General features: G+C 38.0%; 4 protein-coding genes and 1 pseudogene across 6 annotated transcripts; 2 read left to right on the forward strand and 3 right to left on the reverse strand.

Moving 5' to 3' along the window:
* Positions 1-5662: 5662 nt before the first annotated feature.
* Positions 5663-6814, forward strand: LOC126599119 (uncharacterized; annotated as a pseudogene).
* A 106-nt stretch (positions 6815-6920) lies between these two features.
* LOC126599291 (membrane-anchored ubiquitin-fold protein 3-like) lies at positions 6921-8929 on the forward strand. Of its 2 annotated transcripts, XM_050265648.1 has the most exons (4): positions 6921-7239; positions 7630-7800; positions 8568-8638; positions 8739-8929. In XM_050265648.1, exons 1-3 carry the CDS (start codon positions 7110-7112, stop codon positions 8621-8623), a joined length of 357 nt encoding a protein of 118 aa, XP_050121605.1. In that variant the 5' UTR covers positions 6921-7109; the 3' UTR covers positions 8624-8638; positions 8739-8929. The 2 variants fall into 2 exon arrangements, with proteins under 2 accessions (XP_050121605.1, XP_050121604.1); XM_050265647.1 differs by having other exon boundaries at positions 6923-7239; positions 8568-8929.
* A 762-nt stretch (positions 8930-9691) lies between these two features.
* LOC126599275 (glutamate-1-semialdehyde 2,1-aminomutase, chloroplastic-like) lies at positions 9692-12020 on the reverse strand. The gene is made up of 3 exons (XM_050265628.1): positions 11761-12020; positions 11154-11327; positions 9692-10957 (listed from the first exon to the last, which is right to left on the reverse strand). Exons 1-3 carry the CDS (start codon positions 11947-11949, stop codon positions 9890-9892), a joined length of 1431 nt encoding a protein of 476 aa, XP_050121585.1. The 5' UTR covers positions 11950-12020; the 3' UTR covers positions 9692-9889.
* Positions 12021-21628: 9608 nt separating this feature from the next.
* On the reverse strand, positions 21629-26201 carry LOC126598873 (TPD1 protein homolog 1-like). Of its 2 annotated transcripts, none has more exons than XM_050265251.1 (4): positions 26137-26201; positions 25231-25416; positions 24811-24888; positions 21629-22354 (listed from the first exon to the last, which is right to left on the reverse strand). In XM_050265251.1, exons 2-4 carry the CDS (start codon positions 25325-25327, stop codon positions 22011-22013), a joined length of 519 nt encoding a protein of 172 aa, XP_050121208.1. In that variant the 5' UTR covers positions 25328-25416; positions 26137-26201; the 3' UTR covers positions 21629-22010. The 2 variants fall into 2 exon arrangements, with proteins under 2 accessions (XP_050121208.1, XP_050121207.1); XM_050265250.1 differs by lacking the exon at positions 26137-26201 and adding an exon at positions 25605-26048.
* Positions 26202-33621: 7420 nt separating this feature from the next.
* LOC126600551 (protein MICRORCHIDIA 7-like) lies at positions 33622-39908 on the reverse strand. The gene is made up of 20 exons (XM_050267133.1): positions 39433-39908; positions 39077-39151; positions 38958-38992; positions 38803-38881; positions 38574-38666; positions 38409-38493; positions 37778-37853; positions 36910-37038; positions 36721-36819; positions 36523-36624; positions 36010-36171; positions 35833-35928; positions 35623-35674; positions 35428-35539; positions 35249-35310; positions 34706-35094; positions 34548-34618; positions 34348-34438; positions 34104-34226; positions 33622-34020 (listed from the first exon to the last, which is right to left on the reverse strand). Exons 1-20 carry the CDS (start codon positions 39836-39838, stop codon positions 33934-33936), a joined length of 2424 nt encoding a protein of 807 aa, XP_050123090.1. The 5' UTR covers positions 39839-39908; the 3' UTR covers positions 33622-33933.
* Positions 39909-72089: the final 32181 nt, after the last annotated feature.

A 72089-nucleotide genomic window follows, 5' to 3' on the forward strand; every position in this document is an offset into this window, starting at 1 on the left:
ACCCACCTTTGCTCATCCATTAATGTTGAGCACATGCTTTCTAGGGTACTTATAGGGAAAACTCTTGATGTTCACTTGATCAAGTGGAAGCTAAGACTCTTATGGAAGAATGAGGTGAAAAATACCTTTTACCTTGATCACTTCGGCAGAAAATGGTTTGCTCTCAAGTTTATTGAAGAAGATGATCTAAAACTTGTCATCAAGAATAAGTCGTGGTACGTGCATGGCCAAATCTTCCATTGTGAAAAGTGGACAACAAGCTTTAAGGATACTGATGTCATTACCAAGTTAATTGTCTGGGCACGTTTACCTCGGGTCCTGATGCAATATAAGGAGGAAAAGATTATCAAAGATATTACTCAACCCATCAGAAGAGTGATTAGAGTGGATGAAATGACGTTGGGGTTAAATGGCCTATTTATAAAGGTTTTATTAGAGGTGGATTTGCGTTTTCCCTCAAACGAGTGCTCATTGTCAACCATGAAGAGGATTATCCAATCCTAATTAGCTATGAAAAAATCTTTGAGGTTTGTTTCTATTGCGAATGAAAAAGAGTTGAAGGACATGTGTGTCCGGAAATGGAAGCGGACGACGGCTATTTTATGATTGATAAAGTTTTTTAGGATAAGCCTTATGTCTACCTGGAGGATGTGATTATGAATGAGGATGTTAAAGCCTGCTTACAAAAGGATGTGATGCTTTGTTTTCCAAATACTACAACTGTTAATGAGGAGTTTACTGAAAATGAAGAATTGGGACAGCGAATGGAGGATGGGGGCTCGGATGAGGAGGGATGGACTACGATGACTCCAAGGTGAAGGCGAAAGGGGGAAAGAAAAAGTCGGGTGAAAGTTCTAAGGAAGATAGATCGTATAAGGAAGTGGTGGCTAGCCCGAAGCTAAAATGGATGGCAAAGGCGAACTTGGTGCAGGACTAGAAGAGACCTGGGAAGGAGAGTGTTCAGCAAGTAAGTGTGGGGATTTTAGACTATCGGGGCATTGATAGTTTCAAGTCTCATCTAGTGGTTAAAGTTATTAATAATTGGGTATTGCCTGATTGTGCTATGTTTGATGATCTGTCTGATTTAAGTCCTTGGTTTGAATCTTACTATGCTAGTGATCTTAGTTTAGGCAGAGTAAATTTCTTTTATGCCATGTGTTTTTTGAAACAAAATCAGGATGTCGTGATGTCAAATGTGAGAAGTGATGATATTGAGGTTAGGGAGAACTATGAGAGTTTTGTTGCTGTGAAGCTGGCAGCGGAAGCAACATTTGCAATTGCTAGGCCAACTGTGGGAATGTTGAGTCTGAGGAAATGAGTCCAAGAGGAGAAGGCCGATGAGGTTTGACCATTTGCGTACCTTGACGAGATAAACTGGTGAAGGGGATTGGGAATGAGAAAACCAAAGTTTAAGAGTAATTTTAATTATCTTTGTAGTTTGGCTAAATTAGACTTCTTTTGTTTTGTTGAAACTAAATCTGATGAGAAAAAGGCCCCTGTTAGTTGCTTTAGGAGGTGTTTTGATCAGTTTTTTTTATGTAACCCCGAAGGGAGATCCGGGGGAATCTATCTTTGTTGGAACTCTAGTATGATGAATGTTACTGTGCTTTCTGTTTCTTCTAGATTTGTTCATGCTTTAGTTAAGGATGTCTATTTGATTCTTTGTTACCTTTGTTTATGTCCATCCCTAGAAATCTCTACAAAAGAATATGTAGGATGAGTTATTACTTAATCCCGTTAATAAACCCTGGATGGTGCTTGGTGATTTTAATTGTATTACCAGTACTCAGGAAAAATAGGGAGGAAATCAGAGTGGAAATATCTATATGACAAATTTTGTCAATTTCTTAAACGATGTTGGCCTTATCTCTTTACAAGCTTCCGGTGTTCCTTTCACTTGGACAAATAAACACAAGGATAATACTCTTATTTTTGTGAGATTGGATAGAGTGGTTGTTAATTCCTACTGGCTTGAAATGCACCCTAACTACTCCCTCCATAATCATTCTATCCTAGGTTCAGATTATAATCCTTTTTTATTAGACACTATTGGTTCTAGGTGTAGACAACGGATGAGGACTTTCAAATTTAAGGCCATGTGGAACTTACTTCCGAAATTCAAAAGTTTTGTTAAGGGTGCATGGAGTTGCAGTGAGGGGATGTCTCCCAATGATCACTTCAGGGGCTGTTTAGGTAAGTTCTCCTTCCTTACTAAAAATTGGAATTGTGTGGTTTTTGGTTTGGTCAAAGAAAGAAACAAAAAGATTTTAAATGAGCTTAACCGAGTTCAACGGGAAATTATGTCCTTGAATGGCACTGCAAATGTTACAAATACTCTCATTGATAAAATCAATTTAGAGGCTCATATAATGAGCAATTCACTCAAGTCCATAAGGAGGAAGAGGTAATGTGTGCTCAAAAAGCTAAAGTCAACTGGCTTAAGTATGGAGATAAAAATATAAGATTCTTTCAACTGAGTGCCACGATAAGGAAGAAGCGTAATGAAATAAATAGGATTAGGGATGGTAATGGCCTTTGGTGGACTAGAGGAGAGGGCATGGAACAAATCTTTGTGCATGAATTTAAGATGATGTTCACTAGAGGTCACAATCTTACCACTGACCAGCTTAGCTTGGTTTCTCAAGTTATTGATCTGTGTTTCTCAAAGCCCCGAGGCCAAATGGTATTCATGCTAGCTTTTATCATGAGTGTTGGGAGCTAGTAGAACCCTGAGTATGCAACATGCTAAAAAATTTATTTATAAATAATACTAGTCTTAAGCTTATCAACCATACAAACATTGCTTTAATCCCGAAAGTGGAGAACCCATAGATGGTTAATAATTATCACCCAATAAGTCTTTATAATGCTAGTTACAAAATTATCACAAAATTTATGATTTCCAGGTTGAAGTCCCTTCTTCATTATGTATCTCACAAAACCAGGGGCTTTTGCGCCAGGGAGATGTATACAGGATAATATTCTCATTGCTCATGAATTGTTTACAAGTTTTAACAGGAAGAAGGGCAGGACGAGAGATTTAGCTATTAAACTTGATTTGGAAAAGCCTTATGATATGCTTAATTGGGAGTATATCAAGTGTGTTTTGGAAAGGTTTGGTTTATGTCAAAAGTGGATCATTTTAGTTATGGAATGTATTACTTCTACATTGTTCTTAGTTAATATTAATGGTGAATCCCATGGATATTTCAATGCAAGTAGGGTATTAGACAAGGTGACCCTCTATCTCCCTATATTTTCATTATTTGCATGGAACCTTTAATTAGAAGCTTAAATGAGTTAGCAATTACCCCAAAGTCCCATATTGGTTTGCTCATCTCCCTTTTTGGCTATAGAGTAGGGGTGGGCACGGGCCGGGCTGGGCCCATTTTTGGAGGGATCTAACCGAACCTGGATGCAAAGGAAACGGGTCGGGCCGAGCCTGTGATAACAAATTCTTATATAGGAACAGAACCTTACCCGACCCGGTTGAAACAGGCCGATTCGGGCCGGGTCCATGGGTTCTTTGTTTGTTTTTTTTTTCCCGAAACCTTCACCTTCCTCGACGTCTCCGCCTCCCTCCGCCAAGGCCACATCGTCCATCAGAGTTGAAACGACCACGCTATCCCCAAAAGACCATGTTTTATGAGCTCCAATCTACAATGGCGTAGAGAGCCTAGCCCTGATCCATCATAACCATCAGCAGCAGCCCTCAAGCATTTTTCTGATTCAGACAACAAAGGGAAATGCTTCATCAACAGAGCCTGCTGCAACTGCAGGTACCTAATTCTTAACATCAGTGTTCTTCCTCTTGAAGATCATAGAAACTCCTTTAGGAAATATAGAATTTTCACAGTAGCATAGAATGAAGGTGCACCTGTGTTAGTTTGTAAAAAGTGGAGCTCAGGTTACCAAACAGAAACTACAGTTGGAATTTTCACAGTAGCATAGAATTTTCACTTCTGCAATTACCAAACAAAAACTACAGTTGGAATTGAGCTCAGGTTATGCACAAATTAAACCAAACAGAAAATAAAATACTGGAAGAGAAACAGAGCTTCCTCTGCAACTTTCGATCTTACATCGCATAGATTGCACAGCCGTCGTCCATCTTTCCATTTCTACCTTCGAAACCCTAAGGTCGCAGCTCTCTCTCAAACCCTTTCAACTTTTGGCCCCTATTTCTCTGCACACCTGTCGCTCTGTGAGCTCAGATTGGAAATACAGAACCCACCTCCATCAAACCTGTAACCCCCACACCTTGGAGCTGGGAAATTAAAACCCAGATAGTGAGGCTGGAGTGAGCACTGTGAGGTGAGGGCAAGACGATTGAGAGTTGGAGTGGAGCGAGTCGAGGGATAGGCGATGGAGTGGAGGGAGTCCGGGGAGAGGCAAGGTTGTCCAGGAAGTCCAGCGAAGGGCGATGGAGTCGAAAGAGAGGCGATTGAGTGATTCTGGAACCTGGAGGAATTGGCTAGGGTTAATCTTGAAACTAACGGTTGAGATTGGATGATAACTTATCACCCAATCTGGGCCGTTCATTATAATTAGAAACGGGTCGCTCTGGGTACCCGTTTTCTACACTTATGGAACCGGCACGAACCTAAAGTTTCAAAGGCCTAGCCTGACCCGAACCTAAAGTTTCAAAGGCCTGGCCCGGCTCACCCTGTTTCTCTTTCTAAAAATTAGGAACCGGCCCGTACCCGCATTACCCGCCCCGACCCGAGGTTCCTATACCCATTTGCCCACCCTTATTATAGAGTCTTAAATTTAATCTTTGTAGATGACTGTCTTATTTTTGCAAAAGCAACTACGAAGAGTGCTAGGAAAATTTTGGAGGTGTTAAATACGTTTGCAAATGCTTCAGGGCAACAAATAAATTTTAATAAATCTTCCCTTTATTTCTCTTCAAATACAAATAACAAGGCTAAAAATGATATAGTTACTATTCTCAAAATCCAGCATAAACTACTATTGGAAAATATCTCGGCATTCATAATATTGTGTTATGGAATGACATTATGAATGGTAATGAGCTGATTAGGAGGGTTAAGAAAAAATTGGCAAGTTGGAAAGCAAATACTTTGTCCAAAGCTGGAAGACTCACTCTGATCTAAGCAAATAGGTATGCCAAATCACATTATGTCTTACTTTAAGTGTCCCCATAAACTAACTAGTCAATTGAATAAAGACTGTAGACAGTATTTTTGTGGTGATGCCAATAAATGTAATCAGTGAGTTGGAAGAATGTTTGTAGACCTAAACAGGCTGAAGATTTAGGCATCAAGAACATTGAACATTTCAACAGGGCTTGTCTTGTTAAGTTGGGATGGAAAGTTCTGTTTGATAAGGATAGTTGGTGGGCAAATATAATTAGAAGGAAATATCTCATAATTGATTCCTTTATGGAAACTAAAGCTAAGCAAAACCATTCAACTGCTTAGAAAGGCATTCTAGGTTCCAGGGATATAATCTCCAAAGGTATGAGGTGGGTAGTCGATGATGGCAGGGACATCTTGTTCTGGACTCATAACTGGGTTTTTCCTTACCCCCTTATTTCACCTCATACCAGCAAACCAATCTCAACATATTCAATAGGATACAAAGGTGGCTGAGTTTGTCGTTGAATGACAGTGGGATATGAACAAACTTAAGTCAGATAATGGATAGTGACATTGTTAGCAGAATCTGTGACATCCCTATCCCTCTCGCTAGCCCAAGGGACATTGTTGTTTGGGGCCCAAGTAACAATGACAAGTTCTCGGTTAAATCTGCAACTTGGCTCCAAATGGAGGACTTGGGTTCCTCTTCAGTGCAAAAACTTCTGAATAAGATCTAGAAGCAAGTAGTACATCCAAAGATTAAGCTATTCACCTGGAGTCTCATTAAGGATAAATTACAAACTAGAAAGAGACTTAGCAAGCTTATAACAAACTTAGATAGCCAATGTATGTTGTGTAATAGCCATGAGGAGGGTTAGGATCACCTTTTTCTGCATTGCTCGTATGCGAAACAGGTATGGAGCTGCTCAAATGATGCTTTATTATCAAATATTGACAATAACCTCAAGGTGAGTGAATGGTTGGGTGACTTACCACACAACGATAAGAATATAATGAGTAGTTTAAGTAAAGCTTTAGTAATTTGCTAGCAAATTTGGAATGACAGAAATGCCAGCATTTTCACGAATGACAAGCCCCTTCATTACATATCTTTTCCTCACGCCATGAATATGGTTAATGATTACTTCAAGGAGAATTCAGGTCACGTTGACGAAGCAGAAGTAGTTGCTGAAAGAAATTTGATTAAGTGGCAATGCCCAATGTCCCCTTACGTTAAAGTTAACTTTGATGGCTCGGTTTCAAACTATGTGGCAGCATGAGGATTCGTTGTTAGAAACTGGGAGAGCAAACTTATTCTTGCGGGGGCAATGTACTTGGGTTCTATGACCATCAATGTTGCTAAGGCTCTATCTTTACGGGAAACGTTGATCTGGGCTAGGACGAGGAACTTGAATTACGTGGTTGTGGAGGGTGACTCAAAGCTTGTCATTGATGTAGTCTGTGGTGCTTGTGATGTTCCTTGGAACTTAAGATCCATCATTGAAGACATTAGGTGGTGCGATACAAATTTCCATGATATCAAGTGGAGGCATATCTTTAGGAAAGTAAATTTTGTTACGGATGCAATAGTGTCTGTCGGGCTTAAGAGAAATGAGGTTTGTATTTGGGATGCTTGTCTCCCAATGGAAGTTAATATGGCTTTTCTTTTCAATTGTAATGGCACTAGTTGTGTAAAGGGTTCTTATCTTTAATACATTCCTTTTTCTATCAAATTTAAAAAAATAAATAAATAAATCTCACGTTGTCTCAATCTGCTGAACTGAAACGACGTCGTAAACGGGCCAATTTACCTTTGGCTCCACTTCTTCTCATTCAGCTCGCGAACCAGTGCTACCAACCTCCAACCTCCAACCTCCATAGAGAAAGAGAAGGGAAAGTACGTTTGAATTGTTCGGCCCGATCGGGTGCTGCGCAAGGGGACACGTGGAAGAAATCGGTCGGTGCATAGGTGTGAGAAGTCAAAAGTCAAAGGCTTGACTGAGAGAGATGCCGGAGGAGGATTTGGTGGACATAAAGTTCCGGCTGTACGACGGCACCGATATCGGGCCGTTCAGCTACTCATCAGCCTCCACCGTCGATATGCTCAAGCAGAGGGTCGTCTCCGATTGGCCCAGAGGTTTTCTCTTTGCCACTTGTTTCTTACATCTTAATTTCCATGTTATTTTGTTCGCTATGAAGTTTCTTCGATTTAATTGGGTTCATAAAATTTGGAATTTCTGTGTGGATTTGGGTTTGGAATTCCGTTTATCTCAATCTGGGTTTGAAATTTCAGTTCTTGGCAATCTGAATTTTAGCAGATTTTGATAGAATCTGTCCAATTGAATCTTGAGCTAGATTTCTTAATAATTAGATGAAATCTCAACAATTTTAATTTGAGAAATCAGAATTTTGGTAGAAGTTGTGGATTCAGTCACAAATTTGTAATTGGCTCCTTTTTTCATATGATTTTCACTGTTTTCCAGCTTTGTTTTGATTTTCTTGGAATGCCCTTTTGATTGTTTGGTAGGCAAGACTATGACGCCGAAGACGGCGAATGAAGTGAAACTGATGAGTTTTGGCAAGATTTTGGAGAACAACAAGACAGTGGGTCAGTGTAAATTACCTTTGGCTGATATTGGTGGGGGAATTATCATAATGCTTGTTGTTGTACAGCAAGCTATTGAAAAAGCTAAAACAGGTAATGTTTCCGTTATGAACTTAATCTCGGAAAATTACATTACTCGTGGCTTGTGAAAACTCCATCAATTTGATTTCAATAAAGAACTCTATGTTGGAAAATTATATGCTTCTGGTCATTTTGATAACCTATGTTTAGGTGGAAGTTCCGTTTATAGACGAAAAGTGAATTCTAGTTTGGGTAGATTGGGTACTGGATTGATAAATGCAGCCTTTATACCTAGAGAAGTTAATTGTAATTTCCTCTTGAAACTTTTCAACCATTGTTGAACAATCAACTAGGAAAATATTTAAGTTAAAATTGGGACAAAAAGTTAATGCGGATTTGGTCATTAGCATTCGGTGTGAACCTATGCGAAGGTTTTACTTTCTTTCTTCTACTCCGTAAGAAGATATATCTTCAGTGTTGTTAGTGACGTGAGGATAGTATAGCATCCTTACTGGTTACTGCTATGGTATTACAGCAGTTTGAGTTTAAAGCAAATTAATGTAGACAACAGTCGATGGAAGATAGCCATTTTGATTATGGCCTTATTTCTTCCGGAAGAACAATTAATGTCCCAAGAATAAAGAGATGCATATAGTATAGCATCCATACTGGTTACTGCTATCACCGTGTTCATTCTTCTTCATTTTTACTAATCCTGAGTATAAAGAATAACTAATCAGGAACATCATGTTGGGATTAATTAAGTTCTGTTGCATTCGTATAATGATTTTCTAAGCATGAGGTTTCTAATAAAAATATCATCGCCATTTTCTGAACAGAAAAGAAGATTGATGATCGGCCCCGGAAAGTTGTCTGTTCATGTTCCATATTGTGAAAAAACTGTTTAGAGGTTGGGATCTGGTGACCTGGGTATCAATCCTTTGGCTACAGAAACCATCTCAGGTCATACATTTGTTCATTGACGTGTCCATGTTGTGATGTGTGTACAGAAAACCATGTTGTTGGTGATTTCAGTAGTTTCAAGGTTCGTGTTCTACCACACGGGTTGCTCGCTTTTCTTGTTTCCACTTTGGTTCTTGCCTTGTTCCTCTGCCTGTCTGTATGTAAGTTGCTTGAATGATTGTAGCAGTAATGAAAATCTGTATATACCTTGTTAATGCAAAAGACAACATTTAAACTACAGGTAGAAATGCTTTGCTTATTTTGGATGTTCTTTTATTCGGTTACTTATTAGACAAGGACATAGAGAGAAACAGAACAGTTAGTAGACTTCCCACCTCCCCGAGCTTGTTATCTCCACACTTTGGTGTGCTTGCATTGCGAAAAAGTTTTTCTCGCAGGAAGAGCACCAAGGTTGTGTTAAGGAGCGGGAGGACAGATCACTCATCAACCGCCCCACGGATGAAGTATTGGCGCCCTTGAGGACGGCCTACCTTTCTCAGAATAGTGAGGCGAATACGGTTGAGACATATTTTGGAAGAGCTGAAACTGAAATCCAGTGGGAATAAGTTCAAGACTGGCGCGGATGCTAATTTGCTTCCCAATGAGATCACAGGCTATGCGCAGCACTGGAATTTTGGCAAAGCGGCTGAGCTTCAGTGGAAGACAATGGTGGAGTATGTGCTGTCAAAGCAAGGCAAGTTCAGAAACAGCTTGGCCGTATGCGATGTCAACTCCAAATTCGTGGACAAGGCAAGGCCTCCGTCGAGGTGTCGATTGCTTTGGGACTCCTAGTGTCTGAACTGAGTGAAGAACCCTGGAAAGGAAAGGTGATCAACTTCTGTCGTTTGCCCGAGCTACAATCCATACAAGGCGGGGATGATCTTAGGTACAACTGCGAGTTTGTGAGCAGGATGAACGTAGGCGCCGTTCTTTTTTCCAAGAGGTGTTTGATTTGGCTCTCCAAGAGGCTGTGAATACTGGAATCTGAAGCCGGAGCAGATGATCGACAAGGTGTTTGTGTTTAGACACCAAGAATTTAAGCATTCGGCCCCAAATCAGGAGGCGGATTATGAGGCAATACAGAACAAGTACAAGGAGAAAGGGTACAGAGAAACAAAAACAAAATGAAACAGCGGAAAAATAACCAAAACAAAACGTGAAAAGAGAAAAATAATAGTACAGAGAAACGACTTGGTTTCTAAATCTGCCTAAAAACTCTATCTGCAGCCGCGATCGTGTTCTGGATGTCTTCCGGCGTATGTGCCAAGCTTGTAAACCCGGCCTCGAACTGGGACGGAGCAAGGTACACACCTTCCTCCAGCAGTCCCCTATGAAACTTTGCAAACTTTGCGGTGTCGCTCTTTTTCGCGTCCTGGAAGTTGTAGACAGGCCCTTCAGTGAAGAAAAACCCGAACATGCCGCTTATATATCCACCGCACATTCCATGCCCGGCTCTCTTCCCGGCATCTATGATACCTTGAACGAGTTCTCCTGTGATCTTATCCAGGTATTCGTAACTTCCTGGCTCCCTCAACCTCTTAAGGGTATGAATCCCAGCAGTCATTGCTAATGGATTTCCACTCAGGGTCCCGGCTTGGTACATCGGTCCTGCTGGTGCCACCATTTCCATAATCTCCCTCCTTCCACCGTATGCACCAACCGGCAGTCCACCACCAATGATTTTCCCGAGCGTTGTTAAATCGGGAGTAATGCCAAAATGCTCCTGTGCTCCACCGTAAGATAAACGGAATCCAGTCATCACTTCGTCAAATATGAGGAGAGCGTCATGTTCTTTGGTGAGCTTGCGTATACCATTAAGGAAATCAGATTTGGGAGTAATGAAGCCAGAGTTGCCAACAACCGGTTCGAGGATGACTCCAGCAATTTCTCCTTTGTGACTCTCAAAGAGCGCTTCCACAGCCGGCAAGTCATTGTACGGGGCGGTTAGAGTATCAAAAGTGGCTGCCTTCGGAACACCAGGCGAGTCTGGAAGTCCTAACGTGGCCACTCCACTACCAGCCTTGACAAGGAATGGATCGGCATGGCCATGGTAACAGCCCTCAAACTTAATGATCTTCTGTCGGCCAGTGTATGCACGGGCCAAGCGGAGCACACCCATGCATGCTTCTGTACCCGAGTTCACAAATCGAACCATTTCTATGCTTGGAACTGCAGCGATCACAGTTTCCGCCAGAACATTCTCTAGAAGACAAGGTGCACCAAAGCTCGTTCCTTTCTTCATCGTTTCAGCCAGAGCTGCAAGTACCTGAAGGTAAGTGTCAATCCAATATAGTTGAGCATATATTACAACCGTCTCTGCTGCTACCAGAGAGGCAGCCTAGTCAAACAGATAACGATGAAGGTTCAGCTAAACTATACTCCGGAACAAGAACAACGTGAACCGACCACAGAACTAAGAACATCAACAGAAGCAAATAAAACTGCAAGAAGAAAAATAAAACCTCATCATCTGCGTGCCCGATTATCGCAGGTCCCCACGAACCCACATAGTCAATGTACTCATTTCCATCTATGTCCCACATGTGAGAGCCCTTAACAGAATCAATCACAATAGGCTGTCCACCAACAGATTTAAAAGCCCGAACAGGGGAGTTCACACCTCCAGGCATTAACTCCTACAAAACCAAACAAAATTCGCATCAGCAAGCAATAGCAGGTACTGAAACATTCATTGTTCGACTTCAGATGCGGAAGAAAAAGTTCAAACAACACATACAAACAACAATAAGCGGAGATTGAATACGCGACTCCAAGTACATTTCCAGATCAAGGGTGCCAAAAACAAATATAATCATCCATTTTAAAACATGATCAAGATTAAAGCTTTCAGTACATTCCTGTGTAATCTCAAATCCTATTTATTCCCATATTTCTAACAAAATCCCACATCTCCAAATCATCTAAAATCCACCATTTCAAAGTTCCCAGATTCTCTACCAAGCTTTCTCACGCCCAACGGTTCACTACAAACTCCACAACCCACTCACTCAAAACCCACAACAACTATTACAAAAAGTACGCACAGATTGGGTAAAATGGTAATTCTACCTTGGCGGCATTGAAAGCCTGCTCGGACTTTTCGAGAGTGAAACTCTTCTTCTTCTCGTCGAGGGAGACGGCCATCTTGACGGTGCAGAACCGCCGGGACGATTGCGAAAACCGCGACGTGGGTCTCTGAGAAAGCTTTGGAGTCGAGCAGTAAAGCCCGACGGCTGCCCCGGGGATTGTGTTCGCCATGATTGCTCGGAAGCCCGCTCTTCGTCGAGCTGTTTCGATGAAGAAGATAAAGCGTAAGAAGAAAGTAAGACCAGGACCTTAGACTACGGATTACATAGGAGATGAAAGCCATGCGGGTCGGGTTGGTTTTTCGGTTTGTTCAAGGTCAACTTTACTTGGGCTCATTCCGAGCCGGCTGACGTGGCCCGAAACCCAACTACTACCTTTTTATTGGGTTTGGTGAGAATTGGAGGTCAGTGAAATGGAAAGTCTTAAGTCCAAAAAGTTAATCAGAAATAAAATGAGTTGCTTCAAAATTAAAATTGAAACAGCCAGCACGGTAAAGCGGTATTCTGTTCCACTTATAAGTTAGAGGTTTTAGATTTAAATTTTGTGGGATGGAGAGTTCAATATTACGTTATTATGGCTGGCTGCTAGCCCATTGAATGACATACCCCCAACTCCCTTAGTGTAAAATATCAGTGCCCATAAGCTACACATGTATTGAGCAGTTTAGAGAAAATCAAAGGTTACAAGGGAGTCATGCAGTGTCGTTTCTTAAATAATAGTACAGATAGATAGATATAGATATTAGATTATTTATGATTTTCACACTTACAACGCCTTTAAAATTACACTTTATCAAATATTTTATTACTTTATTTCACAGTTGATTAATCTTAGATCATAACAAAAACAGTTATTTTAAAAAAAAACACATTAAATACCAAACTAACCCTCGGTCTTTGAATAAAAGCATCTCGTATAGTAAGTTCGCCAAAATTTGGATTGTACAGGTCTTGTTGCGTCGAAGTTGATTTTAAAGCAAAGCCCAAAAATGGTTGGCACTTTTGTAAAATCAACGGTGGGTGCAGTGGAATAAATGAAATAAAACACAAAATTTACGAGGTTCCTCTACAGTCAGTGTGACTGGAGTACGTCCTCGGGGTCAGCAGTGGTGCTTTCATTATAATCTGAAATAATAAGAGTACAAAGATAACTTTCTTTATTATTTCATCTCCTCTTCCTCTCTTTTCTCTCTTCCTCTTCCTTCCTATCTTTTCTTTCTTTCTTTTCCTTCCTTTCTCTCCCGTGAACCACATCACTTCATCTCCTCTTCTTCCTTTATATAAACAAAAGAAAGAACTATTCACTTTACAAATTTTCCACAAATGAATAGTGAAAATACTGTGCTAGTAACAAACTATTCATGTGGGCCATCCACATATTATTCACAACACTCCATCTTGGATGGCCACAAGTCTTTGATTAACTCTTTAAAATCTTGATTTGTTTTGAATGCTCCCCCTGATGAGTATCTCCCCCTGATTTCAAATCATTTAGGATGATCGTTGATCAGTCTCTTAGTAAGAAGAGTTGCCGAAAGAGGTGCTTTACTTGTTGTTAACTTTCCATAGGTTTGTTCTTGAACTGGGCTGGAGGGCTTTCTGCTAGACTTGCTTCAAAAGTTTGAATTTACTCCTTTTATCTGGAGCGGAATTTGATTCAAGGGTGGTGGACACTTGATCTTGAATCGGACTTGTGATTTCTTCAAGGACTTCGAGGCTTGATCTTGAATGAAATTGGACCATGAAGAGCTTTACGTGACAAGAGATCTTCGACTTTGTTTGGGATGAATCAGCACATGTTTGTTACGCTTATCTCCACATGCTTCAATGTATCATTTTCACTTACCTTACTTGCTCTCCTTGCTTAAGTAGTATTTTCCTTGGTTTTTCCCCCATGCATGTATGGCATATTCTCCTGCAGTATTTGCCCTCTGATGCAGGAGTGGAATGCAACCCTTGCATTTGGATGGTTCATCACTTCTTGGTGACTGGAAACCTAGCTCTAACAACAGTTGAAGATGACTACTCGAGAGCTAGGTAAGCAATCAGGAAAGGTTCCAAGCAGTCGGTTAGTTTGAGTGGAGGTTCCAACATATTGCTTTCTTTATCCTTATCTTTGCAGGTAAGAACAAGGACAAAGGAAAAGACAGAGAGATTGCATGACATGAGATACTTTTGCTCTCGTCCCTGAAGATATAAGATAATCTTGCTCTGGTGTGACTTGTTTGAAGAGGTATTCTCGAAGAGGAAGAAAACTGAGTATTTCAAGATGCTTTGTTGAAGATGCATTCTCGGAGATGAAGAAGAGTTAGATATTTTTGCAGGTCTGCCTTGTTATGAAGAACGGAGGTCGAAATATATATAGATTTCTCAATAGCAAGTAGTGGTGTTGTGCCTTTACTCTTGTCAGCAACTGTGGTGTAATTAGAACAGTAAGATTTACGCGTTTTCAACTTTGTCAGAGATCTTTGACAAAGTTGCACGTGATATCCAAAAAGCTGAGATTGTGTCTGAAAAATGCCAACGAACTTTATTCAGGAAAATCTGGATTTTGAAATTTGGAGAGCGATGCCTCTTCGATCTCTGAACGAGTGGCTCTGTTGCCTCTGCTTTTATAGAGACATCAATTGTGTTCAAGAGTATCTAAAGAAAGTTGCTACCTGTAGAAATTTTCCCCTACTTGCACTTCATAAATTTTACTTGACCTCATTTTTCCTTCATCATTTCTGAAAATGACTTGTCCATCTAACATTTGCTTAAATTTGAGTCTTAGGAGTGATACAGACGAACATATGGCGCCTGTCCTTCTTATCTTCTAATGGTCCTCTTACGATTAGGGACTCTGTGATGAAGAATAACATAACCGCTACTGTGGTAGCTAGGAATCTTTTCACTCCAAAGGATAACAGAATCCTTTCAAAACGGTCGGATGAGTTGGTCGTTCAAGACTCCTTGGCTCTCAATGTTCAGTGTGCGGGCCCTGTATCCAATATGGGCCAACGCCTACTTGCTCAAACTCGCCAAGTTGAATCATTGATGGCTGAGGTGGCAAGTCTTAAACAAAAGATCAGATGGCTCAAGCACGAGAATAGAGTGTTACACGTGCTTGCAAATAATTACTCTACGAGCAAGAAAAGAAAGCTCGACCAGCTGCAAGAATCTGAAAGTCGGATTCAAAGTGATCACCAGAGGTTTGTTGCTAGATTCCGAAAGCAACTGATGCCTTCCCCTTTTGGTGTTTTGCCAAGTACTGGGGTACCACATGATCAATCTCCAGTGCCTCTCCCTTCTGGGGTACTTCCGAATACTGAAGCTTCACATGAGCAACCTTTGTAAAAGCTCCATCCTGTTTGTTTGTTTTAACTCATGTGTATGTACATATCTGTAATTTCTCGAAGATATTAATAGATAAGCTTTATTTCATTCAATGTATCGTGCTAAATACAATAAAACATATACTTCACTAAGATGTGGTACTTCTGGACCAAATATCCATTTATCTTTACCCTCACGAAGATAAATGATCTTTCTTAGTGTCTACATCATTTGAGTATTCAACTCATAATTTTCAATCCATATGGTTCTTTAACATCATGGATAAGATTCGTGTTGGTAGATTGTTCGATCTGCAGCTCGAGACAATATTTCTCTCAACACTTTATAATCTTTCTTGACTCTTCAGGAGTCCCAATTTAATATCATCAACTCTTCAGGAGTTCTAATTTAAAGTCATTGACTCTTGCAAAAGATTTTAGTATGTTGCAACAATATCATAATGATAGTACTCACTAAGGCAATTTATACCATCCATTGGTATTGAGTACATAATTTATGCTTTACCCTTTGGGGGCTTACTTTAAGCAATTTGAATCCTTCAAGGATTTTCTACACTTCATGACACATTTTCCTTTGAAATTTATACAGAGCAATTTGCTCCCATGTATCCTTGAGGGATTTACTTATGGAGATATAATGTGGGCGACTTACATTCCTTCGTATATAATTCTCCACTCATATGAATTTATTTACAAGAGTATAATTTCAGGTTTCAATACCTTGTGTCATATCATGTGAGTGTATTTCACTGTATTATAAATGCCCAATGTAACCTCCTTGGTTCAACATCTTTTGGCTATTTGTATTATATTCAAATATATAGGTCTATTTTTTCACGTTCTTACAAAATTGTAATGGAATTGCCTTTCTCCATTTTTGGCCAATAATTTTGTTGACGAAAAAGAACGAGACTCAATATCAACACAGCTCATTGATGAATCTAGTAGCTACTTATAAAAACCAAAATTACCATTGGTTATCATCAATCCGTGATCCCATATTCTCATATGCATGCGCATGCATAAAAACTTTTCATTTCTTTTGGATATCCATTGTCTGTTCAAGGGCATTACACTATCTCTTCCAGGATAGTCATAATTTAAATAATGCGGATCATAACCTCTTCTTGAGTGTTATAGAGCTTGGATTTTAATCTCCACTTCCAGGAGTTGAGTCATTTAGAACCTATACGTCACTCATGCTTCATGCATGAGACATCAATATTCCCATGTCCGCGGATTGTCCTTTCTAGGACGTGTATCCATGCGGTAACTATCATGTTTCTGGCATGCAATAGTTATGCTTCGGGAATGCAATAGTTCAGTAGTGCCATATTCTTCTTCTTTCAAATAACTAAACCTTTTGAGTCTAAAAGTCTGCCACTCTTCAGGCGTGCAACAGATAAATCATTTACTGTCCCATTATTTTGTCCAACAGGGACATCAATTCTTATAAGCACATTTGCAGCAAGTATATATGATTTCATCACTTTCGTTGCATCATTCAATTATTCCTATTTCATTTTCTCATTATTTGCTTCGTGAATCAAAATAAGACAAATTCTCTTCGTTCTTCTGGAACGGTATTTTCTTATCATTCTTCTGGAATGATATTTTCTCATTATTCTTCTGGAATGATGTTATTTTCTCCCTCTAATGGCGGAAAAATTGTCTTATCAAAATGATAGTCCGCAAACCACGCGGTAAACATATACCCAGTCAAGGATTCCAAATATCGAATGATAGATGGTGTTCAACATCAATGCCTAATCTGCGATGATGCCTCATTTCAGTACGTTGTGGCAGTCTTACAAGCACATAGACAACACAACCAAAAACTCGTAAAAGTATATTGCTTGACTGGTTCCCAAACACGAGTTGTACTGAGAAGTATTGATGGTTGGTAACATGTCTCAACCGAATTAATAATGCATCATGTAAAGTTTACATGTCCCCATGTAGAAAACTGACAATTTCGTTTTCATGAGCAGAGCGTTGGTAATCAATTTCACCCATTTAATGAATGCTTCTGCTAAACCATTTTGAGTATGGACATGAGGAACTTCCGGTCCTTATTTAATAGTTTGTGAACTGAGACTCTTATGTCCTTTATTACGATTAAGTTGAGGCATTATGGCACTTCAACTTACGGTACTCATCTAGGAACTTCATGTCCTAATCTTCAGGATCAATGGACTTCATACCTGATCCTTTTGCGTGATGGAACTTCAGGTCCAATCATTTTATATGATGAGGATCAAGAAACTGCAGGTTCTGATCTGATCAATGAACTTTAGGTCCTATATATACTCATTGTAACAAAAGATAAGTACAATAAATAAATTAAAGCAATAGGGCGGTAATTCCAGCCATAATGAATAAATTGCATTTAGTAAATAAAGCTTGTGACAAGGGCTTTAATTCAGCACCATCAAAACTTAAAGCAATAGGTGGTAAAACCGTCCATGGTAAATAAATTGCTTTAAAGTAAATAAAGCTTGTGACAATGGCTTTAATTCAGCACCATTCACATAAATATCAAAGCTTTAAAGCAAATGGTAATAATTCTACCCACTGTAAATAAATTGATTTAAATAAATAGAACTTGTGACATGGACTTTAAACCAACACCATGCACATAAATATGCCAAAACAGAAAATGCAATGATTAAGTCCTCATCTTTTGCTCTTTCTTTTTCTTGGTCTGCCACTTCTTTTGTTTGATTCCTTTTATTTTTATTTTTATTTCACAGTTCAAAGTCATTTTAGTTATCCAGGAAATAATAGTAACACTAAGTTCCAATTGGTGTTCCTCCTCCGGTGAGTTTCGAAAAAGTCGAAACGGTTCCCATAAGTTTTGGAGTCAAGAGTGTTTGTAACTTATGAGAAAATCAAACCGTTAGATTTAGTTCATATTTTAGTATGATATGGATAAGAGGATACCAAACAACTTTCGTGAAGAAACAATTTCGATCTGAGCTACCAAAATGGAGTTTTGGTACTCATAAGGTGGCTGTCCAGTTTTCTGCGGAAATTGGTAACTGGTTTGGTATTTCAGGCATCTGGGACGATCACACCGTTAAAGTTTTCTGAAATTTTGATATGTTGTAGATACTGAGCAGACGAACAACTTTCAAAAAGAAAGTATTTCAATCAGAGGTCTGCAAGTTGGAGTTCCAAGGCTGTTTACATGGCTGTCAAATTCTCTATGAATTTTGAGTCTGTACTCTTTTGCTTTTGCAAAGGATGATATACAGTCATACAACAATATATATAGTTGCTTCAAGAAAATCAATTGTATTGAGATTTGAAGATGAAATGAAATTTTTTTCTTATCTGTGAGATTCCAACTGAAGGAGGTGAACAAGATTTGTGGCGTTGTGCTTTCCACTGACATGAGAGCTTCTCGTGCTGATAACGTGTTGTAAAATCGACGGTGGGTGCAGTGGAATAAATGAAACAAAACACAAAATTTACGAGGTTCCTCTACAGTCATTGTGACTGGAGTACGTTCTCGGGGCAGCAGTGGTGCTTTCATTATAATCTGAAATACTAAGAGTACAAAGATAACTCTCTCTATTATCTCTTCTCCTCTTCCTCTCTTTTCTCTCTTCCTTTTCCTTCCTATCTTTTCTTTCTTTCTTTTCCTTCCTTTCTCTCCCGTGAACCACATCACTTCATCTTCTCTTCTTCCTTTATATAAACAAAAGAAAGCACTATTCACTTTACAATTTTCCACAAATGAATAGTGAAAATACTGTGCTAGTAACAATCTATTCATGTGGGCCATCCACATATTATTCACAACAGGCACACTATTTTATAATATTAGTGTGGGAATTAACATTAAAATGTGAGGTAACAGAAGATAGAGATGGGCACGGTGCAGTTCGGTGTGGTTTCACCCCTAAAGCAAAACCGAAAAATATCAACGGTTCGGTTCGATGCGGTTCCACTTAAATTTATTACTAGAACCTTACAGTTCGGTCTACACCTGTTCCGACTCCCAGTTTACGGTTCCGAATACTAAATTATTTGAACACCAAATCATCATGCATTCAAATACATCTTCTAAAATTGATTATATAAAGTTGCATACAACACATTTTTTAATGTAAATGTCTTTGGTAGTTGCACCAAGTCAACAAAAAGAGAAAATTAATCAAATCAAACAACTTATTCTAGAGAGCAAGCAGAATCAAACAACTTATTTCAAATCAACGAAAACATACATGTCTAAGCAAAAACATACATGCCTAAGCAGTTTGAATGTTCATGCAATGCAATAAAAAAAGGTGGCAGGGAACTATAAGGCTCTATTTGGATGGACAATTTGGAAAAAAAAAAGAAAAAAAAAAGGGATTTGGATGTGCTTGAAGTGGAATCCATGGAAAACAAGAAAGCCTAAGCAACTGAAAAATCGATATGTTATCTTGTCTTTAATAATTATCCAAAAATCGAAATGCTACCTTGCCTTGTACTCTGCTAGACCTTCAGTTCCTCCAATGATAATACCGGTTGCAGTAACCTTATTGTTCTCCCTTAGATGACCACCTATCTTCAAATCTATTACCTTTGTAGCCGCTGGAATTTGACAGAGCTAAAAAAAAAAAAAAAAAGGAAAACAAGGAAAAACAAGAGGAAGTCAGTGATAACATGGCAACATCACAAAACCTCCTATTTAGCGGCAGAGACGTCAAGAAAGCAATTCGAAAGAAAATACGAGCCCATGCCATTGATAAGTTGCACTTACAAAGTCAATTATCTGTCAGCAAGCTCAAGTAGAAGTAGGTCTAACATTATCCCACTTGGTTAGTTGGTTCATGTTCGTCAAATGCATCAAATTCTTTTCTGGCTTGTCAAGATATTACTAATTTTCAACATAGAAGACATCAACTAAGGGAACAATAGCTAACATATTTGAGACAGAGGGGAAGATACAAGGAGAGAAGCATTAACGAGGAGCAATTACCACTCTACAAAAGCGTCATATTCCAATTCATTTGATGAAAAAAGATTACACATTACAAGCAGAGAGCATCAACAGTTCACAACCAGAATACCAAAAATGTAGAATCTTGGCCTAAATAGTCACATAGAAAGCTAGCAAAAGAAGCTACCATTACTATAGACAAAGAATCCACATCTTAAATAGCAGTAACACGAATGGCATCACAACACTCATTTCCAAATGCCCTAACATCGTCAACAAACATTAGCTCATAGGATACGACATCAGCATTCAGTAGCATAGGTTACACATTCACATGTGGGCATGTAAGAGAAAAAATCTCTATATTGGGCTGCAAATCGCAAACTCGATTAACCATAAACCAGCATATGCACAGATGACCCAGAAACGCACAGATGACCCAGAAGCACACATCTTTGCAATTTCACCAAGTATTTTAAGCATGTACGGTTAGATATAGATAGAGAAAATACCAAGGAATGAGGACGAAGGATGAAGTGTCGTGAGCTGTCACGAATGAGGGATGATGAGGGCTGTCGCAGTTGAGGATGAGAGGTCGTGAGTGGGGATCGTCGATCGGCTATGTGAAATGGGGGAATCATGAATCGGGTGTGTGTGCAGCCATGTGAGTTAGTGAAAGTGAATCCTAATTGGGATGGGATCCTTTGCTTTGCAATTTGGGCAATTTGGTACAACCTATTATACCATGACATGTGTGTATATATATAATTTATTTATTTATTATTAATAAAATGGTTCAATTTCGACCGGTTCTTAATCATTTGAAATTAGAACCAGAACCGATTTGAATGGTCCAGTTCGATTTTTCACTCAAAGTTGACTTTTCCGGTCAACACGCTTTTTTCGGTTTTTTTCATACGGTTCGATGCGGTTTTGCGGTTTTTATGCCCACCTATGATGCATGGATACTTCTGTTTGGTCCCGTATCTCGTATCCAATACTTGATCGGATACAATACTTGCCTGATACTATCGAATACTTGTCCGACACGTATCCTGGTTGATGGACAAGAATTTGACATGATGGATACGCGTATCCAACATTTAGGATACACTTAAAATCCAACATTTAGGATACATTTACACTTTGAAAAAAGGTAATGAGGAGGAGAAAATTAATAGGAGACATCTATAATTAAAAGTTGTTGAATACAAAGAGCTTCCCTCTAATTAAAATCATGAATACGACTTTCACACTTCTTCTACTGTATAAAGAGAATTAGATTTCGAAGTTTTCTTCTCTAACAACTCAAATGTACTTGAATTTGAATGATGAATTATGTTTTAAAATGTATATTTTTGTTGCTATATACATTTTTATTTGTTGTATCCATAACGTATTGTATCTTAATTTTTAGAAATTTTTCGTATCATCGTGTCATGTTGTATCGTATTGCCGTATCCGTATCCATGCTTCAAAGATGCCCACCCCTATTAGAAGATACATAAAAAGCCACACCTTGAGAGAATCTTCTTGGCATTTCTCAAGTAAAATACCGAGACAAACCAATCAGAAAGCAAAGATTCAAAAGCATCAGCAATAAAATCTCGTTTGCCAAACAATATATTCTTCAGAAACATTCCTCCTCCAATATCAACACACAACTTTCAATTTTCCCATCACATATTTCTGCCACTATACTACTATTCTTACTATATACAAAATAAACCCCAAATATTCTCCTTCCGTCCGTGACACCGCCGTGACATTTTTACCCATATCCATCTTCAGAAATCTCAGCTTTTGCCGCTCTAATCCACGATATAAAGCAAAAGCAGAGAAAGGGCAAATTGGGTATTTAGATACCAGATACTTAATCCTGCCTTGGGTGCTTTAATATATTTCTGTCTTTTTCTTGTGTTAACTATTGTAATTAGGCGACTGATTGTTTTATTACTACCATATTTAACGGCACGTGACCGAGGAGACCGAGAGCTTGTAGCTGAAAGTGTTGGCGTACTGAAACGACACCGTACCGCCGCTGACAAGGGGCTTGCCGTCGTTGACCAGGCAGTCGTTGTAGCGGAGGCGCTTGAAGATCTTGGGGTTGACGAGGCGGGCGGAGCTGAACCAGCCGCAGGCGACGTGGATGTGGGAGATGTCGCAGCCGGTGGCGCACGTGTTCATGATCTCGACGGTGTATGTGGGGATGCCACTTGGCAGCGGGGATGTGGGGCCCTGGTTTATCACTACGTCTGCCCTGCTGCACTTGTCTCCCCGAATCCTGTTTGGTTCCTCCATTGCTGTCGCTGTAAAACAGGAAAGCAGATGACATAAACATACACACTTTAATATAGAAAAGGAAAATAAAACAAAAATATATGATTAGGGTCTTTAATCATAATAAGGTTCAGATAGTGAAAGGTTACAACACTAAAATGGTCGCACAAACCAACCAACCAACCGTCTATTTGGAGAAATTCTTGAGTACAACTGCAACTTTGTATTCGATTTCTAAACGTAGTTACCTTGGTGACCTTAATGCAACGAAGTCCGCATTGCTAAATGATCTCTGTATTCGAGTCTTACACTCATTTTGGTGAACACGAATACAAGAGAGTTCGTTTAATATGTATACTGAGTGAAGAAGTGACGAGTCACTGCCGCTGGCCAAGAATCTCTCTTAACAAAAAGGGTTGGGGAAAGCATTTGTAGACAAAACACACTTTTTCTAGATGAGTCACAGGGATTATACACGAAAAGTTATAACACAGACAGATCAAACCCAAAATAGCTAATGGAGATGGGACCTATCAAAGCTTCTGCTTTCAATGTATCACCTATTCATGTTTTGCTTTTCAGCGATGTCTTTAGCTTTTTTGTGTTTGGCAATTTAGCATTCCGAAAAAAATAATGATAAAAGAGTAATGTTATTCATATTATATTTTTATATTATCTTAGGTGATATCTGATGTGGACAATTAAATCATTTAAAATTTTTGCAAAACTCAAGGAAAGAAAGGAAAAACATTCCTCGTATACCACAATCATCATTTAATTAAGAGGCATTTTTGCTCATCACCATTTAGTGTAGTATATGCTCACCACCATATTTATCACCGTTATATGAGTTTGAATATTGAGATTTGTGCTTATCCACTACACCAATCTCGAAATTCAAACTCATCTAACGGTGATAACTGGGATGGTGATGATACACCACACTAAATGGTGGTAAGCAAAAATGCTTCTTTTAATTAACTAGTTTTTCTTAATTATTAGTTTATTAAATAATGAACTAAATTTAAAAATCTTATTAATTCAAATGATGTAGTTGTTCACATCAAATGCTATCTAAGGTAGTATGAAAATATGGTACAAAAACATGATATGAATATTATTACTCATAATTTGTAGATTATATTTACAAAAACATGTTATAGAAAGATTAAATTTATAGATTAAATTTACAAATAAAATAATGTGTCATCAATCAAAACGTTAATCAAAATTTAAGTAGTACTTCAATCATCAACTATCTTATCATTTAGCTTTTAAAATTTAGCTTACATATTTTGTTTGCCTGCATTACTCTTTCAGAAAAAAGCAAAGACAATTCGTCAAGACGCTCTTTCACTTCACATAAGGGCATTTTCCATGTGTCGACATTTACTTTGCAGGAAATAGAAAAAGACAAAACGCAATTCGCATTCATTATATGCAGCAATTGACAGACAGCTATGAAAGTGAAGTAGGGCTTTATATGTACGCGAAATCATTTCCAAATTTCTATTCCCTCCTCCTCTTGTTTCTAGTAGCATAATTGAATAAATAATTGAGAATGCGTGACTTTTTTTAAAAATGATTATTTATGAATTTTTTGACAACTCGTATTTTTATCACAATATTTTGTAATATTAACACGAGAATTAATGTTACACTTTGAGGAAGTATAAAATTCTTGACGAATTTCACTTTTGAAAGAGTCTTTAATATTAACTTCATAAACTTTTTACCACCTCAGAATTTAACATAAATAATTTAAGAAACAAAAGCAACCAAGAAAATGTGAGAAACGAGAATAGATTGTGAAAATCAATTCCATTTAGCAAAATAAAAAAGAGACTCGTAAACTATGATTTGCACAGAAATGTTCTCTAATGAGTAATGATCACTAAATATATGACCGCTCATTATCAAATTCAACGATAAATAACGATGTATCACTGATGACTAGGTAATCAAAACAACGAATGTACATATAATGTTCTTCAACAGTGTGTATTTTTATGCAAAGACTTTTGATTCAAATGGGTGACACAAAAGAGGGAATGAAAAATATTGGAAGAATTGAGATCCCATATAAAAGATACCCCACATGGGAAAGCAGCAAGTATTGCCAAAGAGGGGTCAAGGACTAACGGTGCACGTTAGCATATACCCCTTAAGGGCGTGCTCTTCTGACACCTATTTCCCACTCCATCTGAACAAACAGTGACCATATATTCACTTGCGAACAAATGGGTAACGAATTCTGGTTTGTCTCAGCATCACCATTTTAGAAAAAACAAAATTACGAAAAATTCAAATTGAAATCAATCAAAAACATTTATCCACAGACCTCCATGCATTTAAATTCCCCAATAAATAAACAATTTCATGGAAAATTGAATGATCAAGAAATGATGGAAATATATTATATAAAAAAAACTAATTGAAGAAATTAAATTAATTATCACGAATTAATTAAAAATTGATCGCTTACCACGAATAAGCAGCTTGCGATGGATTGCGGTGAGTGTGGAGTTCCCAGCTTCAGACAATTCAGACTTCAAATTTCCAGCTGCAAACAAAATTCAAAAACAAAAAATCATCAATTAAAAAAAAAAATTACGTATATATATAAGGCGGAAAGTGCGAAAATAACACAGAATTGGGCAAGAAATTAATTAATTAAAATTTAAAATTCAAGAGATGACAAACACATGGACCCCTTGTGTTTGCGAAAGAGATGCCAAGAACAAACAAAAAGCAAAAACGAAAAAAAAGCAGATTAAAATATAAAGATCAAAAGCAATAATTTCCATAGGAATATGGAATCTACGCATAAAAACAAATAATGATGTGCGTTGCGTGAATCTTCGGCGGTAGGATCCAAACGACAAGTCGTCGTCCGTACACGTACCTCCGTCAAATCCAAGCGCGAGCACCAGCACGACTGCAGCCACGACTCCGAAGAGAAGCAGCGACGCCACGACCGCAACGACTGGCCGTTTCGTCATCGTGTGAGTGAGTCGAGTTGAAAACGAACTCGGTTGCGAGAGCGAGAGTACTGAGTCGACGAACGAGTTACCGAGCAAGCTTAGAAGGTCTGCAGTGAAGAAAATACACGTGAGAGGTTGAAGGAATCGATGAAATTATATCACATCAAAAATCAATCAGATAAATCAGTAAAAAATAACAATAGCCGTCGATTTAGAGAGAGAGAGAGAGAGAGAGAGAGAGAGAGAAAGATTGTGAGGGCTGAGATTTGACTTGCACAAAGTGCGAAGGACTCACGGGGAGGACGACCGAGCTAGAGAGGCTACACGGTAGGCTTTTCGTGTAGGCTCAAAACAGGCAAAACGACGGCGATTTGATGTTTGGAGCGCCAGAGCGGCCAGAGAGCTAGGTGTTTTCACAAAAGAGGAAACCGAGACTTTTCCTCTCCGAACTGTCGAGGAAAACGCTGCGTCTCGGTGCCGAATCGCTGCAGCGAGCGAGATACAATTGCGTGTGTGGGAAAATGTGGTATTTCCGGGAAAGTTTTGTGGAGCGAAATTACTGGAGCAAGAGAGAGAAAGAGAGAGAGAGAAAACAAACAGGCTGTAAACAGTGGTACAGAGAGGTACAAGGACACAGAGCGCACAAAAATGGCAGACATTGTTGGCTCTACGGAGAGAACAGCTCCAAACGCGACAGAAATGGCAGAGCGAAATCGCAAATAAATCCGATCGCATTTATTTGTTTTTTCTGCTAGTCTCGAAACCTTTACATATATAAAAATACAGAGACTGTATGTAGAGATTACTGGAACTAGACGACGTCGTACCTGGATTAGGGTTTCGAGGAGGGGGCAAGAGGAAGAAGACGAAGAGGAGGGGAATGTGGGAGGTCGTGCGTGTGATCCTCTGGGTGTTTGGTTTCGGAGCTGAGTGATTATATAGTGATTGTTAATCGAGATTAATTAATTGAGTGTTTAATTAATTAATGAGGGATTAAGGCGCACGTGGGGGAGTTAACTGTAACTAACGGGAAAAATGAATGATTAGGTAATTTATCCGGTTTAGAGGAGGAACGGGAGGAGGAATGTTGAGAATGTGGTGGTGGGGACCGGGGACCACACGGAGGACGTTTGGGAATTCTGCGATTGCACGTGCGGGCTGCCTGTTAAGATTTTTTTTAATCATTATCTGTTTATTTTGTTTTTGCTGTTTATGGACATGGGCAAGCGTATTTTTGTAGGGGTGTGCTATCTATACACTTTAAATTACTTCTCACATATTTTTTGTTAATTTTTATTCGTTGATCTTCTTCAATTCATCCGATCTGACGGTCGAAAATTAGAAATGTATGTGAGAAGTAAAATGGAGTGTGTGGATATCACACCCCTTTTGTAGAAGTATTGCTTAACATGGACATGGATGATATTGTCATTTCCTTTGAAGTTTTTTTTTCAAAAGATAGGATTTGATTTATTAAATTCAAATAGAAACATTGGTATCTTCCGCCGTTACTAAGAAAGGCTTAATTGGATTAATAATTCTCGTGATGATAAGATAGCTGGAAGATAATCATGTGGTAAAAAAATTAGGATTTAACCTCATGTAATGAAGTTTGTTATGATTGATGCCCAAAATTAAAAATTCTGTAAACTTTTAGTTAATTATTGGCACGTGAGCCAACTCCATGTACTAACAATTAATAGAGAGTTCCGTTTTAACCTAATATGGTGGATTAGGTGCTAATAATTAACATAAAGTTGACGGTATTTTCAATTTTGGGAATAAATCATAACAAACTTCACCACAGAGGCTTAAATCCTAGTTTTTTTTATTTTTTTATTTTTTTTATATTACCACAAGGGCTATCTTCGAACTACCCTGTCACCATGGGGACTAATAATCTAATTTGGCCAATAAGAAATTAGGGCCTAAAGCACCCCACCACAAGGTTCTCCCAAACGATATTATCTTCATTAAAAGGGTGGGGTAGTAAGTTTCACAATGGGTTAGCAATAATGTGGTTTAAATTTGTCTTTGACGAGAATCAAATCTAAAACTTATCACTTACTAGTAAAGAGGAGTATCACTAGACCGTAGTATTAAGTAGCAACTCAAGGCCAAATTTTGAAAATAAAGAAATTAGTTTTCAATTTGGGAGCTTTATATATAGAGACAAAAAAAATCACTATATTTCAAAGAACTCCACTAGTTTTTAAACATGTTAATGAAAGACAAAAACATAAAAACAACTAAATCCCAGCCCAAAAACATGGAAACAATGTTTTAAAATATCAGTCATACCTCCAAGGCTTTAAGGTTGTTATAGAACCCAACCCTCCCAACTCCAACAAAATTAATATGTACCATAAGCTCAACCAATCCTCAACTATTTATACAAAATCAGTTCAATCAATCTTTGACCATTTTCACAGAATTAGTTCAACCCGTCTTTAACCATTTTTACATAATCAGTTCAACTTGTCCTCGACCTTTTTTTGCAGAATTAGTTCAATCAGTCATTGATCATTTTTGCATAATCAATTCAACCCACCTTTTCCGCATAATCAATTCAATCCGTCCACCACCATTTTTGCATAATCAGTTCAACCTGTCTTCAACCATTTTTGCATAATCAATTCAACCCGTTCTCGACTGTTTTTTGCAAAATTAGTTTAATCAGTCATCAATTATTTTTGCAGAATCAGTTCAATAAATCATCTATCATTTTTGCATAATCAATTAAACCCACCATTTTGTAGAATCAGTTCAACTCGTCATTGAACATTTTTGCAGAATTAGTTCAACCCATATTTGACAATTATTGTAGAATTAGTTCAACTCGTCCTCGACCATTTTTTGCAGAATCATTTCAACCCATCATTGACCATTTTTGCAAAATTATTTCAACTCGTTTTCGACCATTTTTGCAGAATTAGTTCAACCAAAATTTCTTTAAAATTGTGACTATAAACCCACACCATTTATTGGATTTCTTAGCAATGCTTATTGCCTGAATAGTACCCCAAACCAAAACCATTTATCGATAATATCAATATCAATTCATCCGAAGACACAAATGCGAGCTCACTGTGGAGAAATTTTTTTGGGTTCCCAACACAAAAGCCAGGTGGTGTACCCACCAATTGAAATTTGACATCTAAATATTCTTTTATATCTTTAATTCTTGATAATTGAGATGCTAAATCATGCACGGAAAACAAATTAATTTAACGGAGTTGTACTTCCACCGTCAACTCTTACCGTCATTACCAATTACTCATTTTGTAAATCTTTTCACTGATTCAGAAATCCTCACAAAATTTACCACCAGAAATTTAAAACGTGAGAGAGAGGGATAATTGGGTTTGGGCCCAGCATGCTTTGGGATTTAGAAGTTCAACTCCCTTAGTTTTTTCCTCTCTTTTTAGATTGCGGTTTTTTATTCAAAAGTGAAGGGTGAGTGATGGACAAACAAGATTGAATTCGAAGACGAATAGGAAATATGATGGAATTCGAAAGCAAGTTGTAGAAGTGCTTGATGGGGAAGTTCACATCCTTTTGTTTTTGTTTGACTATTAGACTTCTAGCTTTTAAAAATTTATTTGATTAAAAAGAGATAAATGAAGATTTAGATGTCAAAATTTCTATTGGTAGGGAACACCACTTGGCACAAAGCAATAGATGAAGAGATAAAAGTGTGAAAAAAATTTCTACTATAAAGAGAAATTTTGTAACTTACACTCCGAAGAAAAAAAAGGTAATGATGTCATATTTCACATGTATTAACTTTTGTCTCTTCTTGTAATGTTTAAAAAGTGTTGACACAATATACAATTAAGTATTAAAAGTATACTCTATGTATAATTTTTCCTTTCAATTTCAGTGTTTTGAAAAATAAAAGTAGTTACCAACAAAATTTCAGTTTTTAAATTTTTATTTTAAAAAAGCAAAAACAAAATAATTAGTAAACGGCTCCTTATTATTTTTGGTGAATAGAAATTTTTTACTTTTCTTTGAGAGACTGTTGTTTATGGAACACATCCTTGAAACAAGAAGGATGATAGCTAGGACTGGTTCAATTGGTACTCTAGTTGAGCCAACTGCTAATGTTTTTTTTTTTCTTTGAGTACATCGATATTTTTATACTATGGGGAGGATAGTTCAGCAAAATCACACAATGACACAAAATAGATGACATTGTTGACACTCTAATGGAAAAAAATTATATTAAATGTGATACACAACAATAAATCAATAGTATAGTTAATTTTATATGTCTAAATAACATTATTCCTATATGTTATAGACTATTTGTTTAATGTTGTTTCACGAGTTTATTTTAAGAGCAACGCTCAAACAAACATGGGTCAAACCGAAGCAAGCACTTCACCCCAATTAGGATAATTACTTACATACAATGGAGTTATCTTCATATGTGGTGTTCTTTGTCCAATAATGCATTGATATGTGCAAATTTTTCTCTATATGACAATGTATTATTGAATCGAGATGCCATGTGTCGGTGAACTCGTTCCAATAAATTACTCTTTTTTCATTGGGGTTAGAGAGTCGCCCAAATGGCGTGAGTGGTGACGGATGAATGAACAAGCTTTATTTTATATTTTCCCTACACACTATGTTTACTGGTCGAAAATGGTGGATTGCTTGATCGATATGTTATATTGATTTTTTTATAAAATAATAAGACAAACAGCAATGAGAATATAAAATAAGACAAAAAGTAATGAGAATATAAAATGTTGACGTAGCTTAACTGTGACCACAGAAATAGGAGGATATGAGAAGGGTATGAGATGAGGAGGGTAGATAATCCAGGTCCTTTTTGTTTAGTCTCCACGTTTTCAAACTTTCTTCTTCTCCTTAATGTAATAAATGTTTTCTTTAAAAAAGGATTTCGTGGTCAATGTGATTACATTGTCACATAATCAAAGATTATTTTACTAAATCTGAGTATTTAGTACCCATAATTGTGTTAGCTTAGAAATTAGGGCATCATCACAAAACCAAATTATTCTGATTTAATTATCATCGATGAGTCAGTGGAGTAGGTAAAACCTTTCTTCTACTGGATACAATTGTGAAAAGAGTAATGCTAGATAAACCAAACTTTTAAACTATATTTGCAAATCAAATGATATGTCGCCAATAGAAAATAAGTACATTAATCAACATTTAATTGAAAATAAGCACGTAACCAACATGGGGTGACCCAATGGTTGGGAATGAATTTCAGGCCCGTATTCCACATGGAATGTCTTGGGTTTGATTCCTGGCGCTGGTGAATTGCACGATGGTGGCCAGAAAGATGCTGAAATACCTTTATGAGTTTTCTCGGCCCCTAGAAAGTTGGACTGTTGCGGCGAAGCCCCCAAACTCTAAACCTCACAGGCCTTCACACAATGGTAGCCAAATAGACGTTGAAATGCCTTTGTGAGTCATCTCGGCCTGTGGAAGGTTGGATTGTAGTGGCGAAGTCCCCAATCCCTAAACCTCATAGGCCTCCACTGCTTCTGTTGCGCCTTGGGCCTGCGTAAGGGCATGAGTTTAGGATGCAGTTCCCTGCGTCTAAACCCTTAATTTTATTTATTTTTCTTAAATTTTCGTTTTTCCCATACCCAACACCATACTATCATTTTCATGTTCTACAAAATGTATTTTTGGTGAAAATTTTCTTATAATCCATGTAAAAAAAAATCGAAAATAAGGATATAAATCTAAATCTAAAGGTATTTAAATCTATATAAAGTAACCTAGGAAGAAAAAAAATTCAATACAAAAATTTTCACCGATCCTCCTTGAAGGACGTCGCTTGAAAACTAGCTACTGCACTCAAGAAAAGTTGCTAGCTTCATACCCATCCCCCCTTTTCATTTTTTTGGGGGTTAAATTTTCTTTTATTTCTCTTACCATAACAACAATCTTTCATATTCATGTTCTTCAAAATATATATTTCCATGCAAAATCCATTATAATTCATATTTAAACACTTGAAATCAATGATTTAAAACCTAAATTTAAATATATTTTTCTATTTTTCAACTTTAAAAATCAATAAAAAAAAAAAAAGCTTCATGACCTTATAAATGGTAGGATCGTGTCTAAGGCCTCGTTTTGCAATATTTTCCTTAACTTCGACGTAAAATATTTCCTAAAGCTAAAAATTTCAATTTTTTTTTACAAAAATTGTGAGTTATATAACCCATAGTTTTCCAATCGATTTTGAGTCCTTTTACAACATTTGTTATAAGCCAAGGTTAGAGTCATTCTACTTACAACACATGCTTCCAAAAATTAATTTAGGACATCTCAAGATTTCGGACACATACAAATCTCCTTGGGGGGGGGGGGGCGCTATTAGAGCAAGTCCACCCCTAAGGACTTTGTGCCAGCACCCAGCGCATTTATCCACTCAATTAAACAGTAATAGACCCCAGTAAACAGTAATAGGCCAAAGCATCTCCACCTCTAAAAATACGCTGGCACCCAGTCTATCTAATATTATATTATTTTATTCATATCAATTAATATTTTATCATTTATTTTATTTTTTATTTTTTCTTCTTTCTTCCTTTCCCTCTCCGATCCTTTCTTTCTCTCTCTCTCTCTCTCTCCCTCCCTCTCTCTCTCTTTTCCAGCTCACTCCCGTGAGCTCACCTTCTCCTTCCTCTTCAAAACCTTCCATTTCTGCACGCCATCCACCCTTGCATCTCCGACGCCATCCCCCTGCATCTCCGACGCCGTCCACCCCTGCATCTCCGACGCCGTCGACGCCGTCCTCCTGCATCTCCACACCTCCGACGCCGTCGCTTCGTCCTCCCGTCGTTCTCCCTCCGTGGTTCCTTCCCTCGCGACATCCTCTCCCGCCTCGACCAGCTCCGCTCCTCAGCCTCCACAACAACTCCCTCTCTGACGTCATATGCCCTCCGACGTCACACTGACGTCAGATAGGCCGGTCCCAAGGTCTGTCGATTTTAGGCCGGCCTGTGGACTGGCTTGGGCTGGGTGCCAGTCGATTTCACAGGCTGGAGTGAATTGACAGGGTGCCAGCCTGGTTTTTTGACTGGGTGCTGGGCTCTCTTCTTCCCGGTGGAATTGCTCTTAGTTTTCATTATTTTTTCTATTTTTCAACTTTAAAAATCAATGAAAAATAGTTTCATGACCTAATAAAGGATAAAGTCACATCCAAAGGTGTTGCAATAGTTTCATTAATTCCCGTGCAAAATATTTCCTAGAATTTCAATTTTTTCACAAAAACTGAGTTATAACCCACGTTTTCAATCGATTTTGAAAACTTTTACAAGTTTTCATTATAACCAAAAAATTTGAGTCATTCTAGTCACACCACATAATTCAGGACATTCCAAAGATTTTTGACCCCTACAAATCTCTTTGGGAGCCTCGCTATTAGTTTATATTATTTTTCTATTTTTTCAACTTTAAAAATTAATAAAAAAAAAAAGTTCTGAGACCTAATAAACGGTATGATCACATCCTAAGGTCTTGCACCATTTTCATTGACTCATATACAAAATGTTTCCTTAAACTAAAAATTTCAATTTTTTTTCACAACAACTGTGAGTTACCCACGTTTTGCAACGAATTTTGAGGATTTTTACAAGATTCAATATAACCCAAATTTTGAGTCATTCTAGTTGCACCACACGTTTAATAAAATTAACTAATGATATTCCCAAGATTTTTGACACTGCAAATCTCTTTGGAGGGCCTCACTACTAGTTTATATTATTTTTTTCTATTTTTCAATTTTAAAAATCAATAAAAAAATAATTTCGGGACCTAATAAACCCAACAAAATCCTTTCTTGATCCTTTTTCTGAGGATCCTAGGGATCTGTAAACGTGTTTATTCATCGTACATTGTGTGATCAGTTTTTGTTAAGTACTGTTTATATTTAATTTTAAATAAAAATATATAAAATGATTTCTGACCACACAATGTACGATGAACATATATAATTCATGAATCCCTGATATCCTCACAAAGAGGATCCGGATTCCTAATAAACATTAGAACCTAATAAAAAAATCAATAAAAAATTGTTCAGTCTACCAAACATTACTCAGAGCAAATAACAATGGGATTGAAGCGACGGGTGAACTCAGTTGAAATCCTACATCACGAAAACACTATGACTTACGGTGAAGAATAGGCACGATTTGGTTCGGTTCGCTTATTTCAAAACCAAAACTTACTTGTAACCGATTCAGTTCAATTTTGGTTCAGTCCGATCGCTTTTGTTTGGTTTGGGGAGAGGGAGAGGGAGAGAGAGAGAGAGTAAAATACTTCGTTATTCAAGCAACTTGACCTAATCAGAGGATGCAAAGACCCATGGATTAGAGGAATAGCTAGAATAACTTTGAAACCCAACACACACTGAAGCTCATACTTCATATCATCACTCTGTTTTCTCTCCTTTTCACATTACATCAATTTACATCGCATAACTAGCGAGAAAGGCGGCGGGCGCGTTCCCCAACCATCCGATGAATGACTCCCGATCTACGTTAGACTACTTCTGAAATTCAGGTCAGCTACGTTCCGCCAACTCCTAAAGATCACTACTGGATACAATGGCAAGAGCGCTATCTATTGGATTTGAGGTTCCCGGACTTCGTTGCTTCCAGTTTCCTTACCTTGTCAAGCAATAACTGAATGGTACTGGATGCATCCTGCAAAAACAAGCAAAATAAGAGGGAAGTGGATCTTAAAAGGGAAAAGATAGGAACGACATATAATTCGAAATTGCGCTGACCTCCAGCTTCTTTCTCAAAGTGGCCTCTTCATTGTCTCGTCGCTCCCTTTCCTCGGAGAATATGCCAATTAGAGTGTCTTGTTCTTTGTTCATTTCCACAATTTTTTCTTGTGCCGTTTGGAGCTGGTGATCACAAGACCAGGCAGTAAAATCTTATTAAATATTCCAAGAGAACAATCAGTTACTCAGGTCTACTTCCCGCTTTTCCAACCAGCTCGGCGAGAATTAGATATTAGGCATATACCTGGGTTTCAAGTGATTTGGACCTATCCTTTTCACGCTGCAATGCCTGCTCCCAATCAGCAGAAGCTCCTCTGTCCTTTATCGCCTCCAACCTGTATAGAACGAGGATGACTAGCATGCAGCATGGTGATAAAAGTACTGAAGCAAACATTAAGTCGCATACAAGTATTTCTATAGTGGTGAAAAGGACAGAATAAGTACCTTTCTTTCAGTTCATGATTCTCTTTTCTCAATTGCTCCAAAACGCCTAAATCACCATTGACATCATTCCCCTGGTAATTGAACAAAACCCTAACTTTACAAATATAATTACCCTCTAATGCAAAAAAGTGACTAGAAGCAAAGTTAGTAGAAGTAACCCTTGACTTGGAACTTTGGGTGGGTAAACTGGTTCCTGCATGCGGTGAATAATCTTGCTGAGTACTGTCCACACGTGAAGATAACCGAGTCACTGGGCCACCTTTTCCAGAGTCTTTCTTAGCAGAAAATGCCTTACTACTACTGCCATTCACTTGTTTATCAGTAACATTGACTGCCGAAGGTGATGATGGTTCAGAAGAACTTGACGATCCTTCCCCTGATTTTGAGGGGGATTGCACTCTATTTGTGGCTTTATCAGACATGTGTACATTCACATGCCCATGATAAGTAGGAATATCTTTTGAAGTTCTGGAATGGAGCTTGCCGGAACCTTTAACTGGTTTCTTGCTGCCTGATGTTTTACCATTTGTTTCATAGGGAGAACCCTCTACAAATCATAAGATGAATATTTATGAGTTTATAAGGTTGACAAGGGTTTTCAATCACTACATAAGTCATGTAAATAACTGTACCGCCCACAGCAAAAGAAACATAAATTCTTGTTCCTGGTAACCAAAAAGAATGTACGGTACACAGCATACCTTTATCTGCTGAGGCATTCTTATTACGTGGAGCATAGCCGATTCTATGACAATTGTTTCTCCTGCATATGCAGTGGCGAATGCCAATTTGTGAGTATCAAAGATTAAAAAAAACAAAGCAACTCACAAAAGTCTGAACGCATTGTAAGCAATTAGCCCAAAGAACACAAACCACAAACCAGTAAGTCTTTTGCATAGCTATTAATTTTCCCTCGAGTCTTTGAAGAACTGTTGTACGCTCAAACCCCTGCTTATCATGAGCTGGTTCAACAAAATTAGCTTCTAAAAGACCTACAAGAACAAAATGCCTCAGAAACAAACTCACTTTCAGCTAATTTGTTAAAGTCAAGGAAAGTTGAATGCAGAAACGACACCTATAACACCACGGCCATCACTTCCAGCAGCATTCCAAAGCCTCCAAAATGGCTGGAGATAAAAAAGAACTTCATAAGAATTTCTTAAAGATTTATCAAATTGTGCTTAATGACTGATGAAAATTCATTGCTCAAACAACATATTCAAGAGAGAACATCTTATAAAAAAGGAAACAAACTCAAGAAATGCATAGGTTAAAACTTAAATACCTTAATCAGTCGATTCTTGTGATATACATTAAACCCTTGAACATCAATATGATGTTTTGCATCCTTCACAAAACCAATGGTGACAACAGCAACCATCTGATGACGAGTTGCATGTCATTAGAAAGACAACAAAATTATGCAAAATTATTAAAGTAAAAGTTCATCATGAAATATTACATTTAATTCCTTTGGAACCCCATCAAGACCAGGCTGTGGCCGATATGTGACTTGCTGAGACAACATCATATCATTGACTATGTTGTGGTGCTCAACATCCTTCCCACGAAGAATAATTCGGAAGTTATGAGGAAGCCGCAAATAGAGAATTGATACATAGCTCTGGAGTCAAAATGAAGAAACATATTAATTAAAAAAAAAAAAAAGATGAACAGAAAGACTGATTCTGTCTTCAAGTTGAACCAGGAACTACGATACAAAATCATCTTCATCTGTCACTTCAGTTCATTTCATATACTAATCTCTCCTAGTTCTTTATCATTTTACCACATGCATTAAAACCAATGTATTGTACTCCGACAACTGCCAACTAGTGGAAATATCCAAATTAAGCAATGCACAGAAAGATAGTGACTAGAAGGAGATCAAATACATGAATTCCCCTCAGACACATCCCAAGCAAGGCTACTGGAAAACTGATAAGAGAGCAAATAAAATGAAATTTAGTTTTACCCTCAATGAGTGCTGGTAGGTCAAGAAAAAACGAGAATTGGGGTAGTCTTTTGCCATTTGTATACTCTTCTCGTCTCGATTAACACCTCTAATTTGAATATCCTGCAAAATCAGGCACCATATCTAATTCTGCTAGAATCACAAAGCCACTGAACAAAAAAAAAAAAAGCAAAATTAATATCTCGTCAATCAACATACATGTGGATCAGCTTCGAAATCAAGCTCCAGCTGTCCTTCATCATCCTCCCAAAGGTTGTAGATGATTATTCGGGTTCCATGGTTTTTCATCATATAGAACTAAACAATAAATAAAAATAACAAAATTAATAACAAAACATGTATTAAATTTACCAATTTGGTAAAAGCCCTAAAACAGTAATGAATTACCTGATGATGCAGGTCTTCTTCGTCAAAAAATGGTGCCCATTCAACTATTGTTTCCAAATTCTTATCCCAATCACTTGAAGAGGATCTTAACATCTTGTTCCAAGTCCCTTGTCCTCTCTCATAATCAAGCTTTTCATTCATGCACACAACAAAACAAATCCTTTTAGTCAGAGGTCCTACACTAACTCAGTAACAACAAGAAACTCATTAGCTATATAGCACAATACAGAAATAATGAACTAAATGCAACTAAATGTACAATAAACTGTGGTTGCTCCACAGCTAAAGGACCAACTTGTGACTTGGGTTTTAATTCTTTTTTGAGGGATTTGGATAAGTTTACTGAAAAATAAGAATACAAGCATACAAGTGGTTCTTCTTTTAGGAAGAGCATACATGTAATAGAAAAAACAATGGCATAGTAAAATCCAACATTAACTAGAAAAAGAAGTTATTCATAAAAAAAGGGTGTCCTCGAACCTCCACCCCTAAATCCAAATAATCCACCCTGTCAACATCCCACTCCTTTCTTCTCTCCAAACACGCCAAATAAAAACCTAGTGGATCAAATAAGAATACAAACAAACAAAAATCTCAGCTAAGGTACTCAACACAGCACCTTTTATTGCAAATTTCTCTTCCTAAGACAGTTAAAACTGATTTCACGAAAGTGATGTAAACCGTCTAGGCTGACACCTAATGCTTACCCTCTTTTATTCTAACATAATTTTTTTAGTTCCAATACACATAAAAGCCCAACCTACCTCACCGATGTGACAACTATCTATAGTCACATTGAATAAACAGAAAGACTTGAAGTGAATATGTATAAAGTCCATTAGGTAGAGAGACAATTTAAATGCCATACCATGGGAACTACAATATCTTCCTTTCCCGTGCTTGTCAAAAATGTGTAAGACAGCAATCCAATGCTCTGTGTAGCACTAAAAGAAGTGTGAATGTCTCAATTAGTTTAAATAATAGAAAAAATAAATCTCAGAAGAAAAAAATATCCATTTTTATATTTTTTTCGTTTCATAATAGATAACGAGAAAAGGCGATGGGGTACACCAATAGAAGTGGTGAAATATGATCAAACACACACATGCACACACACATATTGGTGAGAGTACTCATTTAACTGATACTACTTAAATCATGAACAAAAAGCATGGAATATAATTCAACTATCCAAATTTGAGCAACAAGTGATATACAATTGCTTAATAGTTCTAGATAATTAGTTGCTCTCATTTATAAAGTCACTCTTTATGAAAAAGTGCGGGTGAGTTTGTATGAATTCTCCATGCCAAAGTGGATACACGATATGAAAATAGAAATTCCTGCACGCAATGATGGTTTCTGAACCTCAAAAGCAACACACAACTCTAAACTCTAGCGTTGTTGTTTCCATGAGCTGAAGAAAATAACCATTACCAACATAACATGAAAGGCATTGTAAAAGAAACAACAATAAACAATTATGACCAGAAAGACACCTTTTTCCATCTTTTCCACTAGAACGAGAGAACACAATTACATCTGCTCCAAGCCTCATGGTACTTGTCTTAAAGCCATTTCCATCTGTGTAAAAAAGCAACTAAAATGATTCTTTGGAGATTATAGAAGACCAAAAACACTATAGCTAAATACTGGTGTCATACATTGTCCAATAGTGTTTGCAACTTTGCTTTTCGCAGAATACCCCAATGACATGCAATGTCGCATCTTATCTGGATCCATCCCACCCCCATTATCTGCAATGTACGTCAAATGAAGTGCCAAAAAATAAAAAATATGACAATTTGAGAACAAAAGTAAAACTCTTAGCGTTCTTCAAACGACATCCAACAATGAGGTAAAGTTACTGGAGAACTAAGAAAGTTAAAATACCTTCAATTAGCAACATTCTGCTTCTGTCTTTCTTATTTTCTAGCATATCTACATTAACATATGTAGCACCACTGCACACCTGCCATTAAAGTGAAGAAATAACTCCAATCAGAGAGTAAACAGAAAACGCTTGTAGAAACATAACGAAAAACTACCTCGTCCAATGCATTGTCCAAGAGCTCCGCGAAAGCTGCAAAACATCACAAGGTCCTGGTCAAGCATTAAGCAAAGAAACAAAAAATCAGGCACTACACAGAACATCAATCAAATATACCTCCAAGAGCCCACTTATGGCTCGTAGCATTCGAATGCAGAAACTTCGGGTGAACCCGGACATGGTCTATCCCACCTGCATATTCAACAGTAAATTTGTTAAACATCATTGGCAGTCCTGGCTGATCATGTTAGACTCTCGAAATTAGGCAACAGACCCCATTTCTGAACAGAATCCACTCTTGCATGTAAAGAGGGAAACTTTCCAATGAGTGAAGCAGTACACTTCTACCATAGTGCCTCCATAACTTGAAAAGATCGAAAACTTTCTCGGCAACCAAACAGATCTTAGTAAAAACAAACGCAAAGAATACAATGTAGCAGATTTTGAAGAGCAACGAGAGAGTTTAAGATTACCGGCAGAAGAATCCCAATTGGCACAAGGTGCTCCTTCATAATCCCCAGCCTTCCAAAACTGCTTACAGTTCGACCGACTGACAACCCTGCCCTCTTTCCTCCGCGCAACCGCCGCCTCCGGCGCGGGAAGCAGCCGCCCCACTTCCTCCGGAGGCAGAGGGTTCAAAAACCCAACCGGAAATCCAACTCCCATCCCATCCAACTTCCTCTTCTTCGCCAAACCCCCCGAAGCGCCGCCGCCTCCATCCGCTGAATCGTCGGAGTCGGAGTCGCTGCTGCTGCTGCTGTCGCTACTCGTGCTTAGGCAAATTACCGAATCCGGGGGCAACTTACAACCGATGCCGGTTCGCTTCGGCGTTGGAATAAACGAAGCTTCGAGAAGCTCCTGCTTCACCCTCGCGTTCATAGCTTTGAAAACGAGAGACTCAAAAGGCCGAGACGACTTATTTTATTAAGTTCCACTTTCTTTTTCTGGTTTAAACCGTGACGAAGATGAAGACGATCAAACCGCCGGGGGGCCCACTCCACGCAAATCCAACTGCAAACACATTTCAATAATTATGGGCGGTGTTGCACGCTTCCTTCTTCCTTTAGTTTTTTACAATTTATTTTATCCCTCTGTCATTGTCGAAAATTGAAAGATGTGTGAAGAATAAAAATAAATGTATAGATACATCCGAATTTTTTTTACTTAATTAAGGGCTCGTTGGTATTTTACTTTATTTTTATTTTTTAAAAAAGGTTTCACTCTAAAGTTAAGTAATAAAAAAATATTTAATTAATATTAAAAAATAAAATTATTTTACAGTAATGGCCTTTTAAAAACTGAAGAGATCTCATCCGGATCTTTCTTACCAAAGTCCACTAATCAATTAATTCGGACATTTGAAATTTGATCTAACGGATACAAACAAGGGCCCTTTAAAAGTTATAATAATTTTAGTCATTGGATCAAATTTCAAGAATCCAAATTAATTGATGGTGGACTTTGGTGGGAGAGATCCGAAAGGGATCTCTCCCTTTAAAAACAGCGTATAGGTTACTACAACCACAACCGCACCACTACCACCACTGCCTATCTCAAAGATCAAGTACTTTGGAAAATTTGTTGTCACGATCTCCTAACTATCGAAAACTCGAGCTAACATAACTTTTTGACCATATAAGAAAGGGGTTAAAAAGAGCGGAAAAAAAAACATTTGTTAAGTGGTTGAGCTTTTTTCTTTCTTTTTTGCGGTGATTTGTGATAGGAGCATATTTATGCAACTTAGTTAGCTTGTTTCTTGGCATTTACTCAGTTTAATTCTAGTTATTTTAGTACTTTACGCTATTTTCGTGTGTTTGCAGGTTCAAATAACAAAGTTAGCAACAAAGTGCTATTTGGAGCATTTTGGAGCATTTTTGGGCCAAGATTGGATAATGCAAGCATGGAGATGAGGATGGATGTTTTTTAAGATTTGAAGGCTAGAAATCAGCATGTGTGTGTGCAAGTGTGTTGACCTACAACTACAAACATCCATCCACTACACCCATTACATCCACTCATTACCAAACATCCATCCACTACGCCCACTACATCTACTCATTACCAAACATCCATCCACTACACCCATTACATCCATCCACTACACCCATTACATCCACTCATTACAAAACATCCATCCACTACACCCACTACATCTACTCATTACCAAACATCCATCCACTACACCTACTACATCTACAACTACAAACATCCATCCACTACACCCATTACATCCACTCATTACAAAACATCCATCCACTACACCCACAACATCCACTCATTACCAAACATTCATCCACTACACCCATTACATCCACTCATTACAAAACATTCATCCACTACACCCATTACATCCACTCATTACCAAACAACATCCACTCATTACCAAACATCCATCCACTACACCCACTACATCCACTCATTACCAAACATTCATCCACTACACCCATTACATCCACTCATTACCAAACATTCATCCACTACACCCGTTACATCCACTCATTACCAAACATCCATCCACTACACCCACTACATCTACTCATTACTACCAAACATCCATCCACTACACCCACTACATCCACTAATTACCAAACATCCATCCACTACACCCATTACATCCACTCATTACCAAACATTCATCCACTACACCCATTACATCCACTCATTACTAAACACTCACCCACTACACCCATTACATCCACTCATTACCAAACATCAATCCACTTCACCCATTACATCCACTCATTACCAAACATTCACCCACTACACCTATTACATCCACTCATTACCACAACATACACCACTACCACCTTAATTAGATGGTTGTCCTCTCCTTAGCCTATAAATACATCCACCCTTCACTATAACAAAAGAGGAGAAAAATCCATCCAAAGACACATTCACATGGACAGTTTAGGGAGAAGGGAGGAAGACACATTCTGCCGCAAGCCAAAGTCTTTTCTTCTTAACCATTTTACACATTTCCACAACAAAAACACAATTCCATGCACCTTCATTTCCCTTTCCTTGCCGTGACCTCCATCCAACCTAAACACATTCAGCCATTCCCTTCCATATATCCATACACATCCATCAAACCACACCTTATGCCGCAACAAAGAGAAGAAGGAGAACCCTTGGACGTGCTTGCCATTCAAGTTGGATTGTTGGAGCGTTTTTAGGTGCTTTCATTCTTTTGTTTTCAATGTCTAAATTTGTTTATCTTTGCTTTGTGAGTATGAGGAACTAAACCCCCCCTTAGCTAGGGGGAATTCGAAACCATGTTCATGCTTGCAATATGATTTGATTACTTTCAGTTGTGATTCATAAGTTGTGAATTCAATTTACTTATCCATTTGAATTAAAACTGATGGTGGACTTTGGTGGGAGAGATCCGAAAGGGATCTCTTCCCTTTAAAAACAGCATATAGGTTACTACAACCACAACCGCACCACTACCACCACTGCCTATCTCAAAGATCAAGTACTTTGGAAAATTTGTTGTCACGATCTCCTAACTATCGAAAACTTGAGCTAACATAACTTTTTGACCATATAAGAAAGGGGTTAAAAAGAGGGGAAAAAAAACATATATTAAGTGGTTGATGCGAAAAATTACTTGACACACAAATTAAACCCTCTTTTTGACAGTTGTAGTATAGATGTAAGTAGGGTATCGTTCTAGGCCGGGGATTAGGAGGGATTGCTAATCTATTAAAAATATTAAACAAGACTCAAGGACACAAAACTAGGCTAAAAACTCTAATAACTCGAAACACACTTAGAATGACTCAAAATAATGAAAACAATCAAATTACACACTAGGAACTGAAATGGACGGAAATTAAATTAAAAGACTAACAATAAAGAAAACTAACTAAATAATATAATTTAACAATGGATGGGTGTTTGGTTTTGATGAAAAGTAAATTAAACTTAATTAAATTACAGAATTTACAAAAACATGAAATTAAAATGAAAAGATAAATGACGGACTAGCTAGAGGGTTCTTCTCCACACATGTTATACTTGCATACAAAATGATTTCCAGTTGCTTTTCGATAAGCTATTAATTCTCAATGCCCCAAGTTAATTAGGTACGCTTAAATTAACCCTCAGTTTTTCCACAAGTTATTGGGTTGGATGATTGCATACGACAACCCAAAACATTCCATACAAGTTCCCTACATGAGTTGCATAATAGAGATACAAGCAAGAATCAATAAGTTCTATGAAAAACATAAGCATTGACGAGACACTCGTTACTATGATTTGCATGAAACTTATGCCAAGAATTTACTTAACGTGATTGTGACTAGCAACCTTCACTACTTATGAATATAAGTTCATAACGATTAGGTGAAATTCCCTTATATTCTAGCGTCAAATTCATGCATGAAAATTAAGCGTGCACTCTCAACCAACATACACAAATCAGTTTTTATACGAACGGATAAGTAAATTGAATTCACAACTTATAAATCACAACTGGATGTAATCAATTCATATTACAAATATAAATCATGGCTTTGAATTAACCTCTAGCCAAAATAAAATTAGTTACACATTATTAAAACAGAAATAAAATAAAAGTTTAGAGAGAGTAATCCGAAAGAAGGTGATCTGCTGCATCTGCCTGTCTTCCTCTCGCTGACAATTCCCTGGACTGCGTCAGTTGCTGCCAAAGGGCAGCTCCTGTTCTTCCCCGCGTCACCACCTCCTCGTGGACTCTGTCCCTCTCTTCTCTACATACCTGATCCTCTCTTGACAGCACCTTATCGTTTTTTCGCCCCGCAGCTTCACGCTGCCCAAAGGGCAGCGCCCTCTCTCGGTCCTCCCAGACCCCCAATCCTTGCGTCTCTGCGAGCTGCCCAAAGGCAGCTCCCCCCTCAACCTCCCGAGGCTCCCTTTCTCTTTATTCCTAGCGCCCTCATGCGCCCTGCGTCAGCCCCTTCTATTCTATTATTTCTTTCTGTTTCTGCGCCAGCCTGCACCACCTTCTTTCTTTCTTTATTCTTAGTGTCTCTCCCACTCGGTTTCTCCTGCTTTTGTGCTTCTTCCAATCAGTTTTATTTTATTTTCTTTTTTTTCACACTTCTGCTCGTTTCTGCCTTCTCTCTATCCCTTTTCACACGCTGCCCACATGCAGCTCCCTTCGTTTGTCTAGCTGTCTCTCTCCCATGCTGCTTTCAAGCTGCCCAAAGGCAGCCCTCTCTCCTTTTGCCAATCCCGTATATCCTATTTTTCCTCCTGTCCTTGGATTCAGCCTTTTTCGCTGCTAACCTCTCACGTCCTGCCCTTTCTCTTCATGCTTTGCCAGCTGCCAAAGTAGCTGCTCTCTTATTTTATTATATCTCTTCCATGCTTCACACTCCCCGCATCTTCTCCTCCTTTGGCTGTGGATTCTTTTGTTGTCTAATTGAAAAGCCATGCTTGGTAAACAGATATTGGAAAAATCAATACCGTGATGCATATATACATTCTGCATAGATTTAAGGACAGAGATTTAGTTCAATTATAATCGCAATGAATAAACTAAATTAATTGATCTAAAAAAAATCATAATGTTCGAAGTAACTATTCTGTTTATTATTTAAAACTCATTTTTGCCATTTTTATTTTCTTTGCATAACAAATCCTATAAACACAAAAATAACGTAAATAGCTCAAAATATAAAGAACTAACTAAGAAAAGACGAGTGAATTTGAAGTAAAAATATATATAAATATGATCCGATCAAATACCCCCATACTTAGTTTTTGCTAGTCCTCGAGCAAAACCAAGAAAACATGAAAAAGTAATAACAAGAAAAACATTAGCTTCCGTCTATGTGACCCTCATAGAATTTCATTCAAGAAAACAAATCATCAAGAACCATAGCTAGCATCAAGGAACTAATCCAAGTTCATCTTCCTTATTCAAATATTAGCAGTAGTCTTCAAATCATCCTTGAAGTGTAGTGTGTGAGATAGCCATGCTAATGCAATTTCAAGTTTTTATTTTTAAAATCATCATATGCAAACTAGTGACCTTCTCACGGGATATGCACTCAATCACACATGTGTTTAGTTTTAATGTGTTTCGCTCAAAGAATCAAATGTGAAAGTTCTACCATAAGCTTACATAAAGATCACTTCTCCACAGTCATAATTGCAAAACTTAAATCAAGAGGACTTTTATTGGATGTAATGAGATTTAGGGAGAGGGTTATTGAAATGAAAGATTAGGTAAACACAAGTTCCAAGCTATATTGCAAGCAATTCTTTTGTTTAGATTTATAAGAACTCAATCTTTACAGCGATTCTTCTAACACCTCCAACCACACCCTTAACTGAAACTTGAAAAACTTTTTATTTTCTTTGTATACAATCTTTCTTTTTCTTTTTTTTTTTTTTTTTTTTTTTTTTTTAATACAAACATGAAATACCCCCACACTTATTCTTTTGCCAAACACCTTCAAAGTACTTCACAAACATTTCTCATAAGACAATCTCACATTGCTCACTTGGAAAGGGTAAGGAAAAAATGTTTCAGGTATAAGGGTAGACATATCTGGTGATAAGAAATAAAAGGCTCAACATACACAGCTCAAATTGGCAATCTAATGATATCATTTTTATTTGGGAAACATGGTTATTTGGGCCATGGTGGTAAACCTAATGCCTCTATCATTTCCAAGTTCATGCAATCAATGACAAACATTTCGAAAGATCGTTAAGCAAGTTCTAGAGATGTATCTCACATAAGTTCATCACACATGAAAGAATAGGAGTGTATGAAAAATGCACACACTTTCAATCGGCTCAAAAACTTACATAGGATGTATATGGTCACTAAATTCACATATGAAGCTTTAAGTCATACTTTAGTTTCACATCAACAAGGCTATGTGCATTTGGTTTTTCAAAGATGATCAAACATGTACAAAACTAACAAGAGAATTAGGAATTTCACAAAACACATGTTAACTAAGTTCTTGATAATCATGATTCAAATTTGATCCAATTATATCATTGGGTCGGGAAACTAACAAAAAAAACTAATTCAAAACAATAAGGGAAACAAGACAATATTTTTTTGGATTTTTAAATTTTCCGATTTTTTTTTTTTTTTTTTTTTTTTAAAGAAAACAAAAAGCAACAATACAGAAACAAATGAAATTCTAGAGATGTCTACCCCCACACTTAAACTTGACATTGTCCCCAATGTCAGAAAACACTATAATGCAAAATAAAATAAAATAAATAAATAATAAGAAACAAAATAACGCAATTGGACTGAAAACTTCCCTAATTTGCAGTAAAATCAAGCGATGACCCCCAAGCTAAAATTCTGCAATCAACTTCAAGGGTGGAAATAACCAAAAGTTCCTGCAAAGAAAAGAAATAATTCAGTTAAGTATGCAAGAAAATTAATTAAAAAAAAAAAAAAAAAATTGCAAACGAAAAATTGAAAATTACGATAAAAGATAATGAATAAAACTAATAAGTAATCATTGGTCGTGCTTGTTGTCTTTCCACAGCTTTCCTCTTGAACGGGGTGACACTTAGCTTTTTACTTGCAAGTGATGATTTGATGATATTGTACGGCGGAGCTTTGCTCTTTGGCGATGTTGTTGAAGTTTCTTGAGTTCTTCAACTCAGATTCCTTCTGCTCTCGAGTTGATTGTGCAGGCTCAATTCCTTATTTGTTCTCCAAGCAGATGTGGCAGCTTCTCTAGTTCTTCATCTCAGACTCCTTCCGCTGGGATGATTGTGCAAGCTGCATTCTTCTCTGCTTGTTTCTTCTGCACGTTGTCTCCACATGCTGCTGGTATCATTTTCGCTTGCCTTATCTGTTCTTCGGATAGATGTGGCAGCTTCTTTGGAGTACATCAGCAGTGGAAGACGAGTACTCGAGAGCAATTTCTCCATGTCCTGCAGGTTAGAACAAAGACAAGGAAAAGGACATGGAGAATGCATGATATGAGATACTCTTGCTTTCAACCTTTATGATATGAAATACTTTTGCTTTGAATGGGTTGTTCGCAGGAGTATCCCAAGGAATGAGGAACACAGAGTGACTCGAGAGGATTCTTTGGGAATGCATTTTCGGAGATGAAGAAGTGTTGAGAGGGTGTGCTGAGAGAGTGTGCTTTTGTTGTGGAAGGCGAAGGTAGAAACTTATAGGACTTGTCTTCACAACCGGAACTGTTCTCTCACTCATTGTCGGTAGCCGGTGGATGGATGAATAGTACAAATTACGCGCTTTCTGACAAAGCTGCCCGTAATTTCCGCAAAGCTACCGGTTGCATGTGACGAGTGACGACACGTCTGGACAAAGTGATCTTTCGAAATCCGGGATTCGGCTCATGGTTGCTGAGCAAGCCCATTTTTTTGAGAAATGAAACGCCTCTTTTGAGAAAAGAATCCGGCTTTTAAGAAAGGAGCGTCCTCTTTTCAGAAAAGAATCCGGCTTTTGAGAAAGGAGCGTCCTCTTTTGAGAAAAGAATCAGGCGTTTGAGAAAGGAGCCCCGACTCTTCGATTTGCGAGAGGACGCTTCTCTGAGGAGCGCCTCTTTGATTTCTTCTTTTTATAGAGGCGCTAATTTTGTTCCACAACACACTTGAGCTCCCTCCTGTAAACACTCCCTTCTTGCACTTGTTTAATCTTGATCAGTCCGACTCTTCTTTCTCAACATCTTCAGAAAATGGCAGGCCCTTCTGATCGACGTTTTGACTTGAACATTCGTGAAGAGGCAGCTCCTCCTTCACCAGACAACATATGGCGCCCTTCTTTCATATCCCCCACTGGTCCCCTTACCGTTGGGGCTTCGGTGATGAAGAACGATATGACAGCAGCGGTGGAGCGCCCGGAACATTGTCACTCCTAAAGATAATAGACTGCTCGCTAGACGGTCTGATGAATTGGCGGTTAAGGAGTCTCTGGCTCTCAGTGTGCAGTGTGCGGGTTCCGTATCCAACATGGCCCAACGCCTATATGCCCGAACCCGTCACGTTGAATCCTTGGTGGCTGAAATACAGAGTCTCAAGCAAGAGATTAAAGGGCTCAAGCATGAGAATAAGGAATTGCACAAGCTCGCACACAGCTATGCCACCAGTATGAAGAGGAAGATTGACCAGATGCAGGACACCGATGGTCAAATTTTACTTGATCATCGGAGGTTTGTGGGTTTGTTCCAACAACATCTGCCTTCGTCTTCTGGAGCGGCACCGCGTAGTGAAGCTCCAACTGATCAACCTCTGCCGCCTCCTCCTTCTGTGGCCCCGCCGACTGCTGAAGCCCCGCCTACTACTGAAGCACCACCCGACCAATGAAAACTATTAGTTTACATCATTGTAAAATATTTGTACTTTTTTGTTTTTTGTTTTTTTTATTTTTTATTTTTTTTTATGTATTTTTTTTTTCATTAATTTTAAATTTTATCTTTTTTTATTTTTTTATTTTTTATTTTTATATATATGTAAAATAATGTAAAGAGACTTTGGTTAATCTTCCCCCACACTTAAACTAAATAATACAAACTCACAGAAATCAACCAAATAACACAACTAACTAAACAAAACAAAATGAAAGCAGTAAAGATAAGGGTGGAAGAATGCAAAGCTGATTGGGTTAGTGATTCCAAAGTCTCCCTTCGTTGAATGATTGGGTTGCCTCCCAAGAAGCGCTTGATTTAACGTCTTTAGCCGGACGCATCTTTCCTTTAAATTTCCCTCGGCTCCATTTGAACCTAAAATCAAAGAAAGAAAAATAAATCAAATATCAAAAGTAAAATACACAAACACCAATATAAACATAAACAAAAACAAAAATAAAAGGATTAGCAAAGTTGCTAATCCCCGGCAACGGCGCCAAAATTTGATGCGAAAAATTACTTGACACACAAATTAAACCCTCTTTTTGACAGTTGTAGTATAGATGTAAGTAGGGTATCGTTCTAGGCCGGGGATTAGGAGGGATTGCTAATCTATTAAAAATATTAAACAAGACTCAAGGACACAAAACTAGGCTAAAAACTCTAATAACTCGAAACACACTTAGAATGACTCAAAATAATGAAAACAATCAAATTACACACTAGGAACTGAAATGGACGGAAATTAAATTAAAAGACTAACAATAAAGAAAACTAACTAAATAATATAATTTAACAATGGATGGGTGTTTGGTTTTGATGAAAAGTAAATTAAACTTAATTAAATTACAGAATTTACAAAAACATGAAATTAAAATGAAAAGATAAATGACGGACTAGCTAGAGGGTTCTTCTCCACACATGTTATACTTGCATACAAAATGATTTCCAGTTGCTTTTCGATAAGCTATTAATTCTCAATGCCCCAAGTTAATTAGGTACGCTTAAATTAACCCTCAGTTTTTCCACAAGTTATTGGGTTGGATGATTGCATACGACAACCCAAAACATTCCATACAAGTTCCCTACATGAGTTGCATAATAGAGATACAAGCAAGAATCAATAAGTTCTATGAAAAACATAAGCATTGACGAGACACTCGTTACTATGATTTGCATGAAACTTATGCCAAGAATTTACTTAACGTGATTGTGACTAGCAACCTTCACTACTTATGAATATAAGTTCATAACGATTAGGTGAAATTCCCTTATATTCTAGCGTCAAATTCATGCATGAAAATTAAGCGTGCACTCTCAACCAACATACACAAATCAGTTTTTATACGAACGGATAAGTAAATTGAATTCACAACTTATAAATCACAACTGGATGTAATCAATTCATATTACAAATATAAATCATGGCTTTGAATTAACCTCTAGCCAAAATAAAATTAGTTACACATTATTAAAACAGAAATAAAATAAAAGTTTAGAGAGAGTAAACCGAAAGAAGGTGATCTGCTGCATCTGCCTGTCTTCCTCTCGCTGACAATTCCCTGGACTGCGTCAGTTGCTGCCAAAGGGCAGCTCCTGTTCTTCCCCGCGTCACCACCTCCTCGTGGACTCTGTCCCTCTCTTCTCTACATACCTGATCCTCTCTTGACAGCACCTTATCGTTTTTTCGCCCCGCAGCTTCACGCTGCCCAAAGGGCAGCGCCCTCTCTCGGTCCTCCCAGACCCCCAATCCTTGCGTCTCTGCGAGCTGCCCAAAGGCAGCTCCCCCCTCAACCTCCCGAGGCTCCCTTTCTCTTTATTCCTAGCGCCCTCATGCGCCCTGCGTCAGCCCCTTCTATTCTATTATTTCTTTCTGTTTCTGCGCCAGCCTGCACCACCTTCTTTCTTTCTTTATTCTTAGTGTCTCTCCCACTCGGTTTCTCCTGCTTTTGTGCTTCTTCCAATCAGTTTTATTTTATTTTCTTTTTTTTCACACTTCTGCTCGTTTCTGCCTTCTCTCTATCCCTTTTCACACGCTGCCCACATGCAGCTCCCTTCGTTTGTCTAGCTGTCTCTCTCCCATGCTGCTTTCAAGCTGCCCAAAGGCAGCCCTCTCTCCTTTTGCCAATCCCGTATATCCTATTTTTCCTCCTGTCCTTGGATTCAGCCTTTTTCGCTGCTAACCTCTCACGTCCTGCCCTTTCTCTTCATGCTTTGCCAGCTGCCAAAGCAGCTGCTCTCTTATTTTATTATATCTCTTCCATGCTTCACACTCCCCGCATCTTCTCCTCCTTTGGCTGTGGATTCTTTTGTTGTCTAATTGAAAAGCCATGCTTGGTAAACAGATATTGGAAAAATCAATACCGTGATGCATATATACATTCTGCATAGATTTAAGGACAGAGATTTAGTTCAATTATAATCGCAATGAATAAACTAAATTAATTGATCTAAAAAAAATCATAATGTTCGAAGTAACTATTCTGTTTATTATTTAAAACTCATTTTTGCCATTTTTATTTTCTTTGCATAACAAATCCTATAAACACAAAAATAACGTAAATAGCTCAAAATATAAAGAACTAACTAAGAAAAGACGAGTGAATTTGAAGTAAAAATATATATAAATATGATCCGATCAGTGGTTGAGCTTTTTTCTTTCTTTTTTGCGGTGATTTGTGATATGAGCATATTTATGCAACTTAGTTAGCTTGTTTCTTGGCATTTACTTAGTTTAATTCTAGTTATTTTAGTACTTTAAGCTATTTTCGTGTGTTTGTAGGTTCAAATAGCAAAGTTAGCAACAAAGTGCTATTTGGAGCATTTTTGGGCCAAGATTGGATAGTGCAAGTATGGAGACATGAGGATGGATGTTTTTGAAGATTTGAAGGCTAGAAATCAGCATGTGTGTGTGCAAGTGTGTTGAGCTACAACTACAAACATTCATCCACTACACCTTTTACATCCACTCATTACCAAACATCCATTCACTACACCCGTTACATCCACTCATTACCAAACATCCATCCACTACACCTACTACATCTACTCATTACTATCAAACATCCATCCACTACACCCACTACATCCACTCATTACTAAACATCCATCCACTACACCCATTACATCCACTCATTACCAAACATTCACCCACTACACCCATTAGATCCACTCATTACCACAACACTCACCCACTACACCCATTACATCCACTCATTACCAAACACTCACCCACTACACCATTACATCCACTCATTACCAAACATTCATCCACTACACCCATTACATCCACTCATTACCAAATATTCACCCACTACACCCATTACATCCACTCATTACCACAACATACACCAGTACCACCTTAATTAGATGGTGGTCCTCTATCTAGCCTATAAATACATCCACCCTTCACCATAATAAAGGAGGAGAAAAATCCATCCAAAGACACATTCACACGGACAGTTTAGGGAGAAGGAAGGAAGACACATTCTGCTGCAAGGCATAGTCTTTTCTTCTTAACCATTCTACACATTCCCACAACAAAAACACAATTCCACGCACCTTCATTTCCTTTTCCTTGCCGTGACCTCCATCCAACCTAAACACATTCAGCCATTCCTTTCCATATATCCATATGCATCAGTCAAACCACACCTTGTGCCGCAACAAAGAGAAAAAGGAGGATCATTAGACGTGTTTGCCATTCAAGTTGGATTGTTGGAGCGTTTTTAGGTGTTTTCATTCTTTTGTTTTCAATGTCTAAATTTGTTTATCTTTGCTTTGTAAGTATGAGGAACTAAACCCCCCTTAACTAGGGGGAATTCGAAACCATGTTCATGCTTGCAATATGATTTGATTACTTTCAGTTGTGATTCATAAGTTGTGAATTCAATTTACTTATCAATTTGAATTAAAACTGATTTGTGTGTGTTAGTTGAGGGTGCACGCTTAATTTTCATGCATAAATCTGATGCTAGGATATAAGGAAGTTTCACCTAATCGTTATGAACTTATATTCACAAGTAGTGAATGTTGCTTGTCACAACCGTGTTAAGTAAATTCTTGGCATAAGTTTCATGCAATTCATAGTTACAAGTGTTTCGTCAATGCTTATGATTTTCATAGAACTTAATGATTCTTGCTTGTATCTCTATTATGCAATTCATGTAGGGAACTTGTGGGGAATGCTTTGGGTTGTTGTATGCAATCATCCAATTCAATGAAATTAGGAAAATCCGAGGGTTAATTAGTGCAATTCACAGTTAATCTGGGGCGTTGAGAATTCATGGTTGATTAAAAAGAAACTGGACATCGTTTTGTTTGCAAGTGTGTCATGTGTGGAGAAGAACCTCCTAGCTAACCTATCATCCATAGTTTTACCCAAATTCGTGCAGATTTCATTAGTTCTTTAATTTACTTGTTTTGTTTTCAATTTCGTCAAAACCAAACCCCCCTTTACCTTGTTGAGTCATATTAGTTAGAAACTGATTTAGTTTATGTTTTTAAGTGTTTCGAACCAAGTTAAAGCCAAAATTCGTCCAAAAGTGTGTTTAGAGTCCAAATTTGCCTAGTTTGTGTTTTAAGATAGATTTTGGCGTTTTTAGCTTGTTTTGAGTCTTTTGAGTTTAGTTTAGTGTTTTTAACTTTGTTTTATGTTTTTAAGTCAATTTAGAGGTTATTAGCAAGTCCTCCTAATCCCCGGTCCAGAACGATCCCTACTTACATTCTTTACTACAATTGATACAAGAAGGTTTAATTTGTGTGTTAAGTAAATTCGCATCAAATTTTTGGCGCCGTTGCCGGGGATCGAACCCGGGTCACCCGCGTGACAGGCTCAAGCATGAGAAGTTCTATTCAAGACCTATGCAGCCACCGCAACCTCCTCCACAACAATTCCAATCAAATTCAAGTATGCTTATGAGTTATGATGAAATTCTTGATGTACTAACCTCTTTGACGCAGGCTCACAACAAGAAGAATATTTGCCGCCATCAGATGAGTTCTATCACTGGCCATATGAACCATCACAGCCACCACAACAATCTACCCAATTCAATTCAGGTACGTTTTTGGATAATGATATGTTTAATAAGTTACTCATCTCTTTGAACCAGGAAGTAGAAAATCAAAACAAAGAGATGCAAAATCAAGCCAAGAAGACGGGTGAATTGGAGAAGCAAATTGGGCAGATTATGGAGTTCATGGTACAAATTCAAGAGTAAAGTGAACTATCCAACTCAACTATTGAAAATTTGAAGGAAGATTTTGAAATCCATGATGCTATCACTTTGGGAAGTGCTATGGAGGTTGGAGGTGAACCCAAGACATCCAAACCAAGCCAAAACATGGATGAACAACTGCTGCTTGAAGAAGATGAGAATAACAAGGCCACGACAAGGGAAGAACCACCATTGCCGCAGCCCCATATGCCCTTTATGCCGTCCATTACAACCAAGGTAAGCCTAAATTCAATTTGTCCTGACCCCGTTTCACCAAATGTCCTTATTCCTTGCACGATCATGCAATCCAAGGAAGAAGAGGGTGAGAAAGGCATCTTTGAAACCTTTCCAAAGAATCAAGAGCAAGAAGTGGATGGAGAATGTCTAGAATTCATCAAAGAAGATACACTTGAGACGAAAATTCCCAAAGAAGTTGGATTTTATGACACGGGAAAAGTCATAACTCTCAAAACACCAAATCTGGCCAAGTCCCATATCCCTGCAACCTTCAAAGATGTGGTTTTTGTAATTGAGTTTGTGTTGGAGCAAGCAAGTAAGCCATCTTCTCCAACTTCGATTTTATTATATACTAACTTGCTGATTTTGATGATTCAGGCACCTACACTAGAATTTAAATCATTGCCGGATCACGTCAAGTATCACCTTCCATTCAAGGATCAATTCCATGCTATGGGCCCTATCCAAGTTTAGAAGGAAGTTTGGTCCGGCTGGAAGACGTTAAAGCAAGGGCTTCTTGGGAGGCAACCCATGTATTCAAATGAAGAAGATTTTTGAATCACTCCACAATCAGTTTTGCGTTTCTAAAAACCTTCCATTTTTTGCATTTTATTTTGCCATGATTGTCATTTTTATTTGTTGCTTGTTTAATTGTTTTTGGTGTGGGTGTATTTTTGAAACATTGACAGATATGCAAGGTATTTTTACATTCATTTTCATGAAAAAAAAGGAACATTAAGCATAAAATACAAGAGGAAGCCTTCACAAAGGCTGCTTAGGAGAAGTCTCAGTAGTCGGCGGAGCCCTAGAAGGAGGAGGCATCAGAGGTTGATCATTTGGAGCTTTACTACGCGGTACAGCCCTAGAAGACGAAGGCAAATGTTGTTGGAACAAACCCACAAACCTCTGATGATCAAGTAAAATCTGACCATCAGATTCCTGCATCTGGTCAATCTTCATCTTCATGTTTGTAGCATAGTTATGTGCGAGCTTGTGCAACTGTTTATTCTCATGCTTGAGCCCTCTAATCTCCTGTTTGAGACTCATCACTTCAGCCGCCAACGATTCAACTTGACGGGTTCGAGCAAATAGGCGTTGGGCCATATTAGACACAGAACCTGCACACTGCACACTAAGAGCCAGAGAATCCTTAACAGCCAACTCATCAGATCGTTTGGAAAATAGTCTGTTATCTTTGGGAGTGACAAGGTTCCGGGCCACCACTGCAGCGGTCATATCATTCTTCATCATCGAATCCCCAACGGTAAGAAGACCAGTATGGGATATGAAGGATGGGCGCCATATGTTGTCTGGAGAAGGTATGGATGCCTCTTCACCAAGGTTCAAGTCAAAATGACGGTCGGAAGGGCCAGACATTTTCAAAGGTGTTGAAGAAAGAAGAGGTCGGACAAGTCAAGATCGTAGAAGTGCAAGAAGGGAGTTTCTACAGGCAGAAATTCAAGTGTGCTTTGAAACGTACTGCATGCCTCTATAAAAATCAACACTCGACGGGATTTCAGAGATAAAAAAGGCGAGCTCAGAAATCGAAGAGACCAATTCAAAAATCGAAGAGGCGTTAGCTTTCTCAAAAGCTAGGCTTGCTCAGAAACCACGGGCCAATCTTCTTTTCCAGGTTTATCCGCACTTGTCATATGCAACCTCTGCACTCGACGGAGCTCAGGACTCGAAGAGGCGAGCTCAGAATTCGAAGAGGTAAGCTCAGAAATCGGAGAGGCATCTGCTTTTCCAGACATGTCAGCATCTGTCACATGCACACTCAGCTTTGCGAAAATCACAGGCAGTTTGTCGAAGCACCGATTCCAGATATCGAAGAGGTACTTGCTTTTCCAGACGTGTCAGCGCCTATCACATGCACACTCAGCCTTGCGGAAATCACGGGCAATCTGTCGAAGATTTCTTGTGAAGTAAAAAACACGTGAAGTTTACTATTAAATCATCCAACGGTTGCCGACAAGAGTGAAAGAATAGTACCGGTTATTAGTTCCTATAAATGTCAACCTTCACTTTCCATTGCAAGGAAGACATACATAACCATTCTTCATCTCCGAGAATGCCTTCCCAATAAAGCCTCTCGAGTCACTCAGTGTTCCTTATTCCTTGGGGTACCTCTGCAAACAACTCATCCAAAGCAAAAGTATTTCATATCATGAAGGTTGAAAGCAAGAGTATCTCATATCATGCTTTCTCCATGTCCTTCTCCGTGTCGTTGTTTTTATCTGCGGGACAAGGAGAAAGAGAGCAATCAGCCAGCACTTGGTATCAATCTTCTGATCTGAAATCGACTGCCTGGAACCCCTTTCTGATTGCTTACCTAGCCTTGCTCTCGAGTACTCATCTTCAACATCTTATGCTTCTTCTTCATCTACCACATCTGCCTGGGGAACAGATAAGGGAAGTGAAAATGATACCTCGAAGCATGTTGAGACAATGTGCTAATTCATCCTCAGTTAGGGACAAGGAGAAAGAAAGCAAATGGTGGGCACTTGGAAAGATTGAAGAAAGAAACAGACCATCACGTCTACCTCGTGCCTGCCTACCGTGCAGAAGAAACAAGTAGAGAAGAATGCAGACTGCACAATCAAATCAACCCAGCAGAAGGAGTCTGATTTGAAACCAAGGAACTCTGATATTCCTCGCTCAGAATTCCAAACCAGTTCGAGATCAAAGTTGTGGAAAGTCGCCAAGATCATCTATCTCCAAAACCAGATTTGCGTTCTTAAACTCTACTCTGTCTGGTTTTTACTTTACCATACTTGTCATGTTTATTCGTTGGTTGTTTGTTTGCTTGTTTTTGTGTGAGTTTATGCTTGAAACATTAAGGATAATGTTTGATTTAAGTGGGGGGGGGTAACCAAGTTGTTTTGCATGAAATTCGTAGGAGTTTATCGTTGTTTTGCATGAAATTCGTAGAAGTTTATCACCCATTACTTCTAGTGTTGTTCCTTGCTGTTTTTAAGTGTTTTTAAGCTGTTTTGGAGTGTTTTGACAAAAAAATCCGAAAATCTCATAAAAATTTGAAAAATTGTTTTGAAAAACCCAAAAAGAGTTGTTTTTGTGTGTTTAGTGTCTTAGGGTACCTTCCAACACAATGATGAGGATTTGATTTTTAATTACATGACTGTTAAAAAGAGTTATAAACATGGATAAAAATTTGATTTACTCTTTGGTGTATGCTTGGTTGTGGTTATAATTTATGAATTGACATGCAATCATAAAGAAAAAAAATCAGTTTTTGTAACATGCTTGAAGGAAGGAACTCAAATGAATGCTACAATCTTGTAAGACTTGAGCCTAAATGTTTATTTGGAGAGTTAATAATCTGTGCATCATTGTTTTCTAAAGTCGTTGCATGATCTCATTATTCTTTGCTTGGTTGCTACTTAGAAGGCGTTTCATCATTTAGTTCCAAATGCTAGAACTCATGCCTATTTCATTCAAAGCATGCTATTGATTTGCATAACACATATTCAAGATGAAGTTGTGTAGTGACCACCAAAGCCAAATTTCCGTGCCCCTATTTCATTATGTGTTTAAGTTTAACCCCGTTGAGCCTTGTTAAGCCTATGTTCTTTGTTAACCCACACTATCCTTACCTAGCCTAGTTTTAGGATCATCCATACCCTTGTTCTTAAAGCATAGTAAAGCCTGACCTAAAATGAACTCCTTTTTTATCAATGTATTGCAGAAAGCAAGTGTGGGGGAAGTGATTCTTGTGTGTGTGTGTACCAGAGTCCTTAATAAGGCACGGGTAGAGACAAGAAAAAAAAAAGTATGAAAAAGAGCTCTAAAGTGTTGTTTGTTAAAAAAGGGTCCAAAACATTGAATTCAGCCCTAAGTGTTGCATGAATCTTCCCTTTGTATGTAAAAGTTGATTCTGCATTCTAAAGTGAATTCCAAGTGTCTATTTCATTGCTTTGCTTGCTATCGCTTTAAGAATGTTTGTTATTCCTATCCTTTCTTTGTTAGCCATTACCCCCAAGTCCTGTTACAACCCTTGACTTCAATCTTGAGTGTTGTGCGTTTCAATTTGTTGAGTTCGAAATTGGTATGAGCATATGGTGTCACTAGTTCTCGCATCTAAGTAGTAGCATACCATTCATGAGATCATATCTAAACATGCTTAATAACTCCAGAAAATTGCTTCCTTTGTTATAACATATGTGAGTCCCAATCTCTAGTGTAGGGTGTGTAGTTAGAAAATATGTATGAAAATAGAGAGTATCTTGTAAGGAATTGAGCAAATTCTCTAAGGCATGTTACTACATTCAAAACATTGTTTTAATTGGTTAATTGTGAACTAGTAAGTAGTGACTGTGATTAAGTTTGTGCTCAAGTGTGAAGATAACCAAAAGCTGTGGGAATGATGATTTTTAACATGTCATGTGCATTGGAAATCCCTAAGGCAAATGTTGGAAGGTTAGGTTGTGTTTTGTTTGTTTTGTTTCGTTTCGTTTTGTTTCTTTTGTTTTGCTCGAGGACTAGCAAAAGCTAAGTGTGGGGGAATTTGATAGGAGCATATTTATGCAACTTAGTTAACTTCTTTCTTGGCATTTACTTAGTTTAATTCTAGTTATTTTAATACTTTAAGCTATTTTTGTGTATTTGTAGCTTCAAATAACAAAGTTAGCAACAAAGTGCTATTTGGAGCATTTTTGGGTCAAGATTGGATAATGCAAGCATGGAGACATGAGGATGGACGTTTTTGAAGATTTGAAGGCTAGAAATCAACATGTGTGTGTGCAAGTGTGTTGAGCTACAACTACAAACATCCATCCACTACACCCATTACATCCACTCATTACAAAACATCCATCCACTACACCCATTAGATCCACTCATTACCAAACATCCATCCACTACACCCACTACATCCACTCATTACCAAACATCCATCCACTACACCCATTACATCCACTCATTACCACAACACTCACCCACTACACCCATTACATCCACTCATTACAAAACATTCATCCACTACACCCACTATATCCACTCATTACCAAACATCCATCCACTACACCCATTACATTCACTCATTACCAAACATTCACCCACTACACCCATTACATCCACTTATTACCACAACACTCACCCACTACACCAATTACATCCACTCATTACCAAACATCCATTCACTACACCTCTTACATCCACTCATTACCAAACACTCACCCACTACACCCATTACATCCACACATTACCAAATATCCATCCACTACACCCATTACATCCACTAATTACCAAACATTCACCCACTACACCTATTACATCCACTCATTACCACAACATACACCACTACCACCTTAATTAGATGGTGGTCCTCTCCCTAACCTATAAATACATCCACCCTTCACCATAATAAAGGAGGAGAAAAATCCATCCAAAGACACATTCACATGGACAGTTTAGGGAGAAGGGAGGAAGACACATTCTGCCGCAAGGCAGAGTCTTTTCTTCTTAACCATTCTACACATTCCCACAACAAAAACACAATTCCATGCACCTTCATTTCCCTTTCCTTGCCGTAACCTCCATCCAACCTAAACACATTCAGCCATTCCCTTCCATATATCCATACGCATCCATCAAACCACACCTTGTGCCGCAACATAGAGAAGAAGGAGAACTCTTGGACATGCTTGCCATTCAAGTTGGATTGTTGGAGCGTTTTTAGGTGTTTTCATTCTTTTGTTTTCAATGTCTAAATTTGTTTATCTTTGCTTTGTGAGTATGAAGAACTAAACCCCCCTTAGCTAGAGGGGAATTCGAAACCATGTTCATGCTTGCAATATGATTTGATTACTTTCAGTTGTGATTCATAAGTTGTGAATTCAATTTACTTATCCATTTGAATTAAAACTGATTTGTGTGTGTTGGTTGAGGGTGCATGCTTAATTTTCATGCATAAATCTGATGCTAGGATATAAGGGAGTTTCACCTAATCGTTATGAACTTATATTCACAAGTAGTGAATGTTGCTCTTCACAACCGTGTTAAGTAAATTCTTGGCATAAGTTTCATTACAAGTGTTTCATCAATGCTTATGATTTTCATAGAACTTAATGATTCTTGCTTGTATGTCTTTTATGCAATTCATGTAGGGAACTTGTGGGGAATGCTTTGGGTTGTTGTATGCAATCATCCAATTCAATGAAATTAGGAAAATCTAAGGGTTAATTAGTGCAATTCACAGTTAATCTGGGGCGTTGAGAAATCATGGTTGATTGAAAAGCAACTGGACATCGTTTTGTTTGCAAGTGTGTCATGTGTGGAGAAGAACCTCCTAGCTAACCTATCATTCATAGTTTTACCCAAATTCGTGCAGATTTCATTAGTTCTTTAATTTACTTGTTTTGTTTTCAATTTCGTCAAAACCAAACCCCCCTTTACCTTGTTGAGTCATATTAGTTAGAAACTGATTTAGTTTGTGTTTTTAAGTGTTTCGAACCAAGTTAAAACCAAAATTCGTCCAAAAGTGTGTTTAAAGTCCAAATCTGCCCAGTTTGTGTTTTTAGACAGATTTTGGCGTTTTTAGCTTGTTTTGAGTCTTTTGAGTTTAGTTTAGTGTTTTTAACTTTGTTTTTATGTTTTTAAGTCAGTTTAGAGGTTATTAGCAAGTCCTCCTAATCCCCGGTCTAGAACGATCCCTACTTACATTCTTTACTACAATTGATACAAGAGGGTTTAATTTGCGTGTTAAGTAAATTCGCATCAATTTGACCCCTTTAGAGCAATACTACTTCTACCATCATTGTAACTTTTGTACCCCAACCACCACTCTCCACTGTTGGCACCACCACCATAACTTTGGTATCGTTGATGTCATCACCATCACCATAGTCCCCCCACCCCCCAACTGCTAATTCCATCGTCTTCACTACTACCGTTGTTGCCATCATCGACGATTACAACCACCAACCTTACACCATTATCGCCAGCACCACCACCATCATTGCCTCTGTCACCGCCAGCAATGTTGCAATCGTAAGCACTCATAATGCCACCACTTATACCTCTACACCACAACTACCACACCTTTACCATTGCCATTGCCATCATTGCCACCACTCACCATTGCCACTACCATCACTGCCACTACTCACCATTGTCATTGCCAATAGCCCCACTACTATGACCATTTTTTTTGTAATTACATACAATTATATCATTTTTGCACTAATTTACTACATGTTTTTACAAAGATTTTCATACTTACAACACTTTTGGAATATAGTTTATCAAACACTCAACTAATTTATTTTACAGCTGATTATTCTTAAAGCACAATAGAAGCTTTTTTTTTTTAATAATTTTTTTAAAGCATATCAATCCTAAGTCGCCCCTAAGACATAAAACTTTCGTAAGTGTTGGGTTTACACATGCCGGTCTTATTTTGTCACTCTTTTTTTTAGTGTAAAATGTTCATGATAAATCCTAAGGTTTAAATTTATTTTTCAAATTGGTCTTTATGTTTCAGTTTTTCAACGTTGCACTCTAAGGTTTTGTAATTGTATCAGTTTGCATGTGTGAAGCTTAAAATAATCTTAGAAATTCTAGAGACGACATGTGGACTTTTGCCTAAGAAAGACAAGATTGCCCTCATTAAATGGGTAGGCTCCTCAGATATTCTCACACACACCTCACACCCTGAAGGTCACTAGCAGCTGAATACGACTTCCCACAACTCACATGCTATTGGCAAGGAAAAGTCAAAGCATTAAAAATAAGGATTAATTACCCAAATCCTATCTTTAATACATTCCCAATTGAAAATTGACTTCATTCAAGTAAGTAATCCCAATTTAAATCAATTAGAGATAATTACTCCATTATCTCAAATTATTATTTCCTATTTAATATCTTGAGAATATTTCTCCATAAACCTTGGCCAATAGGATGCCGCCGCCATGTGTAGGGTAAAACTCTAACACTATGGCTGGCCCTCTCCTCCTATATATACCCCATATTCTACCAAATTTCAGAAGCTTTGGATACCCTAAAAAAAGCCCTAAACACTTTACTCTTTACAGATAAACTAACTTAGGTATCGGAGATCTATTGGCCTAACCATTCCCCCAACCTTGTGGGCTTGTAAGGCTTAGGTCCTTGATCAAAGGTGTTGATTGTTTTGCAGGTGCATTTTCGTCAAAGCTAGAGATGGTGGAAATTTGCATTGATATCACATTTTATCTATTTGAATTTCTAATTCTCCATTAAATTTATGAGTTTTTAAACAATTTGGTACAAATGTTGCTTACATGTCAACTTAATTATGGGTTTCACGCTCATCATGTCATCAATTTAATGAAACTTGAAATAATTCATTACCCAAAAGGATAAATTGATACTGTTTGTACCATACTTAGGGTCTCCGTATTTAGACCTCGTATAAATACTCTGGGGACTCAAATGTAATTATGTAATAAATAACGGGGCAAATAGGTAAAAAGGGGAGGAGCCCTTAGTCTATAAAAGGGCCTCCTCACCCTCACAATCGAGGGAGCTCTGACCTTCACAATCCTCTCACAAACAGAGAAATACAATATTAGTATGGACGTAGCCCAAACATTGGGGTGAACCACGATACATATTGTGTTCTTTACTTTTTTGCAGATTCATGGTCGAATTTACGTTGTTCCAAGACCTTCGGTTTTGTGCATCAACATTTTGTGCCGTCTGTGGGAAACGACACGAAAAGCTATGTCGGTTCTCTTTCATTTTTTTTCACCACTGTCCATCATAGATCTGCAAAACCCAAGAGACAACCAAAACTCTCTCTGTCTCTCTCTTGCTTCTGATCTCTCTTACCTCTTCAAACAAAACACAACACGCACTCAAATCCAATGCATTTTCTCAAGAGACGAAGATTCAATACAAAACCCTTCATTTCTTCACAAGCTCACAACCTAAAAATGGCAAAGACCATCAGACCACTGAAGGCCACACTCTACATCTTGCTTGTAGCCATCACCCTCGGATTTGCCAACTCAGCTAGGATCATTGACGAGGTGCAACCCAATGAGTTCAATCCACTTCCGACAACTGTTCCCGCCGCGAACCCTCTGCCAAGTGGTCGAATCTTTCCCGTAGTCCCTCCTGTCACAGCGGTCTCACAAGCTAACTCACCATTACCAGATACGGATGACGAACCTTCCGTAGTGCCAACACTCATTGCTGATGTGGCCCCCGTAGCAGCACCAGCCATTCCAGTCGCCACACCTATGGTAGGTCTCGTCACCACAACACCAATCGGCCTACACGTGTCTTTTTTCATGCACGACATTCTGGGAGGATCTCACCCATCAGTAAGAGTGGTAATCGGTCTCGTAGCCACCACAGTCCTCAACGCTGCATTCTCTAAACTTGACCTTGGGTACCTTCTATAAGCTTCAGATGACGAGCTGGGCCTGCCCCCGTTGGAGAACTTCAGCGATGAGGCGGCGAAATGCCAATTGTATGAAAGACGGCTGGTTTTATACCGGTGACGTGGATGTAATGAATCCCGATGGCTATTTGGAAATCAAGGAAAGATCCAATGACATTATCATAAACGGAGGTGAGAACATGAGCAGTGTGGAGGGCGAGTCAGTGCTGTATGCGAACTCAGCTGTCAACGAGGCGGCCGTCGTGGCGAGGCCCGACGAGTTTTGGGTGATGCAGAAGGAGGTTGAGGATGATGGGACTGAGGTCAAGACCTGCAATCGTTGGGGTGGGCGTCTCTGACGCCGCTATCATTCACACTCTCGGCAAGATTTATGGTGCAGAAACTGTTATGTGGTTTCTTCGTCACAAAAAGCTAGCTACATTGACAAAAAGCTAGCTATCTACATTGACAGTTTGGTTCAGTAATAATGAACACCACCATGGATTCAAAGAAATCTAATAGAATCAGAGACATTGTCAGGCTCCGACAGATTCTCAAGAAGTGGAGAAAGATTACTAACTCATCAAATGCAATCTTCGGCACCACAACTGCCACCACTGCAACTAGCAGCAGCAAGAACATCAAGTTTTTGAAGAGGACACTTCCTCTGCCTAAAATAAAAAACAACGACTTCATTTGAAGCATCAAACAATGCTGCCTACGAGGAGCATGGATGATCCTCGGAGACAAACCCTTTTGGGAATAGAGCTATTCGAGTTTTCTTACGTGAAGTGAAGGAATGTCAGGCTAAAGAAAAGAGAAAAGCAAAAGTAAGAAAAAGAAAAAGGATGAGGATAAAGAGAAATCATAACCAGGCAAGATACAGGAGGCAAGGTTGAAAAAGATACCCTCAAAGCACGTGCTCAGTCTGCGAAGACTGCAACTAAAGTGAGTGAGATGGTAGGAAACGTCAATACAAGTAGTGCTCTTTCAGCTTTTGATAAGATAGAAGAGAAATGAATTACCTTTATTTCGTCAAAAAGAAGAAAGAGTAGGGCCGAAGTGATAGCAATAAAGGAAGACGATGATAGCTGTGATGCTCATCAGAGACTACGAAGGCTGCCAAACTATTAATTCAAATAGTGGTGCCAAAAAATGGATTATTTTCTCAGCACCAAGTCCACCAACAATTTAAGGCTATTAAAGAAAGCACAAATTGTAGTGTGGGAGAATATTATGGAGCCTTGGAGGTGGACTCGTGGACCATGCAGCAGAAAAAGGGAAATAAAAGCACAAGCAGAAAGCTAAAGAAGATAAAAAGAAGCAGACATAATTACGATGGCGATGGCATTATGGGCGTGACCCATTGAGTAGAGGGTCAGATTTCTTTTTTGAATGATGTAATTTACTTTTCTTATCTTTCGAAGATATCTATATAACCCCATCAGAGGGTAATTAAAAAAAAGGCAAGCCCAAAATAATGGGCTGGAATGTTATGTGGAGGGCGAAGGCCTATATGCCCAAAAGAGCCAGGCCCTCTATTATCACCAACCAGGTGATCAAAAGTACGTTCAGTACTACAAAAATTATTCAGCAGCCTGCCACTATTATCACCAACAAAGTGATCAAAATTACACCCAGTACTTCATAATTATTTGGCAGCATGCCGCTATTATCACCAACCAGGTGATCAAAAGTATGTCCAGTACTCTAAAATTATTCGGCAGCCTGCAACTATTATCACCCATTAGGTGATCAAAAGTACGTCCCGTACTCCAAAAATATACATGAGCATCACTCATGTCAATCATACATAAACATTCATGAGCATCACTCATGTCAATCATACATAAACATTCATGACCATCATTCATGTCAACATTCATGAGCATCACTCATGTCAACATCCATGAGCATCACTCATGTCAATCAACATAAACATTCATGAGCACCACTCATGTCAATCAGCTTCAAAAGCTTCATTTACAAAGCTCCAGCTTCAAAGCTTCACTTTAAAAGCTTCACCTACAAAGCTTCAGTGCATGGTATACAAAGACCGCATCCGAACAACCGCCACTTCGGCCCATACATGGATTGAATTTGAAGTCTCCAGCCAACAACCTTTATTGATTGAAGACTTGGGGGACTACACTATGTACCATATATTGGGCCTCATGAAAGATACTTGGGGGACTTAGCCCATTATTTATGTACTGAGGAGCAAACCCTTATTCTATAAAAGGGATTCCCTCACTTTCATTAGAGAGCACCCATTATTTATGTATTGAGGAGTAAACCCTTATTCTATAAAAGGGACTCCCTCACCATCATTAGAAAGCATCGCCGCTTGCTGAGCAACCGCCTCGCCACGAGCATCACTCTAGCCCATATTTATGTATTGAGGAGCGAGCCTTTATTCTATAAAAATGACTCCCTCACCATCATGAGAAAGTATCACGGCTTGCTGAGCAACCGCCTCGCCGCGAGCATCAACTCTAGCCCATCATTTATGTACTGAGGAGCGAGTCCTTATTCTATAAAAGGGACTCTCTCACCTTCAAAGCCACAAGCCGAGCTAACCAAGGCAACATAAGACACAAGCTGAGCAGCCTCGCAACATATGCTACTTCTAGTTGAGCATTGTTTCAGATTAAGCACCATTTCATATCGAGTATCAATTATAGATGACATCAAGTTACTTCGGCCCACACATGGACTGAATTTCAAGTCTCCAACCAAAAGATTCTCTTGACTGAAGACTTGGGAGACTACTGTTTGTACCATACTTAGGGCCTTCGTATTTAGACCTCGTATAAATACTTGGGGGACTCAAATGTAATTATGTAATAAATGAAGGGGCAAATATGTAAAAAGAAAAGGAGCCCTTAGTCTATAAAATGGCCTCCTCACTTTCACAATCGAGGGAGCTCTGACCCTCACAATCCTCTCACAAATAGAGAAATACAATATCAGTGTGGACGTAGCCCAAACATTGGGTTGAACCACGATACATCTTGTATTCTTTACTTTCTTGCAGATTCACGATCAGATTTACGTTGTTCCAAGACCTCCGGTTTTGTGCATCAACAGATACAGTTTTAAAACCTCAACTTGTTATGTGAAAAAGCGAAAACCTCGTAACCCAATTTGAAAAGCACCCCAAACCTAATGAGTGTGAAATGTAGTTAACCCTAAATCATATGAGGTGATTGAAGAGCCTAATAGCACTCATGTTCGTTATTAGCATAAGAGCAATTCCACCCCTAAGACTTTGCGCAAGCATCTAGCGCATTTATCCACTCAAGTGAACAGTAATAGACCCTAGTGAATAGTAATAGACCAAAGCATCTCCACCCCTAAAAAAATGCGCTGACACCCAATCTAAAAATGTGCTGGCACAAACGATCTCTACCCCTACAAAATGCGCTGGCACCCAGCCCATTTAAAATGTTTTAAATTTTTTTATAAAGTGAGGATTGCATGAAGGTGAAGATAATTAAAATGAGGCTTATGGTTGAAGAATAAAGTGTATTTTTTCAAGTAATCTTATTTGGTGTGTTTTTTTTTAAGTTTATATTGTGAGGTTATATAATTTTATTTGGTGTTTTTTTTTAAGTTTATTTGGTGAGTTTAATGTAATCTTATTTGGTGAGTTTATGTAATCTTATTTGATGTGTTTAAATAAAGTACAAAAAATAAATTTGAAATTGCATAAAGTTGTAAAAATAAATAAGAAATTACATTAAAAATTACATAAGAAATTAAATAAAGTTCTAAAAATAAATAAGAAATTAAATAAAGTACTACAAAGAAATACGAAATTATACAAAGTCTGTGGAGCTAGGATATGTGGTGCTAGGATCTTCGTTGCTAGGATTTCTGTAGGTAGAACCCCCTCGACTTGTTTCGGCATCTCTTGCACGCCTCCTTCGTACGACCTCTTTTTTTTTCCAATGTCCAAAAATATTTTTGAATTCAGAGACAGTCCTACTAGAATCTTGTTCATAATGTCACGATCTGCTTGAGCCATCCTTTCTTCTCTAAGCATCTCATTTTCACGATGAAGTGCTTCTCTAATCATCTCATTTTCTCGATTAACTATTTCTCTTTGTCTCTCAGCCGCCGCATCACGGGCCTCAGTAGCTGCTATTATTTATGCTATAGCAGTAGTTTTTTCCTCATCTCTAGCCTTTTCCCGTGCTATGTTCAGTTCACCTTGGCGAGCAAGTTCTTCCATATATTTAGTGTAGTCATTTTTGGAAGAACTACCTTTTTTCTTTAATGCCTTTTTGCCTTGAGGCCTAAGGGACTGACAAGTCGGCTGGGTCTCCGGCACTTGTTCAGGCCTCCCTTCCATGTCTTCAAATGTGTTGGCTTCTTGTTCGAGTGTGTCTGCTTCTGGCGAACTGTATAGACCCATGCTGTGCATGACAACTTCTAAACCGGTTGCCACAATTTTGTATCTAGGGCAATCTTTGACAATTTGCCAACATTCCCATTTGTTGAATGATTTGTTTTGGTTCTTTGCATTGTAGAATGCTTGTGCTTGTAGTGTCTATAAAAATGTGGGATGAGATAGTATTAAAAAATGCAGGTGGAATGCATATAAATTACATAAGAAATTACATAAAAATTATATAAGAAATTAAATAAATAAAAATATTGATGCGGGTGGAATGCATATAAATAAATAAAAAATATTGTCACCTGATCCGCTAAACTTGTCCCATTACGCAGATTATCGGAAGCATGAGAGATGGCGTTTTTTCCAACAAGTAAAGGATGCGTTGAGTTTTTTCCAACGACCTTGAAGACCTTGACTAGTTATGGTGTCTTTTCCATGTACATCGCAAAATGCTTTCGTAATTTTACTTCACATTTCTCGCTTATCCATCTCATTACCCGTAATCGGGTCATGAGTAGTGTGAACCCAACATTCACACAACGTAACATCTTCAATGTTCTTCCACGAAAACATTTTTTTCTCTCAATGTGTAGAAAATATTGAAATGTAGATAGTGTAGAAAGTGTAGAAAATATTGAAATGTGGTGTAAGGTGAAAGATGAGGGTTAGGTATTTATAGTTTTTCTGTATTTTTATAATTTTTAATAAATTTTAATGTAGTTAATTAATCTAGACTGTTGGATTTGAAAAATATTCAAATCCAACAGTGCCACGTGGCCAATGGTCATAATTTTGACTGTTGGGGTCTTTTTTTTTGGGTTGAAAAACGTGGACAGTTGATTTGTGATCGAACGGTCCAGATCAAAATTATAATTCAATTTTTTTAGCGTTGGAAATCCAACGGTCTAGAGAAACTAGCCGTTGGAAATCCAACGGCATATAGTGGGCCACATCGCAAGCCCGGGTGACAATTGAGTGCGCCTGTCAGCTGGCCCTGCCGCTGAATTGCTGTCTGCTACTCGCGCCCACTCGAGCGTGAGTGCCACGCGTCAGGCGCAAAAAAGAAAATGGGCCGGTCCCTGGGTCAGTCAATTTTAGTCTGGCCTGGAGATTGGCATGGGCTGGGTGCCAGTCTGTTTCACGGGCTAGAGTGGATTGACAGACCCCCAGCTTGGTTTTTTGACTGGGTGCCAACACATTGGCCCTCAGGAAATGCTCTAATGTGTTATAGTTTTCTTCTAAGTCCCAAGTTCAACTCATATAATGTTTGATGAAAATGATTATAACTACACATTTTGATAAGTTGAGGGACAAATGGTAATGAATTTTTAGTTGAGAGACCATTGCTCAAATTTGTTTAAAGTTGAGAGACAATTTCTACAATTTACTTTAAGAAATAATATGAGACACATGAATTGAATTATTCAAGTGATGCTTACAAAAGTTTTTGACTTTTACTATTCGTAAGTCTAATATGACAACTATGATAATAATTAGGTATTTTCTATGGAAAAAACGTATGAAATATATTTCTTGTTAGAAGTCACCGCTCTTAAACATATCCTTTTTATTGTAAAAACGTTATCACGTAATACAAACTCAATAAAAACTTTCATGTTAGTAATAATTGAACCAATTCCATTTTGCACTATTCAATAAATATTTTTCAAGGCATTATTTATTGAAATTTACGTTATCCAATATGACTTTTGCAAAGCCTTCACATTGTTTAATATAACTTTCTCAAGGTGACTTAGTTGATCATAATGATATAATTATCGCATCAAGTCATGAATTTGTTTTTTATGATTTAGTCGTGTTTCATTTCACATCATAAAAGATTAATTTTTTCAAAGCATCATCATCACAAAATAAAATCATGGGAAATAATGTAATTTTGTACAAATTAAATTTTGCTTTTCTTTTCTTTCATCACCCACATATCATCATAAAATATGTTTGATTTTAAATTTTAAAATTTAAAATTTAAACATCTTCCACTTCCTCTTTCTCTCCCTCTCTCTTTCACATTTCTCTCAAACTTCTTTCTCTTATATATACATATATATATATATATATATTAATTCTTTTATATTTACTCACGCAATGCGTGGGCTTCATCTAATATCCGATAAATTATGTGAAAAACTTAATAATATGATTTCTTAATTTAGTTTACTCCCTCATCCTTCTAAATAAAATAGAAAATGTTTTGTAAGTTGTTGTAAAACCACATACTATAGCGTATATCTACTCTGTACTTAACTATTTAGTTCACTTTTTGTCAAAAGAGTGGGTCCTACATGAGCAGTGGTGAAGCCAGAATTTGTCGAGGGAAGGGGCGAAATTCAAAAGAATGCAAGGTTTCAATCGAAGCGGTTGCTTTTATATTGGACAGTGCAAAGTTTTAAGTCAATATTCATAACAGAAAACAGTCTCTTCACCACAACGGTTGTAAGCGGTAATATCAAAGCCATGTAAGAAGCTTAAATTGGTTAGGATTAGATTCTAAAAAAACATTAGGCGCTATGGACTGAGATCTAGCAGCTAGGCGCCTAGACAAGATTTAAGTAGGAGCCTAGATGGATTTAAATATATTTTTTATATCGTAAAATAAGTATTAAACAATATTTACATTATTTTTTAAAAATTAGTACAATATTTATAGATAATATGAAAGTTTAAGATAAATACGCTATGGGTCTTAAATAAATAATGTGAGAGTTAAACATAACTTTGTTAACTTTTAATAAGTTAACAAATAAATAATAAAAAGTAAATTAAAACCAGGGGTAGAATCCCCTCGGTTCTTGCAAAACACAAAACAATTGACCCCAAATCATAATGAAAGATCAAATTCCAAATTTCCATCCCAATTTTCCCTAGAAACAAACTGAAAATTCTCTTTCCAGGAAGTAGAAGAAGCCGAAAAGAAAAGCATCGCCGCTTGTCAGCGGTGGGTGAGGTGGTGTCTCTGCTTGATTTCAACGTTAGTTCGGGTCTTTCTTCACAAAGCTTCGAGCCACCATTTCCATGGCCAGTGACAAAATCTATCACATATGGATTCTTCTTGTCCGTCAATGGCAAACCCGCCTGTAAGCAGATGACGTTTTCAATGTTTTTTCTTCGAACCCAGGTGCGCCCACATCCTGCCCCATTTCCGTCAAACAAATAAAGAAGGAGACATGAAGGAGACACCATTTTCGGGACAGCAGCCCCGGAGCCGTAGTCAGTACTACTATGTTGATAACCAAACACCTCGTTTCTACCATTACCCCTGCCATGGCAAATATGCAAACTCGAAGTCGAAGCCCTTCATCGATCCCATCGCAACCTACTCCTAAAAGAAAATTGCATATTTGCTGCTGTTGTGCGCAGCAGAACAGATCACCTAACAACACAAACAGAGGATGAACCAGTGGGTTTTCCGAAGAGGAGGGGAGTGGCGAACCCAGCTCTGCAGTAGTGTTTCCCGGCGAGGGGAGTGGCGGCCGCCACTGTACATGAGTTGTACAATATATCTTCTCCTCAATGTGAAGTTGTTGAAAGAAATAATTTGTAAACAAAAAACACTTGAGAAAAATACATTAAAAGAAAAATTGGGACTTGGGAGCATTTCAAATCAATGCTAGTATAAAATTAAGTTTGATTCCTTTTTTTTTCTTTTTTTTCTTTTTTACTCTTAACACATTTTTTTTCTAGGATAAGAAATAATAGTGTACACGTGAATTGAATTATTGAAATAATGCTTACGAAAGACCTTGATTTTTATCAATTGGTAGGTTTAACATCGGTAACAATTAGGTGCTTTTCTACATATAAACGTACATAAGATGTTTATTGTTAGAAGTGACCGCTCCTAAACAAATCCTTTGTTATCGTGAAATGTTACCGCGGAGTACAAACTCACTTAGGACTTTCATGTTAGTAATAATCGAACCAACTCCATTTCGCACTATTCAATAAATCTTTTCAAGGCATTATTTGTTGAAGTTCACATTATCCAATATAACTTTTGCAAATCCTCATTTTTCGAATTTCACATTGTTCAATATAACTTTCTCAAAGTGATTTAGTTAACTATAATGACATAATCATCGCATCAAATCATGAGTTTGTTTATTTTATTTTATGATGTAATGGTCTTTCGTTTCACATCGTAAAAAGACTAATATTTTTTTCAAAGCACCATTTTCAAGAATTTCACGTTTTCAAAGAAATTAAGATAACTTTTTTAGTACACTTTAAAAAATTTATAGGAAAACTAATGAAAAGGGCTTGAAAACTTTGAGTTTTAATGATAAGGACAAAATAAAGGGTAAAGTGAATAGTACCATGATTGACTTTTTAGTGTAAAAATGTGGTTTTTCGTTAAAGTGAACAGTACCGGGTGCTTTTCGTTAAAGTTCCCTTGGAAAACCAACGTATTTGAAAAATTAATCTTAATTAATGTGAAATTCAAAAAAAAAAAAAAACTTTGGTTAATAAAAAAAATTGAAAAGTGTAAAATGGAATGCTTTTTAAT

The sequence above is a fragment of the Malus sylvestris genome, chromosome 14 (genome assembly GCF_916048215.2).
Source record: "Malus sylvestris chromosome 14, drMalSylv7.2, whole genome shotgun sequence".
Lineage (NCBI taxonomy): Eukaryota > Viridiplantae > Streptophyta > Magnoliopsida > Rosales > Rosaceae > Malus > Malus sylvestris.

Excerpts from the sequence above, each read along its gene's own strand:
- LOC126599291 (XM_050265648.1), top strand. The coding sequence starts at position 7,110 with ATGCCGGAGGAGGATTTGGTGGACATAAAGTTCCGGCTGTACGACGGC. Across the intron at positions 7,240-7,629 it reads CGTCTCCGATTGGCCCAGAG|GCAAGACTATGACGCCGAAG; the intron begins GTTTTCTCTTTG and ends ATTGTTTGGTAG. Across the intron at positions 7,801-8,567 it reads TATTGAAAAAGCTAAAACAG|AAAAGAAGATTGATGATCGG; the intron begins GTAATGTTTCCG and ends TTTTCTGAACAG.
- LOC126599275 (XM_050265628.1), bottom strand. The coding sequence starts at position 11,949 with ATGGCGAACACAATCCCCGGGGCAGCCGTCGGGCTTTACTGCTCGACT. Across the intron at positions 11,328-11,760 it reads AGGCTTTCAATGCCGCCAAG|GAGTTAATGCCTGGAGGTGT; the intron begins GTAGAATTACCA and ends TTGGTTTTGTAG. Across the intron at positions 10,958-11,153 it reads TCGGGCACGCAGATGATGAG|GTACTTGCAGCTCTGGCTGA; the intron begins GTTTTATTTTTC and ends ACTTACCTTCAG.
- LOC126598873 (XM_050265251.1), bottom strand. The coding sequence starts at position 25,327 with ATGACGAAACGGCCAGTCGTTGCGGTCGTGGCGTCGCTGCTTCTCTTC. Across the intron at positions 24,889-25,230 it reads CGCGCTTGGATTTGACGGAG|CTGGAAATTTGAAGTCTGAA; the intron begins GTACGTGTACGG and ends TTTTGTTTGCAG. Across the intron at positions 22,355-24,810 it reads TCGCAAGCTGCTTATTCGTG|CGACAGCAATGGAGGAACCA; the intron begins GTAAGCGATCAA and ends CCTGTTTTACAG.
- LOC126600551 (XM_050267133.1), bottom strand. The coding sequence starts at position 39,838 with ATGAACGCGAGGGTGAAGCAGGAGCTTCTCGAAGCTTCGTTTATTCCA. Across the intron at positions 36,625-36,720 it reads ATTTCGAAGCTGATCCACAT|GATATTCAAATTAGAGGTGT; the intron begins GTATGTTGATTG and ends CTGATTTTGCAG. Across the intron at positions 35,675-35,832 it reads ACAAGAATCGACTGATTAAG|CCATTTTGGAGGCTTTGGAA; the intron begins GTATTTAAGTTT and ends TTTTATCTCCAG.